This window comes from Myxine glutinosa, chromosome 1 (assembly GCF_964187855.1).
Source record: "Myxine glutinosa chromosome 1, kmMyxGlut1.1, whole genome shotgun sequence".
Lineage (NCBI taxonomy): Eukaryota > Metazoa > Chordata > Myxini > Myxiniformes > Myxinidae > Myxine > Myxine glutinosa.
Genome location: NC_136261.1, coordinates 413,010,618 through 413,082,706, shown reverse-complemented (window position 1 = coordinate 413,082,706; position 72,089 = coordinate 413,010,618). Strand labels below are relative to the sequence as shown.

The 72,089-nt window shown below is 45.3% G+C and overlaps 1 protein-coding gene across 1 annotated transcript; it reads left to right on the top strand.

Annotated features, from left to right (window-relative positions):
• The first annotated feature begins 15,502 nt into the window (after positions 1 to 15,502).
• Positions 15,503 to 69,957, top strand: LOC144894071 (uncharacterized). Its single transcript, XM_078785886.1, has 5 exons — positions 15,503 to 15,654; positions 15,920 to 16,052; positions 26,426 to 26,858; positions 67,465 to 67,605; positions 67,742 to 69,957. The coding sequence occupies exons 1-5, from the start codon at positions 15,503 to 15,505 to the stop codon at positions 69,415 to 69,417; spliced, it is 2,535 nt and encodes an 844-aa protein (XP_078642012.1). The 3' UTR covers positions 69,418 to 69,957.
• The last annotated feature ends 2,132 nt before the right edge of the window (positions 69,958 to 72,089 follow it).

Genomic DNA, 72,089 nt, shown 5'->3' with positions numbered 1-72,089 from the left:
AACAGCCATGCTCCACCAGGTGACCCACCCAGAAGACATGGTCCACGCCCCTCGGACACCCATAGCACCACGTTGACCCTCAGACCACACAACTACATCCCCATGATCCCGCGTCCCAAATATCAGCACAGTCGCCCCCACAACCAGTTGAAAGCTGTGTCCTGCTACCTTATTAATTTTATCACAGCCTCCAACACTTTGGTAAAACACACCTGGATCAATAATGGCGTCACTATACAGTGTCCACCATTTCTCTTCACAAAAATTCACCCCTTAATTTACATCTAACCCACAGATTACCCATGCCAAACATTTTTCACATTTTACTAATCTTAACGAAAGAAAGATGCTTTGCCATACACATGCCAGCCGAGCATGGCCCATGTGCTCGGCTCGTTACACATTCCAAATTCAACAACTCCATGGCTACTCTTCCCAACCCGAGAGTCCATAAATCATAACGGAGCATCTGTGGAAGGTCACTCTCACACCCTCACGTTCCACAGATGCCCCAATGGTTGTCCGGCAGGCTGTCTCATTCCTGTCCATTCGGTACGACCCGCGTCCATAGACCAACCACCATGTCAGGTCACCACATGCTGGTTGTCCCAGATTCTCAGGGAGAGGGTGTCAGGTCGCATGCCCGGGTGGTCACCACATCAGGCCCAAGTTGGCCGTCCGCAGTGCCACCACCAAAGCGTGACCCACAACACCTCCCCCTTGTGGTCCTCAATAAAGGCCCTCCCAGGCTTGAGAAACCACCTCGGACCCCCCTGGAGGTCTTAACCCCCACAAGGGTCCGGTGACCCTGTCGGCCCGAGCCACAAGCCCTGACGGCGCCCCGACGGACAAGGGACGCCACACTCCACCAGACCCCCCGTGGGGCCCAGGTCGTACCATGCCCCCCATGGCTGGACCCCACGTCCAAATCTCGCCAGCACAGCCCCCCAGCTGGATGGCATCACTAAATTTCGAAAGGGGCAACTTTTCCCCGAGGCTATCTTCATTGACCTCCCCATGTCCAAATCCCGCAGCCCGGGGACCAATTATCCCCATGGCTGTGCCAAATCAAACTCCCATTTAAATTTAATTTTAAATTTTCTTTTAGAACCTTTGGCTCCAGGTGACCAATCACCGCAGCTGCAGGTAACAACCTCTACCACCGGTTGTTCTGCCCCTCCCTGCAGCTGGTCCAAATTCCCTGCGGGGACCAAATCTTCAGAGGCTCTATCCCCCGATCCTCCAAGGTCCAAATCCAGCCCGGAGTCAACACACTCCCCAACTGGTTCTGTAATTTTGGAGCCTCTGTTACCAAGTCGTTGAGCACGGTGAGGGTCCCCTTGGTCATTCCAACCACCTCCTCGGACCAACTCACCTCATTCCCCAAACTCCTTTGGGCCTGAACAAACTCTACCTCCATGGGACTATCCCAGGTCCCCAGCCGCTGCGTCAAATCATCCTCATCATCATCATCATCATCACAAATCATTTCTGGCCCCGCCAGGTCTTCATCAATATCCCCAATAAATACCCGGTCCGGCTCCATTACACGGACCCCCAAAAACTCTACCCCCTCTTGCTCCGCACCACCGCCCTGGTGCTGCACCAATTCCAATTCATCCCCCTGTTGAGGTGTTGTGACATCCACTCGGTCCCGACAAACAACCAGGCCAGGTGGGAAACATTCCCTATTGCAATTTGCACATTCCACGCTCACCTGTGCGCACTCCACGTTTACCTGCAGGTATTCCCCATCTACCTGTTCACATTCCCCATCCACCTGTGGACATTCCCCATCCACCTGTGGACATTCCCCATCCACCTCTGCACCTGCAGTCTCTCCATCTACCTGTGGGCACTCCACGCTCACCTGTACACATGCCACAATTGCCATTCCCGGTGCAATTCCCAACTTTGCCATTCCCGGCGCAATTCCCTGCTCGTGAGCAACATGCACAACATTTTATTTTCCAACCCACTTTTCATTTCTCGCATTTCGCCCTTCAATTCCTTACTGGTTCGCTCACTGCTCTCGTTTATTAAATCCTTCATAAATTTCATCACGATATCGCGCTCCGTACGCCCAATTGATTATTCAAATTTCTCCGCCTCGACTATAAAAATTTCGGTTCCAAATGCTGGGCGGGGTTTTTCACCCAGCCGGCGTCGACTCCCTTCCTCCGGACAAAAATATTGTCCGCTAGGTTCGAATCCCTAACTCCTGACACCAAATGTCGCGCAACCGCCGAAATTTATATGAGGCGGTCGCAGATGCCAATCACGAAGGCTTTAACTCTGAGGCGGAAACTCAATGGTGGATTCCAAAATCTAAAACACCTCAGCGCGCGGAATGGAGGGAAGTGGCGTAAGTCCCCGCAGCCTTAACTATTGAAATAAACCACCCGGTAAACTGCGTTCAGATATATGTACAAAAATAATGCAAGGGTTTATTCAGGAAAAGCAGAGACAGTAAAAACACGCGCCGGTAATAAAATAAGGTACTAAATTGGGATCCCACGCACAACAGATTTCAAACACGAACAGGGGATGTGAATTAATAAAAAGAACACGTTATGTTAAATGTATATGCGGAGCAAATGAGTTTTAATTAAAATTTAAATTAATAAGTTGAAATTAAAATATTTTGATGCAAAATACATTTTTCCATTGATTCAGCAAATTGTCCATTTCATGAAGATTAAAATTTATGATCTTGATCAAAGCTCTGGTGAACAGGATGATAAGTGATGATTTTCCAGATGAAAAATGATGATTTTAGAGGTTTCACCTTGAGTTGACCTTTGACCATTTGACCTCAAAAATAGTTGGTTTCCCAATTCAGTGAGGTAACACACAAATGCTGTTCTATTTTCAAGTCAATCGGATGCAAATTGATGGGTTTTTTTGGATGAAAATTCATGATTTTGGAAGTTTGACCTTGAATTGACCTTTGACCTTTTGACCTCAAAATAGTATGTTTCCCAATTTAGTGACTCGATATGCAAATGCTGTTCAATGTTCAAGTCAATCGGTTGAAAATTGACGGCTTTTCAGATGAAAATTGATTTTGAAAAGTTGACCTTGAGTTGACCTTTGACCTTTTGACCTCAAATAGTACATTTCCCAATTTAGTGACTTGATATATTCGTGGGGAGTTCTTTACAATAAGCCATGTCTCAAATTTTTTCAATTCAGCACTTTCGGAGATATAGAGGTGCAAAGTTTTTTGGGTTTTTCTAAGATTGCGGCCCGACCACATGACCGATGACGTCATCATTATTATTACTTTCTCCACCAGTTTATGCCGACATGGTGCTCAAGAAATTGCATCTTGATTGGATGAAGTTTTGTACTTGTCAAATTATCGAATGATGATGTCATAATGGAGGCTTTGGGCCTAGAGAGTTAAAAATTGGGCACAGTCTATTCCAGGGCAAGACAAATATGCGTGTAAGGTATGGCGATGGTATGTGCAACGATGTAGACATAGTACTGCGCACAAACAGACAAACAGACAAACAGACAGACAAACCAACCATCCAACATACTTGCCGGAATCTTTTCCGGCAAGTAACAAACCAACCAACCAACGTACTTGCCGGAATCTTTTCCGGCAAGTAACAAACAAACAAATGAAAAATCAGTCAGAGACTGAGGACTTGCCGGAATGTACTTTTTATTGGCCATTTTGGCTCATTAAAAGTAAATAATGACCTCTGCAAAAGTTCAAACGATGTGGGGTTAATCTCTACATGAGAGAATTCCACATCGCTATTTGGGCAGTGTATAAGCTAACAGATCGCTGTCTCCATCGATCTTGCCAAGGCCGTAACCTCGGCCGTAATGACTAGCCGTAACCATCGGCTAAAAATCCTTTTAACTGTTGACTTGGTAGATTTTACAATGAAGGAAACACATATCGGGAACACATACAACATAGCGATTGTGATTGTGACAGCTCTGAGGCGTCTTTCGCTTCGCATTGCAGTGACGGCGAGCACCAACATGGTGGCTGTAAGATTAAAATCTGGCTTCAAGCCCCCTCACCACCCAAAGCCTTCAAGCAGACATATTAACACGCTCCTCCCCCTTCATTCCCATTCTTCAAAGCAAAGCGGTAAAAATTGTTGTATCGCCATTATATATCACTCGCAACGGTACCCGCCCTAAGGGCGGGGCTTCAATTGGAAGGTGCAAATGATTGGGTGACCTTAATTGGGTGACTTTGAGCTTGACCTTGGGCCTAGAGAGTTAAAAATTGGGCACAGTCTATTCCAGAGCAAGGCAAATATGTGTGTAAAGTATGGCGATGCTATGTGCAACGATGTAGACGTAGCACTGTGCACAAACAGACAGACAAACACAGACAAACAGACAGACAGACAAATCAACCAACCAACATACTTGCCGGAATTTTTTCCGGCAAGTAACAAACAGACAAACAGACAGAACCACAAATGCAACCGACCAATATACTTGAATAATCTTCGATTTTGCAAGTAACAAGAAAGACGTCGTGCAGAGCACAATACTTGATAAAATCCACCCCAAAACCACCCCAAAAAGTTGCCACTGAGACATCAAATTGTCCATTTTATTGAGATTAAAGTTGACAATCTTAATCATAACTCATTGATTTTTAGATGAAAATTGATGATTTTGAAAGTTTGACCTTTAACCTTTTGACCTTAAAATAGTTTATTTCCCAATTCAGTGAGGCACTTTGCAATTGCTCTTTAATGTTCAGGTTAATCGGATGAAAATTGATGAGTTTTTAGACATAAATTGATGATTTTATAAGTTTGACCTTAAGTTGACATTTGACCTTTTAACCTCAAAAGATAGTTGATTCCCCAATGCGATGATTCAATATGAAAATGCTGTTCAACTTTCACAGCAATCGGATGAAAATGACTATTTTAGAAATTTGATCTCAAGATAATCTTTGACCTAAAAATCAATAGGCTTCTCAGTTGTGACTACCTCTACAACTTCGTAAAGTTTCATGATGATCAGGTTGGAAGTGTAACTTGTGGGTAATTGACATACAAACAGACAAACAAGAAGACGTCATGCGTAGCACGATACTTGCAAAATCCGCCCTCCCCAACCCCCCCAAAAGTTTACCATTGATACAGCAAATTGTCCATTTCATGAAGATTTAAATTTACAATCTTGATCAAAGCTCAGGTCAACACGATGAAAAGTGACGATTTTTCAGATGAAAAATGAGGATTTTAGAAATTTGGCCTATGTTGACCTTTTGGCCTATGTTGACCTTTTGGCCTATCTTCACCTAAAATATAATTCGTGGTTGAATTCAGTGACCAGATATGCCAGTCCTCTTCAAATTTCAAGTCAATCAGATGAAAATTGAGTATTTTAGAAATGTGGCCCATGTTGACCTTTTGGCCTATGTTGACCTCAAATATACTTGGTGGTTGAATTCATTGACCAGATATGCAAGTCCTCTTCAAATTTCAAGTCAATTGGTTGAAAATTGAGGATTTTAGAAATTTGGCCTATGTTGACCTTTTGGCCTATGTTGACCTTTTGGCGTATGTTGACCTCAAGAATACTTGGTGGTTGAATTCAGTGACCAGATATGCAAGTCCTCTTCAAATTTCAAGTCAATTGGATGAAAATTGAGGATTTTAGAAATTTGGCCTATGTTGACCTATTGGCCTATGTTCAACTAAAATATAATTTGTGGTTGAATTCAGTGACCAGATATGCAAGTCCTTTTCAAATTTCAAGTCAATTGGATGAGAATTGAGGATTTTAGAAATTTGGCCTATGTTGACCTTTTGGCCTATGTTGACCTCAAGAATACTTGGTGGTTGAATTCATTGACCAGATATGCAAGTCCTCTTCAAATTTCAAGTCAATTGGATGAAAATTGAGGATTTTAGAAATTTGGCCGATGTTGACCTCAAAAATACTTGGTGGTTGAATTCAGTGACCAGATATGCAAGTGGTCTTCAAATTTCAAGTCAATCGGATGTAAATTGGGGATTTTAGAAATTTAGCAAATTTGGTGACCTTTGGCCTATGTTGACCTTTTGACCTATTGACCCCAAAAACAATAGGCTTCTTGCTTTTGACCAACTCTACCACGTGGTGAAGTTTGGTGAAGATCGGTTGAAAATTGTGACCTGTCGGCCGGTGACAAACAAACAAAGAGACAGAGTCACAAACACAACCGACCAATATACTTGAACAATCTTCGATTTTGCAAGTAACAAGAAATCTGTTGTGGACAGAACGATACTTGGGAAATCCCTAAAATAATTTTGTTTTTGTTTTTTTTTGTATACAGAGTCGAGGCTCGTGAAAGAGCTAACATTTATCAAACAAACAAATCAGACAAACAAGCAAAGAAACTACATAAAAAGGGGGGTGGTCGAGAAGATGGGGAGAGAAGGGGAGGAAGCACACAAACACAACATTTGAGAGCAGGGACATCGGGAGATGTGTGGGAGGGAGAGGGCCTGGGGGGAGGCAGGATAGGTACAAAACGTAAGGCCACCAAGGACTTCCAGGAAAGAAGTCAAAAGTCACCTAAAAAAGTGGATTTGGGGTGAAATTAGCGGGGGTAGAAAAGATCAAGGTTTTGGATTGGGGAAGATAAGAGATGGTGGTGAACAGCCGTTTTAAAGACCTGGAGGGAGGAGTGGGATTGAAGAGAGTGAGGGACTTTGTTCCAGAGGCGGGAGAAAAGAGGAATGAAGGAGTGAAGGTGAGCAGAGAGTCTTGATTTTGGCAGTTTAACCATAAGAGGGTTGCAGGCTGATCTTGTGTGACTTGTAGGAATATTTGGGGGACAGAGCCCAGAGAGAGCTGGGGGAGCAAGGCCGGAGAGGAGTCGGTAGAAGACGGAAAGACCACCAACCTGCCTGTGGTGAGTAAGTGAAAGGCCCTCGGAGATAGCGTCATCGCGGGAGATTCCAATGATTCTGAACGCTTTGGTTTCAACAGCATGAAGACGAGCTAGATGTGAGGCAGGAGCACCAGCCCAGAGGGGAGAGCAGTACTCCATTGAGCTGCGGATGAAAGCCTTGTATGTGGTGAGGAGCTCAGGTGTGCCAAGGAAGGACTTCGCACGACGGAGGATGCCCAGTCGGCGACTGGCTTTGGAGGCCAGCTTGGAAATGTGGTTTTCCCAGGAAAGATCATGGCAGATAGTGAGACCCAAAAGCTTGAGTGACAGAACTTCTTGGAGAGGATTATTCAGAAAGTAGATGGGAGGGTTGTCCAGTCGGTCTTTTCGGAGAGACATCGTAAGAGTGTGAGATTGTGAGGATTGAAAGACATGTTCCACTTGTTTGCCCAGTCTGTGATTTTGTCCAGGTCTGTAGAGAGTGAGGAGGCTGCAGACTGCTGATCTGAGGGATGAGGAAAGGAGCGGCAGAGAGTGGAGTCATCAGCAAAGAGATAGAGAGGATTTTCAAGTGAGTCAGAGAGATCATTGATGAAGACCAGAAAAAGCACAGGGCCCAGAACACTGCCTTGGGGAACTCCAGCCTGAACAGGAAGAGGAGATGAGAGAAAACCATTCAGGGCCACACGTTGACTACGTCTATAGAGGAAGTCCGCCAGCCATGCATGGAGATTTCCATGGATACCAAAGGAGGAGTGTTTGGTGAGCAGAGCGGGGTGCCAGACCGTATCGAAGGCACGTGATATGTCGAGGGAGACAGCTCTAATTTCCTGTTTGGCATTGAGGACCTCCATCCATTGTTGAGACAGCAGAAGCAGCATGTCCAGAGTAGAGTGACCTGGTCTGAAACCAAATTGATGATCAGAGATCAAGCCATTGGAGAAGAGGAAAGATTTCATATCCGAAGCAATGATGGATTCCATGACTTTGCTGATAATTGGGAGAAGGCTGATTGGTCTGTAGTTGCTAGGATCTGTTTTTGCATCTTTTTTGTGCAAAGCGGTGATGTTGGCTGATTTCCAAGCAGATGGCAGTTGACCTTGAGCAAAAGAGAGGGTGAAGAGAACAGAGAGAGGGAGTGAAAGAGCGGAAGACCAGGATTTTAGGACCCGTGGGCTGATGCCGTCAGGTCCAGTTGCAGAATCAGAATCGAGGGTTGACAGAAACTTTTCCACCTTGTCAGGAGGAAAGGACACGGAGTCCAGGAGCAGCTGGGTACGACTGGGTATGGTGGGTACAGAGAGGGATGGGTTTGGGACACAAGATTTAGAGGCAAACATAGGGTTGAGGCATTCAGCTTTTTCACGTGCGGAGTCAGCTGTGTAGCCATTTGAGGTAAGGGAGGGGATGGAGGGGGAACAAACACCAGAAACAGATTTGACAAGACGCCACCAGGATTTGGAAGGTAAACGTATCGATATCGGTAAAGTTGTTCGCCTTTGGCCGATGTTGACCTTTTCGCCGATGTTGACGTCAAAAATAATTGGTGGCTGAATTCATTGTCCTGAAATGCAAATCTTCTTTAAATTTCAAGTGAATCGGATTGAAATTGAGGATTTTTACAAATCTGCCAAAATTGTTGACCTTTGGCCTATCCTGAACTTTTGACCTCAAAATCAATAGGTTTGTTTTTCCTTCTCGCCAACTCTATGATTTGGTGAGGTTTCGTAAATATCGGTGGTTTGTGCAAAGGGTTTGTGCCCAGGGCCCCAAAAAATGTTAATCTGCCTCTGCTTGACCCACTCACATACACACCCGCTCACTCACTGTGACTCACTCACTCACTATGACACACTCACTCACTCAACGACTCATACTTACTCACTCACCAACTCACACTCACTCACAGACTCACTTACTGACTCACTCACTGACACTCACTCACATACAAACTCACTGACTCACACCGACTCACTCAACTCAATGAATGACTCACTCACACAATGCATTCACTGTCTGCCTAACTGACTCACTCATTATCTGTCTCACTTACACCCACTCACTCCCTCAATTCACTGATTCTCACTGACACACACTGACAAACACACACACACACACACACACACACACACACACACACACACACACACACACACACATATACACACACACACACACACACACACACACAAACACACACACACACACACACACACACACACACAGTTCGATCGATACGTTTACCTGACTATGGACCAGTAGTCAGGTTCACTATGTTAACAAATATAATTTCGTTCAAAATTTTGGTAGATTAGCAAAACTATACATTTTTGGAATATTCAGGGCATGAGGAATCCAAAAATTAATGTTTACATTTGCGTAGACACCTTTGCGAAAATGACACTCAGGACAGTGATGAAGAGAGTGAGGTTCACTATGTCAACAAATATAATTTCTTTCAAAATTTTGGGATTCGCAAACCTGTACATTTTTGGAATCTTCAGAGCATGGAGAATCTGAAAATCAATGTTGGCATTTGCACAGACACCTGCATGGCCGCCATTTTGTATTTTGAAAATGGCCGCCTTAAAATACATATTTTGCGCGATCTCGGCTTCTAGTCAACCTAGAGACTTAATTAAATATGCTAATCCTATGTTTTCTGGGTCAAGGAATCCAATAAAGGCCTCAAAATAGTGCTCAGGATTATAGAAAAGCAACAAACAAAGGTAATTGAAAACCATTGTCTTTATATTTGTGATATTGTAGCGGTTACCGCTGGGTATACACAATCGCCTTGCACCTGACGAGGACGCGGCCAGGGAGCGATCACCATGCCGGGCTCGCCCAGGCCGCCCGGACAGGCCCAGACGCGCCTCTCCCGGACAAGCCCGGACTCGCTTTTCCCGGGCTCGCCCGAGCCGCCCGGGCACGCCTGGTCTCGTCTTTCCCGGGCATGCCCAGACTCGCCTTTCCAGGGCTCGCCCAGGACGCCCGGGCACGCCCAGTCTCGCCTATCCAGGGCTCGCCCAGGACGCCAGGGCATGCCCGCTCTCGCCTTTCCAGGGCTCGCCCAGGACGCCCGGGCACGTCCAGACTCGCCTTTCCAGGGCTCGCCCAGGACGCTCGGGCACGTCCAGCCTCGCCTTTCCAGGGCTCGCCCAGGATGCCCGGGCATGCCCGCTCTCGCCTTTCCAGGGTTCGCCCAGGACGCCCGGGCACGCACGGTCTCGCCTTTCCCGGGCGAACGCTCCGGCATAATGTGTATATATATTGCTGCCCGATAAACGGGCTTTTCAGAGTACCCGAGTTGATTTGACACAATAAAGAAACTCGGATGAATTCCAGCTTTTTGTCGCGACCATTCTTTCGATTCGAGTTGGAGCACAGCTCTTTCATTGGTGACCCGACATGGACACGGCAGTTGCCCTCGAACTGCCTACCTTCTGGGAGGCTCACGTGGCGGTTTGGTTCACCCAGGCGGACTCCCAGTTCGCCCTGCGAGGCATCACCACCGACGACACCCGCTTCCACCATGTGGTAGCAGCACTCGGCTCAGCCACCGCGGCCCGCGCTCTCAGCCTCCTCCAGCGCCCGCCAGCCGCTGACAAGTACGACGTGATCAAGAAGCTCCTCCTCAACGCTTTTGTCCTCTCACCGGCGGAACGCGCACGGCGCCTGCTCGACCTGCCCGAGCTCGGCGACACGCGCCCGTCCAAACAAATGGACTACATGCTCTCGTTCCTCGGGGAGCACGCCCCAGATTTTCTTTTTCTAGAGCTGTTCCTCCGTCAGCTGCCATCCAGGTACGCCTCGCCCTGGCAAGCACGACAATCACGGATCCCCGCGCCCTCGCCAGGGAAGCCGACAAGATCTCCTCGGCAGGCCAACGCATCGGGGCAGCGACCTGGAGCCCGCCCCCGTCCGAAGCAACGCCCATGGCGCCCGAGCACCCGGCACGGTCGGCAGCCGAACTGCCGGCGCAATTGGCGGCCGCTACGCTGCGCCGACCGCCTCCAACACGACGACCGGGGCCTCCACCTGACCAGGCGTGCTGTTACTACCATGCCAGGTTCGGACAGAAGGCCCGGACATGCCAACCCCCATGCACTTTCGGCAAGTCGGGAAACGGCCGAGCCGGCGTTCATTACCTGCCATGAGCGCCGGCCACACGGGCAACTTACTTTTTATCAGGGACAAAGCGTCCGGACGGCGCTTCCTGTGTGACACCGGCGCCCAACTGCGCGTCATACCCACCTCCGATCAGGACAGGCAGTCCGCGGTTTGCGGCCCCTCCTTGGTTGCGGCCAACGGATCGGCCATCCGCACCTTCGGCCCGCGCAACGTCACCCTCTGCTTCGGCAGCCAGCGCTTTAATTGGACTTTTGTAACCGCAAGCATGCCCATGGCTCTGCTAGGCGCCGACTTCCTCTGCGCACACAGGCTGCTGGTTGACGTCAAAGGGCGTCGCCTCGTCAACGCCGAGACCTTCAGCTCCCTGGCATGCACGTTGAGCAGCTCCGCGCCGACCGAGCTAGCATGCACCCTCCCGGTGGCGAACGAGTTTGCTCGTCTGCTCGTGGAGTTCCCAGCCCTCACGCAGCCGACGTTTTCGGTCGTCGCAGTACGACATGGGATCGTGCACCACATGCCAACCACAGGCCCGCCGGTCTACGCCAGAGCCCGCCACCTCGACCCAGCCAAGCTCGCTGTGGCCAAAGCCGAGTTCGATGCTTTGGAACAGCTCAGCATCGTGCGGCGCTCCGATAGTGCGTGGGCTTCGCCACTACACATCGTCCCAAAGCCCGGGGGCGGCTGGCGCCCATGTGGCGACTACTGCCGCCTTAATGATGTTACCACCCCCGACAGGTATCCGATCCCGCACATCCAAGACTTCTCCGCCCGTTTGGCAGGACGGGTCATTTTTTCGAAGATCGATTTGATACGGGGATACCACCAGGTACCTGTCAGGTCGGCCGATGTCCCAAAAACGGCCGTCATCATGCCGTTTGGCTTATTCGAATTCCTTCGAATGCCGTTTGGCCTCAAGAACACGGCTCAGGCGTTCCAGCGCTTGATGGACGGCGTGCTGCGCGACCTGCCGTTCCTCTTCGTCTACCTGGACGACATCCTCGTCGCCAGCGCATCCCGGGCCGAGCACCTCCTCCATCTCCGAACGCTGTTCGGGCGCCTCAGCGAGCACGGCCTAATCGTCAACCCGGCCAAATGCCACTTCAGCACGACGGCCGTTGATTTTTTGGGCCACCACATCACCAAGAACGGGGCCGTGCCGCTGCCAACCAAGGTCGAGGCCATCACCGCGTTTCTGCGTCCCCGCTCCATCAAGGCCCTGCAGGAGTTCTTCGGAATGGTGAATTTCTATCACCGCTTCGTGCCCCGCGCTGCTCAACTCATGCGGCCCCTCTACGAAGCCCTCCGGGGCAAGCCGGCCAAACACGACGTCGTCTGGTCCGCAGCCATGGACGCGGCATTTACATGCTCAAAGCGCGCCCTCGCCGACGCAACACTGCTCGCTCACCCGGTGCTCAACGCTCCCATCGCCCTCACCACGGATGCCTCCGACTCCGCGGTGGGCGCCGTACATGAGCAATGGGTGAACGGGGTTTGGCAGCCACTCGCTTTTTTCAGCCGGCAACTCCGGCCGAACGAGCTCAAATATAGCACATTTGACCGTGAGCTCCTTGGTCTACACCTGGCCGTTCGCCATTTCCGCCACCTCCTGGAGGGCCGACCCTTCACGGCGTTCGTCGACCACAAGCCGTTGGTTTACGCAATGGCCAAAGTCACGGAGCCATGGTCGGCCCGCCAACAGCGCCACCTCTCCGCCGTGTCGGAGTTTACCACGGACATCCGGCACGTCGCCGGCAAAGACAACGCCGTGGCCGACTGTCTTTCTCGGGCCAGCGTGAACGCGGTCCACCTCGGCGTGGACTTCGCGCTTATGGCGGCTGACCAAACCACCGACACCACGGTGCAAGCCCTCCGGGCGGCGGACACGGGCCTCTGCCTGGCCGACATCCCCTTCGCGGACACTGTCCTGCTCTGCGACGTCTCCCAAGGCCAGCCTCGCCCCGTCGTGCCCGTTACCTGGCAACGCCGCATCTTCGCCTCCCTCCACGGCCTTTCCACCCGGGCCGGAAAGCTTCCCAGAAGCTGGTGTCAGCGCGATTCGTCTGGCACGGCCTTCAACGGGATGTCCGCGATTGGACCAGCACCTGCATGGCCTGCCAACAGGCCAAGGTCCACCGACACACCCAGGCCCCGCTGGCACCTTTCACCGTGCCCGAACGACGTTTCGACCACGTCAACGTGGACCTGGTGGGCCCCCTCCCCCCTTCACGGGGTTTCACACACCTCACCATGGTGGACAGGACCACCAGGTGGCCGGAGGCCGTTCCCCTCGTCTCCACCACCACCGCCGACGTGGCGCAGGCTTTCATCGCCACCTGGGTCGCCCGCTTCGGCGCACCGGCGGACATCTCATCGGACCGCGGGCCGCAGTTCACCTCCGAGCTGTGGGGCGCGGTCGCCCGCAACCTGGGGGTAAAGCTCCACCGTACCACGGCCTACCACCCCCAAGCCAACGGGTTGTGCGAGCGGTTCCACCGCTCCATGAAGGCCGCGCTCATGGCCGGCCTTCAGGACGGCGGTTGGGCTGACAGGCTGCCGTGGGTCCTTTTGGGCCTCTGCACGGCCCCCAAGGAGGACCTCCGGGCGTCCACCGCCGAGCTTGTCTACGGCCAGGCGCTACGCGTCCCGGGCGAATTCGTGCCCGACGCTACCAGTCCCTGGTCCGCAGCTCACCAGCGCTCGGAGCTCCAGGAGACTGCCCGACGGTTTGCCCCCATGCCAACGTCCCACCACGGTGACCCCCAGTCCTACGTCCCCCCAGCGCTTCGCACAGTGGAGTACGTTTTTGTGCGTCATGACGCACACCGGGGGCCACTCCGGCCACCGTACGACGGGCCCTTCCGGGTCCTGCAACGGGACGACAAGTCGTTCGTCCTCGACATCGGCGGCAGGTCGGACCGGATTTCGGTGGACCGCCTGAAGCCGGCGCACGTGGACGTCGGCCAACCGCCATGGTTGGCACTTCCTCCGCAGTGAGGCCGCCCCCCATCCACGGTTCCCCCCACTCGACCACCCACCACCACACCGGACCCCCCCCCCCACAACACTCCAGAGGTCGCTTCGGCCGGGTCATCAGGACCCCCCTTAAATTGACCCTGCCGGTGCAAGTCGATTCTGGGGGGGCGTGTGTAGCGGTTACCGCTGGGTATACACAATCGCATTGCACCTGCCGAGGACGCGGCCAGGGAGCGATCACCATGCCAGGCTCGCCCAGGCCGCCCGGACAGGCCCAGACGCACCTCTCCCGGACATGCCCGGACTCGCCTTTCCCGGGTTCGCCCGAGCCGCCCAGGCATGCCCGGTCTCGTCTTTCCCGGGCATGCCCAGACTCGCCTTTCCAGGGCTCACCAAGGACGCCCGGGTACGCCCAGTCTCGCCTATCCAGGGCTCACCCAGGACGCCCGGGCATGCCCGCTCTCGCCTTTCCAGGGCTCACCCAGGACGCCCGGGCACGTCCAGACTCGCCTTTCCAGGGCTCGCCCAGGATGCTCGGGCACGCCCAGCCTCGTCTTTTCAGGGCTCGCCCAGGACGCCCGGGCATGCCCGCTCTCGCCTTTCCAGGGCTCGCCCAGGACGCCCGGGCACGTCCAGACTCGACTTTCCAGGGTTCGCCCAGGATGCTCGGGCACGCCCAGCCTCGTCTTTTCAGGGCTCGCCCAGGACGCCCGGGCATGCCCGCTCTCGCCTTTCCAGGGCTCGCCCAGGACGCCCGGGCACGCCCGGTCTCGCCTTTCCCGGGCGAACGCTCCGGCATAATGTGTATATATATTGCTGCCCGATAAACGGGCTTTTCAGAGTACCCGAGTTGATTTGACACAATAAAGAAACTCGGACGAATTCCAGCTTTTTGTCGCGTCCATTCTTTCGATTCGAGTTGGAGCACAGCTCCTTCAATATAACTGTATTATATAATACATGATATTGCAAGTCCGTTGAAGTTATGGGTTGTTATAGGAAGTTATAGGTAGTATCAGATTGAACTATAAGTCCTATACACAGGATGTACGAGGTCTATACCGTTCAGGAATATGCTTTTCCAGATCTTCATCACTGTCCTGAGTGGCATTTTCGCAAAGGTGTCTACGCAAATGTAAACATTAATTTTTGGATTCCTCATGCCCTGAATATTCCAAAAATGTATAGTTTTGCTAATCTACCAAAATTTTGAACGAAAAAACATAGTGAACCTGACTATAGGTGAGCTCGATACATGTTTGTTACCTGTTAAAAAGTCAGACAAGTTTTCGGAATCCTTTTTCACATAACAGGAATGTAAATAAAATGTGGGGAGTGACACATTGATTTTATATCAATAAATTATTTTAAAAAACAGGGAATATCAATTAATTGTTTCATAATTTGTACCTCAAATTGAATGTTACGTCACATAATGATTTTACATTGGTCATTTCACAGGGATTCACTGGATTATTAGATTCAATGAAAACGGTGTTATAATGCAAATATACAATGCAAGGAAACTTGATGCATGTGTACACGTCACGGGGTGTTGTTTCGGGTGTTCACTTGTTGCATAACACACACACCGTAACACCTACACATTCACCGCCTAGAGGGTGCTTATGGCATACAGTGGTGACGTACTTCCGGCGTCACTTCCGGTCAGGACATGGAACATGACTTGCTTGAACTGACATCGGCTCCGTGTCCTTTTCCACAAGCGGCTGAAACAGTGATCGGGTCGGATCTTCTGAGGAAAAGGTTTGTTCGGAGTTTCTCATTTTAATATTAATACTGAGCAAGATATTCTGTGAAACGATAATTTGAAGTGATTCTTCACAATATTAACAGAGAGATCGGACGAACATTATGATTATACAGAGCAAGATATGGCAAAGAGTTGTGGATGGATTATTGGGAATCTAGGGGGATGAGACTTGTAAGAGAGAAGAAGAAGAAGAAGAAGAGGAAGACGGGACTGATTCGATTTCGGTTTAGGGCCGAATCCAGATCATGTCTATCAGTGGATACAAAACGTCACCTGTTTATCCTGGTGGAGGTTTGTGTGATATCGAGTGACGGTCTACTTCGTTACCTGTTAAACTAATCCTGGTGTTGGCTTCATGTTTAATGTGGCTGATTTAAGATGTCAGGGTCACGTCGTTAAAATAACACCAGGTGTGTTGACCAAGCGTGTCGTCTTTTTGAAGTCGGCAAAATGAGTACGAGGCTCCCGGGAACAGGGGGCACTGCATCAGCGGCGCGCGAAACTGGAAGTGGGTTGTTTTTGAGGGGAACATGTCTTTGGTCTTGGTGACAGAAATCATCAATTTTCAACAGATTCACTTGATGTGTGTTTAGATATATTCTTGTAAAAATGCCAGGAGCATAGAAAAGGCCCCTCTATTTGTTATGTGCCATGTGGCAAACAATAGAAAAGGCCCCTTTATATGGTACGTGGCAAACTATAGAGAAGGCCCCTCTCCATGGTATGTGCCACGTGGCAAACTATAGAAAAGGCCCCTTTGTATGGTACGTGCCATGTGGCAAACGACAGAAAAGGCCCCTTTGTATGGCATGTGCCATGTGGCAAACTATAGAAAAGGCCCCTTTGTATGGCATGTGCCATGTGACAAACTATAGAAAAGGCCCCTTTACATGGTATGTGTCAAACGACAGAAAAGGCCCCTTTATATGGTATGGTGCAAACTATAGAAAAGGCCCCTCTATATGGCATGTGCCATGTGGCAAACTATAGAAAAGGCCCCTTTACATGGTATGTGTCAAACGACAGAAAAGGCCCCTTTATATGGTATGGTGGAAACTATAGAAAAGGCCCCTCTATATGGTATGGTGCAAACTATAGAAAAGGCCCCTCTATATGGTATTTGCCATGTGGCAAACTATAGAAAAGGCCCCTTTGTATGGTATGTGACAAACTATAGAAAAGGCCCCTTTGTATGGTATGTGCCATGTGGCAAACTATAGAAAAGGCCCCTTTACATGGGATGTGCCATGTGGCAAACCATAGAAAAGGCCCCTTTGTATGGTATGTGGCAAACGACGGAAAAGGCCCATTTATATGGTACGTGCCATGTGGCAAACTATAGAAAAGGCTCCTCCATATGGGATATGACAAACTATAGAAAAGGCCCCTTTGTATGGTATGTGGCATGTGGCAAACTATAGAAAAGGCCACTTTGTATGGTATGTGACAAACTATAGAAAAGGCCCCTTTGTATGGTATGTGCCATGTGGTAAACTATAGAAAAGGCCCCTTTGTATGGCATGTGCCATGTGGCAACGATAGAAAAGGCCCCTTTGTATGGTATGTGACAAACTATATAGAATGCCCCTTTGTATGGAATGTGACAAACTATAGAAAAGGCCCCTTTGTATGGTATGTGACAAACTATAGAAAAGGCCCCTTTGTATGGTATGTGGCAAACTATAGAAATGGCCCCTTTGTATGGTACGTGCCATGTGCCAGACTATACCCAAGGCCCCTTTATATGGTACGTGCTATGTGACAAACTATAGAAAAGGCCCCTTTATATGGTACTAGCTGAGGTACCCGGGTTGAATAAGAATAATTCAAATATATGATGAAAAGAACATGTATATTTTAGAGCAATATCACAGTACATTTCCTACATGACGTTTTGTCAATTTTCAATTTCTCAAAACCTCTTGGTATACAACATTTCTGGTTTTCTTACATGGTGCCAAGACATAAAGATTGCTTGCTTTTCCAACCCTCGAGCAGCCCACGTACAGCTGGCCATGGGAAGTACCCGGCATCGCCGGGCGGGGGAAGGGAGGGGAGGAGGAAGGGGAGGGAAGGGGAACGGGGGGGGGGGGGGGGGGAGGAGAGGGTGGGGAGGGGAGAAGAGGGGGAGGGGGGGGGGGAGGAGAGGGTGGGGAGGGGAGAAGAGGGGGAGGGGGAGGGGGGAGTGGAGGGGAAGGGAGGGAGGGGGAGTGGAGGGGGAGGGGGGGAGGGGAGGGGGAGGGAGGAGGGGAGAGGGAGAGGGAACGGCTAGCTTGGCAAGCGATAGCAGGCTTTTTACTTTTATTTTTACCTCAATGAGGGCTATATATATAGTCCGTGCTTGGAGCCTTCAAGTTCAACATAAAGTTTTTTTAATGAAAAATAATGCAGATGTGTAACAATCCACCAATGCAAGTTCAGAAATGAATGCAGATCCTTTACTTTGCGATACAAACGCAATTCCCGCCATTTCCACTCACGATCGAGGCCTCCACAGTGACCGCGCCTCTTATTCCTCCTACAACTTCGTCTCACTTCTTTCACTCAAAATGCACGAAATTCTGCCGCATGAAATTATGTAGAGGCCTCGTTGGGGGGGATATAAGGTAGATAAGGAAGGCGTTGTAACAGAAGAATCAAAATAAAAGTGGAAGAACATTTGGAAATGGGAGCTATTCTGGACCCACAGCCAAACCCGACAAACCATTGCAATACACCCCGAACGTCTAGCGCCGCCACAAACTACACCATGGAATTGCAGCTGGCGCGGTTTTTTTAAACCATTGATATTAAAATAAAACGTAGCCTAAAACCACCGGGATTTTATGCTGATTCCGAATCTGTGTCAAAAACTTTTCTCCGATGTGTAATTCTTGAGTTATAAGCGGACATCCAGACAGACACACACACACACACACACACACACACACACACACACACACACACACACACACACACACACACACACACACACACACACACACACACACAGACACTCCTCCTTTATATATAGAGATGTGGCAAACTATAGAAAAGGCCCCTTTGTATGGTATGTGCCATGTGGCAAACTATAGAAAAGGCTCCTTTGTATGGTATGTGCTCTGTGGCAAACTACAGAAAAGGCCCCTTTATATGGTATGTGCCACGTAGCAAACTCTAGAAAAAGGCCCCTTTATATGGTATGTGGCAAACAACAGAAAAGGCCAATTTATATGGTATGTGCCATGTGGCAAACTACAGATTAGGCCCCTTTATATGATATGTGCCATGTGGCAAACTATAGAAAAGGCCTCTTTGTATGGTACGTGCCATGTGGCAAAGTATAGAAAGCCCCTTTATATGGTATGTGGCAAACTATAGAAAGCCCCTTTATAGTATATGGTATGTGGTGAACGATAGAAAAGGCCCCTTAATAGGGTATGTGGCAAACTATAGAAAAGGCCCCTTTGTATGGTATGTGGCAAACTACAGAAAGGCCCCTTTATATGGTATGTGCCATGTGGCAAACTATGGAAAAGGCCCCTGTATATGGTATGTGCCACGTTATATGGTATGCGCAATGTAGCAAACTATAGAAAGGCCCCTTAATATGGTACGTGCCATGTAGCAAACTATAGAAAAGCCCCTTTATATGGTACGTGCTGTGTGGAAAACTAGAGAAAAGGCCCCTTTATATGGTATGTGGCAAACTATAGAAAAGGCCCCTTTATATGGTACGTGCCGTGTGGCAAACTATAGAAAATGCCCCTTTATATGGTATGTGGCAAACTATAGAAAAGCCCCTTTATATGGTATGTGCTGTGTGGAAAACTATAGAAAAGGCCCCTTTATATGGTATGTGGCAAACTATAGAAAAGGCCTCTTTATATGGTACGTGCCATGTGGCAAGCTATAGAAAAGGCCCTTTTTATGGTGTGTGCCACGTGGCAAACGATAGAAGAGGCCCCTTTATATGGTATGTGCAAACGATTGAAAAGGCCCCTTTATATGGTATGTGCCATGTGGCAAACTACAGAAAAGGCCCCTTTATATGGTATGTGTGTCCCATGTGGCAAACTATAGAAAAGGTCCCTTTATATGGTATGCGCCATGTGGCAAACTTGAGAAAAGGCCCCTTTATATGGTATGCTCAATGTGGCAAACTACAGAAAAGGCCCCTTTATATGGTATGCGCAATGTGGCAAACTATAGAAAAGGCTCCTTTATATGGTATGTGCCATGTGGCAAACTAAATAAAATGCTCCTTTTTTGGTGTGTGCCATGTGGCACATGATAGAAAAGAAGGGATATTCTTGGGAAAAATGGCAATGATTCATACAGCTGCATGAACAAGTAAATTTATTTTATTTGCTCAATGTAGGGCGCCCCTTCATATGAACATTCATAGAACGTTACTTGGTTCCTCCTAAGAACACAAGGGTAATCCAGCATGCACATGAGATTTTTGAATGCCCCTTAGTTTGGGACATTCAAATCCAACCAGCCGTTCCGAAGATATGAATAGTTTTGTGTGCCGTGCCGTCATTAATCCAATCGGCCAGATATTGTCATTTATTGAAACGAAGACGTTCTTTGTCGGGTTCGTGTGAAGCAACCAGAAGGCCTAGAGAGCTGCGGGTGGACTCATTTGTTAGGCCTGGATCCTATCTCATCTGTCATTAAGTTGTACATGTCTGTGATAATCTGGTGGACTGGGAGAAGAGATCGTGGGAGACCATCGGCCTGTTCGACCACTTGCGCTTGCGCAGTGTTGACGCGATCGATGCATTGGAATGTTTGAAGGTATGGCGAGGCGATCATGAGAACGAAATGGCAGTCTATAATATGCTTGAAGAACTTAATGATTTTCAGAATAAATACATTTTAAAATAACTTATTAAGCTTGTGTTCATTATTTACAAAAAGGCCGACCTGTCCCATTGGCTATCTTTAATTTCTCTCTGGATAGCGCCACGGCAGATGAGGAGGACCGCATGGCATGAGGACACAAAAAACAACACCTTTATATGTGCAATCCATGCTTTTCAAAAAAAGAAAAAAAAAGAAAAAAACTCATCGCCACATCAATTCTGGAACTTTGGTCTGACCAGAGATCAGCAATATATTTTTTTCGGCCTTATTTGGCATTTTGTACCAAGATAAGGAATGTCCCTGCTTTTCTATAGTTTGCCACATGGCACGTACCATATAAAGGAGCCTTTTCTTTGCCCCTGGCATTTTTCCCAAGAATGCCCTTTCTTGTAACATGTTAGAATGATAAGGTGGTGCAATAGCCACTGGATAAAATGGTGGTAAAACCTGGAACATTTTTTTACTTTACACTTTCAAATGTTCATTTAAATTGAATTAAATACTTGAATATTATTTAACAAAAATCGCCTTCATAATACTCGTACTTTCAAGAACCATGGTATTGTCATGCAACGCCGATTAACATCAGAGTTGCGGATAGCCTAAACGGTCTTATTGGAGGCAACTACCCAAACACGGATTCGGCTATGGCCGCGCAGGAGGAAGAAGGGAAATGGAGGCTGCGGTGAAAGCACTTAACTGCAGAACGCCGGCGTAGCTCCGGTCCTGTGAGAGGAAATTAACTCAGGCGGCACAGGTTTGAATGGGGGATGCAAAATAATACAAGGGTTTATTCAAATGAAAAAGGCAGGACAGGAAAATGCGTGCCGATAATAAAATAAGGTAGCTAAATTGGGATCCCACACACAACAGATTTCAAACACGAGACGAGGGAGATGAATACGAAAATAAAAACGTCCGTTATGTAATTGGGTATGCGGAGCTCGGTCTTAGCTGTCTTGTCGTCTTCAATTCCCGGCCTGGAAGAATCCTCCATCCGCCTCGCACGCCCCGCTAGGCCCGAGCCAACGCCCTCGCCGCTGCACCCGAGGTCCGTGCACCAAGCTCCAAAGCACCCCGAGGTCCCACAGCAGGACAGCGAGCTCCACTCGGGCTACACCTCAGCCCAACTCGGGTCGGGGTCTCTGAACTGCGCTGCCAGGATTCCAACTGCTTGGGATCAACTACTGAACTGCGAAGTGACAGGAATCCAACTGCTCTGGGTCAGATCTTCTCAACTGCACAATGGCCACTGTGCACATGAACTCTTGACTCAGATCTCACTCCTCACTCTGGTGCAGATGAACTCTTGACTCAGATCTAAATCCTCACTCTGGTGCACACGAACTCTCGATCCAACTCTGAACTGAACTGCCAGCCAAGGCGTCCGGCGCTGATAATATCTCTGGCCGGTGACGTCAGCATTGGCGCAATGCTCTGCCAATCAGAGCCTCCATCGACTCGCCGGCTCGTCCAGGGGCATGCCCACTGCGCCACTCTCACTCCCGTCCCCGCTTCCTTGGTCTCAGCACGTGCTATGCGAGGCGGGTAGGCCTCTCAGAGGTGCAAATGGTGGCGGCCATTATCGGCGGCGTTCTAGCCCGATTTCTTCCTGAGTCATGTCAGGGGGGAAGGGCGTCATTAATGTTGTACTAAAGGTCATAACTAGTGTCTATGTGGTCTGTAGTGCTATAAGGGACAAAGGTTTGGTTAACAGCTGAGACATACAAGGGCTCTACTCATTAACCCCGACACGACCTAACACACGAGTCTCCTGGTAGATTCACAGTTATACAACTTGACCGACAAAACACCTAAACACACAGAACTTATTACAGGTAGATTCCCTATCGTGACAGTCGAAGCATGTTACCTACTCAGATCTACTCTGCTCTACATATATCACTACCCAAATTCGTAACAGTATATTGAAGTGTGGTTGCACAATGGCCTACCTCTTTGGCCTACCTCTTTGGCAAGCAAGTTGTGTGCGCAGCACCACACCTCACTGGTGACCCCGACGTGATATGAACACGCAACCTTGATCTGGACCACCCCCCGCCAGCGGCTCTGCCTCCGCGTCGAGGCCGCCCCCCAGCGGTCGGACCCCCGGCACCCCCGCCAGCAGCTCTGCCTCCGCGTCGAGGCCGCCCCCCGGCGGTCGGACCCCCGGCACCCCACAGCCCCGCCGTCCCGCCACCCCCCAGACCTGCACCCATCACCAGGGGGCGTTTCGGCCAGGTCATCCGGCTTCCCCGCAAACTCACCCTTCAGGTGCGCGGAATTCTGGGGGGGCGCGTGTGGCGGACACAAGCAAGGGACACAAATTCAGCGCACCAGCAGGTGGCGCGAACTTCCAGGCGGGGAACTGGAATGCATGCCCCGCCTATCGACCGACCGGCCACGCCCGGGGACGAGGCGTGGCCTCGGCACATATATGCGGGCTCTCAGCTCTAGCCCGCCCAGTGCTGCAGTTCGAGCTTTCATAATAAAGACTCTTGGTTTTATCAAACGCGTTGTGGCCGACCTCTTTGGCAAGCAAGTTGTGTGCGCAGCACCACACTTAAATATAAACCACCTTTAGAGGCCATTTGTTCACCCGCTGTGCCCCATTTTGAAAGATTTATTATCAATCAGCATCTAATGAATGTGAGTTTTTATAAACAGAGACAAAAACAAACCCAGAGTAAACTAGAGGAGACCATACGGCCCGTTATGCTGTGCCACATCCACACCAGGCAAATTTCATCCACCAAAACGATGCAATTTCATTTGGGGAATGAGGAAAGAAATGTGGATGAGACGATGTGGCACAACCAGGGATATCCCAAGCGTGTCAAATACAAATGGGGAAACACAATTATTTTAATTGTTTAAATAACAAAAAGAGAAAAAGCAATCTTTTGTGTTATTTTTTCAGAGGTGGGTGTTGGGGGGGCTGTGGGGTGCCGGGGGTCCGACCGCCGGGGGGCGGCCTCGACGCGGAGGCAGAGCTGCTGGCGGGGGGTGGTCCGGATCAAGGTTGCGTGTTCATATCACGTCGGGGTCACCAGTGAGGTGTGGTGCTGCGCACACAACTTGCTTGCCAAAGAGGTAGGCCACAACACGTTTGATAAAACCAAGAGTCTTTATTATGAAAGCTCGAACTGCAGCACTGGGCGGGCTCGAGCTTAGAGCCCGCATATATGTGCCGAGGCCACGCCTCGTCCCCGGGCGTGGCCGGTCGGTCGATAGGCGGGGCATGCATTCCAGTTCCCCGCCTGGACGTCCGCGCCACCTGCTGGTGCGCTGAATTCGTGTCCCTTGCTTGTGTCCGCCACAATATATTGATATTTAGCATGAGAAGGCCTGGCATGTAAGAGGGACAGGATTGTTGTGAAGAAGACTCGATGCAGTACGAGGCCGATTGTCGCTGTGTTCTGTGTTTATCAATAGAACGTCCATCTTCTAAACTGTGACTCAACGTCGGCGTGTTAAAGTGCTCAAGGCCATACTGGTGATGGATGAGACCGCTTCAGTGGCGCTAAATTTCTGGATTTTTTTCACGATCTTTTATATCATTATTTTATGAAAATTGAAGTATGCATTTGGACACTTAGTGAGGCCTCATATGGAATATTGTTTGTGGTTTTGGTCACCACAAGTCTGGAAAGAAATAGCTGCTATAGAGAGGGTTCAGCACAGGCCTACTCGAGATTGATTCCAGGCCGAACTAGACTCAACTACGAGGAGTGCCTGAAGGAGACAGCTTTATAAGGAGGCGGTTATGATGGGATATGATGGATGTTTAAGATAATGAAGGGTACAGACAAAATAAGTGCAGAATAATTCTACAGCAGAGACAGTGACAGGACCAGGGACCAACAACAACAACAATCGGCATTTTAAGGTTATTTCCCTGCTGAGAGGGGGTTAGCCTTGCGGTCCCCATGACGATCTTCTCCATTTTGCCCTATTTTCGGCATCTCCCCTTGTTAACCCCCTTGCCTGCATTTCTTCTTCCACCACCTTTAGCCAAGTCTTTCTCGGTCTTCCCCGTCCTCGACTTCCTTCTACATTCATTTCCATCACTCTTCTCAACCAGTCACTTTCATCCTGCCTCAACACTTGACCAAACCATCTCAACCTGTTTCTCTTCACAGCATCCATCACAGGCTCTATTCCCATCATCTTTCACAATTCGTTATTTGTCTTCCTCTCTCTCAACGATAGTCCGCACATCCACCGAACCATTCGCATTTCCACCCTTTGCAGCCTTTTTTGCTGCTCTACGTTCATTACCCATGTTTCTCCCATAAATCATAACATTTCTCACACATGCAGCATCCACCTTTCCCTTCAGCTTCAACGCAACTCCCCTCCTCGTCAGCAGGCCACTCAGTGCTGACTATCAAGCTTCGATCTTGTATACAAAAAAAAACAATGATGTCAATGACAACATAACCAATGGATAAGTTTAAATTTGGATTTGATTGTGGTGAAGAAGACTCTGCTAATATGGATGTGTCGTAGAAAGCCGAATGACACTTTGTTCTGTGTTGATCAATAAAGTGTACATCTTCTAAACTGCGACTCAACATCGGCTTGTTACATTGTGCAAGTCCATACTGGTGATGGATGAGACTGCTTCAGTAGCGCTACACTTCTGGATTTTTAAAAACGATCTTTAATATCATTATTTTAATAAAATTGAAGTATGTACTTGAGCACTTAGTGAGGCCTCATCCAGAATTTTGTTTCCATTTTTCGTCACCACAAGTCGGAAAGACATAGCTACGGTCGAGAGGCTTCAGTACAGGCCTACTTGATTGATTCGGGGCCCAGCTAGACTCAACTAATTTAGGGTGCCTGAAAAAGATGGCTTTATACATTAGAAAGGAGGCAGTTATGATGGGATGTGATAGATGTTTAAGATAATTAAGGGTATAGACGAAATAAGTGCAGAAAAATTATTCAGCAGAGACAGTGACTGGATCAGGGGCCATAGCCTAGTAAAGAAAAGAAGAGTTAATACGGTGGTAAGGTAAGGGTCTTTCACTGAGAGAGTAGTTAATGCATAAGATGGTTTCCGAGAAAGGCGGTGGCAAGAGAATCAATATATAAGTTTAAATTAGGATTAGATAGGTACCTGGAAGCATTAGAGATAGAAGAGTGTCGGGATATTGGCAAGACGTTTGTGACATGCGCATGGATTGGGAGATTGGGTGCATCTGAGTGAAGTGAAGTGAAGTGAAGAGCGTCGTGCCTGTGGGGGGTCTCGACAAGCAGTTATTGTTGATGTTCTGTGTTTGTCATCTAAGAACCGCCATCACCCAAATCTTTCCCCCCCCCCCCCCTCCCCCACCCACCTCTGAAAAAATAACACAAAAGATTGCTTTTTCTCTTTTTGTTATTTAAACAATTAAAATAATTGTGTTTCCCCATTTGTATTTGACACGCTTGGGATATCCCTGGTTGTGCCACATCGTCTCATCCACATTTCTTTCCTCATTCCCCAAATGAAATTGCATCGTTTTGGTGGATGAAATTTGTCTGGTGTTGATGTGGCGCAGCATAATGGGCCAAATGGTCTCCTCTAGTTTACTCTGGGTTTGTTTTTGTCTCTGTTTATAAAAACTCACATTCATTAGATGCTGATTGATAATAAATCTTTCAAAATGGGACACAGCGGGTGAACAAACTGGATGCAAACCCCGCATTTATTGGATAATAATTGATTGGATTGTCAATGGAAATAACTCAAAAACATTCCAGTAAAGAAAATAACATGTATAACTTTTCTGTGATTAACATAAGCATTGTATCCTTGGCAGGTCATCGGTGCAATGGAGAGCTTCTTGGAATGGCTCATGTCCCAAGGCCTGAGAGCAGAAACAGCCCAAGCAGTGATCGATAAGCTTGGAATTGAGAATCAGAAGGTTATTCGAGCTTGTACTGAGTCGGATCCATTGCGAATCGAGCTCCTTTCTCTCTCCAAAGAGAAATTACAATTTGCAATGTATGCTGACTTCTGTAAATTTATTAATTCTTTTTCGAAGCCGCAAGATGTCCAGATTGCGGGTTCTTCTCTGTTGGGAAGTATTTTCGTCAACTTGGAGAATGTTATTCGGGAACTTTCCAGTTTCTGTGAAAAGATTTTCAGATCCCAAAATGTGCAGTTGGAAAATGTTCCTGGTTTCTCTGGAATCGGGTTCAGTGATGTCTGCAGCCTCCGCTCTCAGGATGATGGGTCAAGAGCCATGTCTGGTATGTGACTTTTTTAATACAACATCACACGTCAACAAATATCTTGATCTTCTACCATTGTTTTTTTTGTATTATTTTAACCTGTGTAATCTCTTTTAGTGCAGTTTTGTATTGTCTAATATTAATGGATTTTTGATGGAGATTACAAGGTAAATTTTATCTCACCTGGAACATATTTCCGGGGAGCTTATTGGATGGCGCGTCGTCATTCTGTCCGTAAGCACTTGCAGCTTCTTCTCCGAAACTGCTGATGGGATTGTGACCAAACTTGGGTAAAATTATATTTTGTGTGTTGGAACTCAATTTTATACACGGCATTAAAAATTTGGAGTTCAAGGAGGTGGGAGGGATGGTGGGTGAGGCCTGGTGAGCGGGCCTGATATCCTAAAATGGTTATTTGCTCTCTTATCTGAAACTGCATTGACGATTTTGAAAAACTTGACCACAACCTTCATCACCCGTGATGTTCACAGTATTTTTTAAAATTGGGGTCTATTTGCCCCTATTTTTTTGGGGGGGGGGGGGGGTGTGGGGGGGAATTGCATTTAAATACCTCTGTGTTCCATGTTTAACGGTACATTTAAGTTATCTGCATGTAGGAAGTTATTTTCATGGAAGGCTTTTCCTTGTTTTCCCACGCTTTCTGAAAAATATTAAGACGCTTCATCGTAGTCATATTGTAATTGGCTCTGTCCCTCCATATGTCTGTCTGTCATGCTGTCTCCTCCTGAACGATTGTGTAAAAATTCATCTACTTGGTTGTTATGATCACATGGCAATAAGGTGTATTAGCAGTATCATTTTGACCCCGCCCCCTTGGTGCCTTTGCAAAAATGGAATACCAAATGGTAGAATAGCAAAAAATGTAATTCGGGGCATATTTTTAAACATTTTTTTCATGTTACCTTGCATATGCAATCAGCATTGGGGGACACATGAAACATGAAAGGTATACATGAAAGATATTCTGAGGATATTGTGTGAGAATGATCTGACTGTTGTGGTGGAGTCTGGGCAGGAGATGCAGGAGTACTTGGCAAGTGAAAAGAGGCATTTGAGAAACATCGGCTGAAAATAAGCATGGAGAAGACCCAGGTGATGTGGGTTGGGCAGAAGAGAAAAGAAATGAATATCAGTTTGTAGGGGAAGGAGATCAGATAAGGAAATAGGTTTGAGTAAAACAGAGGCAGTGATGCGGGGGAGGATTTTGGTGGGTTCAAAAGTGTGGAGGAGGGTGCAGTGTGTAATGGCGGACAGATTTTAATGACATGAAAGGGAAGGTTCTGATGTGATGTGTAACACCGGCCTACCTTTAGGGTCTGGAGACAGTGGCACTGACAGAGATACAATGACAGACTGCAGGTTTGCAAGAACAACTGAGTCAAGAGGACTGTGGGAGTGAAGAGGGTGGATAGAAGGAGAATGGAAGAACTGAGGGAGGAGATTGGTGTGCAGATGAGTTTGACCGGGACATTGGTGAAATGTCGGCTGAAATGGGCTTGACATTTGGTGCAGATGGGGGAAGAAAGAATGGCAAAGAAAGTAGATAGGTTGAGCAAATATGCGAGGTGGAAGAGAGGTAAACTGTGTTGAGGTGGGAGGATTGTGTGAAGAAAGATATCAGTAAAGTGGGGGTGGTTGGAGGGTGGAGAGAGTTGGCTGAGGACGGAGGGGATTGGAGGAGTATCACGGTCAAGGCTGGGCAGAAGCTTGGTATCGTTTGACCCCCTTATAAAGGGAAGAGGAGGAGGAGAACAACAACAACAACTCCCCACATTTTGTGAACATGAATAAAAGTTCCAGTACCTTGTTATGTTCTGATATGCAGGTATCATGTTCTTCGGTTGTCCGTCCGTGTGTCTGCTGCAATAACTTGTGAATTGTTAATGGGATTTTTTTTTAACCAAACTTGGGACAGGCATGTAATATCATAACAAAATAAGTAATATTTAGGAACAAAATAACATTGTAACAAAATAATATAGTAACAAAATAATACAGTAATGGGTTGCAACAAAATAATGTAGTGACAAGGTAATATAGTATCAAAATAATTATCGCTAATACAGTAAAAACAAAAAAGGTGTCGGTTGATGGTAAATAACAATTAAAGTATTTTTTTTGTTTCCCCTCGGACAAGATCGGAGCCGATCAGAAAAAGGGCCAAAAAAAATGGGGCACCAAAAAAAAGTTTTAAATTGTTTTTACCATCAACCGACGCCTTTTTTGTTTTTACTTTTTGTGCTAAAATAATTTTGTTACTATATTACTGTCGCTCCGACCGACCGATCATCTGTCCATGTACTTTTGTGTTCACGATATTTCAAAAAACCATTGAGCATTTTGCTTTCCTATTGCAGATTTCTATCCCTCATGTCATTATCTCAACCTGATTAGATAACGGCTGTGATTGGCTAAATTTTGGAGAATGTTATTCGGGAACTTTCCAGTTTCTGTGAAAAGATTTTCAGATCCCAAAATGTGCACTGGGACAACGTTTCTGGTTTCTCTGGAATTGGGCTCAGTGATTTCTGCAGTCTCCATTTTCAGGATGATGGATTAACACCCAAGTCTGGTACGTGACGTATTTTTTTAAAACAACACAGCATGTCAAGCAGTAACCTTGATGTTCTGTGATTTATTTATTTATTTTTACCTCTGCCACCAAAGGTGGATGGAGGTTATGTTTTCACCACTGTTTGTTTGTCTGTGAGCAGAATATCTCAAAACATTATGGATGGATTTTGACAAAACTTGGCGGGTGGACAGGTTGTGTGTGTGACGAGGACATGTTGGTTAGATTTTGGTGAAGATCCGGATGCGGGTCCTATAATTAGCCATTCTGCCGCATTGCAGGAGACAGGGTTTTGCCTTCTTTTTTTGAACCCACATATGATATCTGGTCACAATCCTTTGTTTTCTATACTCAATGGGATAATTAGGTTGTACCTGAGCCAGGGATTACTTCATTGTTTTCCATGATTGCTTTTGGATAACGATAGCATGAGTTTTCTGGAACTGAAATATTGAGATTTTTGCAGATGGGTGAGTGGATTACTCCACATTCCTTGTGTATTTGGGTGTCGTCCAAGCAGCATTTTTGTCCATCGGTTGTTTTCTCATATAGTTTTGGACTTTCCCCAAATGGTGCCAATCTCATCTCCACTATTTTGTTTGCCAGCTCTTTTTCCAGTCTTCGTTGTTCCTCATCATCCTTGTACTCCTCTCCTTCACCTCCTTGTTACCCTGCGCTCGCGAAGCGAAAGGCAGGGTTTAGCATTCGGGTACGTACGTGCATGTCTGCATTTTAAAAATTCATTTTCTCGGCAACTGTGGGTCCGATTGACATGAAATTTTTGCCATAGGAGGGCCTCCGGCTGTAGAATATTTTAGTGAATATTATGAGATCACAGGTCACGTGGTATGGGTGCCATCTTGGAAAAACCAAAAACCTTTGCACCTCTATCTCAAAAAGCGCTGCACATAAATAATTGAGACAGGTCTCATTGCAAAGAACTCTCCATGTGGAATAACATATGTGAATGACGACGTCATAATTCGACAAGTAAAAAACTTTATCCGATCAGGATGAAATTTCTTAATCATCTTCTCGGTATAAATTGATGCAGAAATAAAATTATAATGACGTTGTAGGTCACGTGGTTTGGACGCCATATTGTTTTGAGTGGAAAGCCTGAAAAACCACTGAAATCAAATTTTCTCCAAAACAACTGAAAGACCAAGGCCAAACTTTGCAGGCAGGATCACATACCCAAGACGAACAAAAAAGTAAAAAGTCTGTGAGCATGACGCCATTCATCACATGGTGACGTAAGCATAAACTTTTAAAACCTAGCTCCTCCCTCATTTTTTGATCTTATCGAGGGGAAGCTTCACAGATGTGTTCAGCATGTCAGTCTGCTAAAATGACCTGTTGGAATTTTCGATGAGTCACGTGGTTTGGCAGATATAAATAATTAAATGAAAATATTAAAAATTTTATAACTCTTGAACCGCTTCATTGATCGATGTGAAACTTTAAATTGTAGTGGAGGTAATGCAGTGTAACAAGTGTGCAAAATTTCAAGATGATTGGATGTATGGTCTGGAAGCTCGAAGTTGTTATTGCGTGAAGAAGAAGAGTCATCTAGAGTGGGCATGGAATTCATTATCACACTGCACACGACGAGCAGGCAAAGTACGGAGCAACCTCACGGGGTCATTTTGACCTCATATAAAATTTTGATTTCAGATTTGTCGATTGCTGAGGTATATTAACACATGACCAAAACAGATTTGGCAAAATTCCCACAATTTTTGATGAAAATATAACATTTGTGTCTGCATTGCAGGAAAGTAAAGTGTGTGCCATGTCAGCATTTTAAAAATTGAAACGTGGCTCATTGCAAAGAATTCCATATGGGGAATAGGTGTTGTTAACGATGACATCATTGGTGCCATAATTATGATGTCATAATTTGACAGGGCCAACGCTTAGTCTGATCAGTTTGAAATTTATTGAGCATGATCTATGCGACAATTATTTAGAGAATATAAATTTATGATGTCATCGCTCACGTGGTCGAACAGCCATATTGGATCAAAAAAAAAAAAAACGTTCAAAAATAGAAGAGTTGGCTTGCACCAAGTTGACTGCGCAGGGTAAGTATTCTATGAATACCGTCTAGTTCCCTTCTGTGTCTTATCATCCGCCATTCTCATTTTCATCCCATTCATTTATGTTGGTGTTTTCACTCGGTCTACAATTGCAAGTGTGTTTCCCCTCCCCATTAAGGTGGTTCTTTGTCTCCTCCACCTCTGTCTCACCACGACTTCACCTCTGGGTCACCAGAAATGCTCTGCATTCCAAACCATTGCTTCATTGTGCAGTCCATCCCAGCGCCATTGTGGCCACTTTTCCACCTCTCCTCTGCCCATCCATGGTGAGCGCGTGGCTCCCAACCTCCTAATTTATTCAGCTTGTCTTCTGGCCTTCACCGTTATCTCTGATTTTATTTTTATTTTCGGATTTATGTGCCGTTGACACAACTTTGTTGAATTTTTGGGATGGCACAGTGTCGCTGCTCTGGTGATCAATGTGGTATTTTTCAGCTTGTCCATTAAAGTACCTCCTCTACTGACATTGGGGGACACTGTTGATGTTGACATTGTGAATCCCCCACTGTTGATGTCTTGAATAGACGTTACAGTAGTAAATGGACTCCTTCTCCTCCTTGCGATAAGGTTCCTTTTCTTGTTTTTTTTTTTGTTTGTTTTTTTTTTGTATACTGAATCGAGGCTCGTGAAAGAGCTAACATTTATTTCACAAACAAATCAACCAGACAAACAAAATATACAAAAAGAGGGAGCGGAAGACAAGATGGGGAGAGAAGGGGAAGCACACAACCACAACATTTGAGAGCAGGGAGAAGTGTGGGAGGGAGAGGGCTTGGGGGCAGGAGGCGTGGGAAGGGGGGGGGGGGGGGGAGAGGTATAAAACACAAGGGGACCGAAATTAGCGGGGGTAGAAAAGATCAAGGTTTTTGGATGGGGGAGGATAAGAGATGGTGGTGAACAGCTGTTTTAAAGACCTGGAGGGTGGAGTGGGATTGAAGAGAGTGAGGGAGTTTGTTCCAGAGGCGGGAGAAAAGAGGAATGAAGGAGTGAAAGTGAGCAGAAAGTCTTGATTTTGGCAGTTTAACCATAAGAGGGTTGCAGGCAGATCTTGTGTGACCTGCAGGAATATTTGGGGGACAGAGCCCAGAGAGAGCTGGGGGGGCAAGGCCAGAGAGGAGTCGGTAGAAGACGGAAAGACCACCAACCTGCCTGCGGTGAGTGAGTGAAAGGCCCTTGGAGTTAGCTTCATTGCGGGAGATTCCAATGATTCTGAACGCTTTGGTTTCAACAGCGTGAAGACGAGCTAGGTGTGAGGCAGGAGCACCAGACCAGAGGGGAGAGCAGTATTCCATAGAGCTGCGGATGAAAGCCTTGTATGTGGTGAGGAGCTCAGGTGTGCCAAGGAAGGACTTCGCACGACGGAGGATGCCCAATCGGCGACTGGCTTTGGAGGCCAGATTTGAAATGTGGTTTTCCCAGGAAAGATCATGGCAAATAGTGAGACCCAAAAGCTTGAGTGACAGAACTTCTTGGAGAGGATTATTCAGAAAGTGGATGGGAGGGTTTTCCAGTCGGTCTTTTCGGAGAGACATCGTAAGAGTGTGAGATTTATCAGGATTGAAGGACATGTTCCATTTGTTTGCCCAGTCTGTGATTTTGTCCAGGTCTGCAGAGAGTGAGGAGGCTGCAGACTGCCGATCTGAGGGATGAGGTATGGAGCGACAGAGAGTAGAGTCGTCAGCAAAGAGATAGAGAGGATTTTCAAGAGAGTCAGAGAGATCATTGATGAAGACCAGAAAAAGCACAGGGCCCAGAACACTACCTTGGGGAACTCCAGCCTGAACAGGAAGAGGAGATGAGAGAAACCCATTCAGGGCCACACGTTGACCGACCAGAGAGGAAGTCCGCCAGCCATGCGTGGAGATTTCCATGGATACCAAAGGAGGAGAATTTGGTGAGCAGAGCAGGGTGCCAGACCGTATCGAAGGCACGTGAAATGTCAAGGGAGACAGCTCTAATTTCCTGTTTGGTGTTGAGGACCTCCATCCATTGTTGAGAAAGCAGAAGCAGCATGTCCAGAGTAGAGTGACCAGGTCTGAAACCAAATTGATGATCAGAGATCAAGCCATTGGAGAAGAGGAAAGATTTCATATCTGAAGCAATGATGGATTCCATGACTTGCTGATAATTGGGAGAAGGCTGATTGGTCTGTAGTTGCTAGGATCTGTTTTTGCACCTTTTTTGTGCAAAGCGGTGATGTTGGCTGATTTCCAAGCAGATGGCAGATGACCTTGAGGAAAAGAGGGTGAAGAGAACAGAAAGAGGGAGTGAAAGAGCGGAAGAACATGATTTTAGGACCCGTGGGCTGATGCCGTCAGGACCAGTTGCAGAATCAGAGTCGAGGGTTGACAGAAACTTTTCCACCTTGTCAGGAGGAAAGGACACAGAGTCCAGGAGCAGCTGGGTACGACTGGGTACGGTGGGTACAGAGAGGGATGGGTTTGGGACACAAGATTTAGAGGCAAACACAGAGTTGAGGCATTCAGCTTTTTCACATGCGGAGTCAGCCGTTAAGCCATTTGAGGTGAGGGAGGGGATGGAGAGGGAACAAACACCAGAAACAGATTTGACCAGACGCCACCAGGATTTGGAAGAGGGAGACAGATAAGAGAGTTCGGTCTTGAGAACGGTGAGATATTGTTTCCTGGCTCTCCTGAGGGTGGATGGACACACACTTGTTTTGGGCTTTGTGAAAGGAAATGAGATTTCCTTCCGTTGGATTTGCTTTCCAGGAGACGAAAGCAAGTTGTTTCAGGGCAACAGCCTCACCACAAGAATCCATGTACCATGGACGGGAGGAAGGGTATGACAACTGAAGACGAGATGGGATAAATCTGTGCATGAGAGAGAGCAATTTACTTTGAAAGAATTCCCAGGATGAGTTTATGTCAGAGGCGGTAGAGATGGGAGACCAGTCCAGATGATTGATGGCTGCTTGAAGACCGTGCCAGTTGGCCTGAGTGAAATGCCAGACTCGTCGACGCTGCGGAGGCTCTCTGAGAATGGTCAGAGAGATGTCCACTTTGACAAGCACATGATCAGATGAGCCGATTGGAGCAGAAGAAGAGCAGCAGACATTTTCAGGGAAGTTAGTCATAACCAAATCCAGAAGAGAAGATGCTCCGTTGACTGAGATCCGGGTCGGGAAATTGACAGATTGTGTCAGTCCCAGTGAGTCGCAGAAGTCCTTTGCTGAAGAGCCATGGCTGGTGAGAGAGGTACCCACACCCAGCCAACTGGCATGGTGACAATTGAAATCACCACATATGAGGAAGAGAGAGTTGGGATGGGTAGATAGAAGTTGGTCCATATTATCAGACAGCGAGATGTACATGGAGTCGTCGCTGTTTGGTGGACGATACAACACACATATGAACAAAAGGTGGGAGCGAAGGGGAAGACGTAGCCAAAGGTATTCCTGGGGGTGAGGTGGAGAGAGGGCAGTGGAGGGCGAGTGAGGAAGAGAGTTTTTAAATAAAGATAGCAACCCCACCGCCAGGACGAGGCTCAGGTCTATCATACCGGAGGAGGGAGTAACCTGGGAGAGATACCAAGGCATCAGAGACATCATGAAGGAGGAAATTTTCTGTTAAGCAGATCACATCTGGTTTGTCAGAAGCAACCTGTATGGAGAGATCAGTCAAGTTTGAGCGAAGGCCCCGGATGGTTGAGGTCCATACCGTTAATGAAGAGGAAGGGGGAGCATCGGGTACAGAACAGGGGGGGGGAGGGGTAGGGTAAGATGTGGAAGAGGAGGAAGAGGTAGGGAGAGCTGTTGAAGGTGTGTCAGAGATTTCAGAGATTTCAGAATGGCTTGGAGAAAGGGAAGAATGGGGCGGACAAAAGGTTTGATGGAGATTGGGTGAGGCACAGTGAGGTGTTATTTGAGGAGGGGAAGAGCGAGGCAGAAGGTTGGGGGAGATGAAGGTGAAAGTTGGAAGGGGGAAGAAGCAGGGGGGATGCTTTGAGGAGGAGGGGTGAGAGGGGAGTCTAGGAGGGGAGGAGCGAGGGAGAGCCTCGGAGGGGAGGGGTGTGGGGGGAGTTTAGGAGGGAGGGGAGGGAAGGGGCAAGGGGGGAGATTTGAAAGGGATGGGTGATGGGGAGGATTTGGAGGGGAGGGGTGAGATTGGATTTTGAAAAGTGTCCGATTCATGGGAAACGAACATTTTTTGCAAAATGAGTTTGAGACCTTCGAGTCAAAAATACGTTTGAGGACACTGAAGGAGGGGTGGAGTTCTGGATAGTTTAGGGAATGTAGAAAGGAGGAACTGTAAGTGATGGTATTATATATATTTTTGGGATAGATTTGGTTGAATAGATTTGGTGAGCAAGACGAAAGCATCCTTTTGTAGGAGAAGAAGAAAAGGGTGTTATAATATATGACAGAAAATAGTTGTTCAGGGGAGAGATTATACATTTCTAACCACGTGATCGCGTGATCGCGAACAACGTGAACGAAGAACGAACGAACAAAGAAGAGCAACAAATAAACGAATAAGACCTGAGAAGGAAAAAAAAATTTGGGTTTTTTTTTTTTTTTTGGAGTAGAGATATTAAACGAGGAGGTATGGGGTGAACGACTGGGACGAAACAGAGAACGAAAATAAATGCAGCGCATTCGACGAATCGCTGAGAAAAACAAAACCACAAGGTCGGAGATGGTACGGTCGCCTAAGCCTACGAGTACTAGGCCTCAGAATACTCGATACGCATTAACCGACGATTGTGTATACATGTACGAAAAATTAGCACCAAGAATTTTCCAAAAGATACGCTAAAGGTACACACACCGAAAGATAGATACAGTCTCGACAAAAACACAATTGTGAAAGATCACTTAGCTTCGAAAGCGTGAGTGCATGGAACAGCTTCGAAAAGACGTGACCTCGCCGTGATCTCGCGAGATCGTCCCCGAAGTGAGCTCAGTGCCGCAACACATGCTTACACCACACGGTGGTCTGTCCCATAATTTGTTTTTTCCTTTATTTCCAACACTCATTTGGTTTGTCGAAGGCTCTTACCTTCACCCACAGTCATCCCAGAAAACACCCTCCTTTGGCCCATCGGAAGTAGTTTCTCACCGAAGCAATCACAGAGCTGGCGACTCAACATTACATTTGTCGATCATTCAACATTGGGTTTTTAAGAGTATTGGGGCCTTTTCATTATTTTGGGTCCTTAGGGTCTTTGTGGCATCTTGGATCTTTAAGGGTATAATAACTCAAAATTTGATTATGTTGCAGCCAATTTGATGCCAATCTTGTGTGTGTACATCAGGGTGTATCCATGTCCTGGCTCATTGATGAGGTTTCTGTCTGTGTCTGTTCACTAACTTTTTTTGTCCCATTTGAGCTTTGTCATCAAGTTTTCAACATAACGTTATTTGGAGGATATGGAGAAGACGAATTAATAATTTGGTGAAAAGTTCAAAGGTCAGTGTCACATAAAATCGTCAATTTTCATGAAATTGACATGGAATTTAAAGAATTTGCATGCTGGGTCACTGCATTGGCTCACCAGTCAATAGCTAGAAGCTGATTGTTTTTTGTTTTTTTGTTTATTTTAGAACAAACTGTGAAGGTGGAAAAAAAATCATTAATTCTCATACGATTGACTTGAAAATTGAGCAGGGTTTGCATATTGGTTTGCTGAAGCCCATTGCTTTTGTGGTCAAAAGTTAAAGGTCGCCTAAAATTGTCAATTTTTTGGTATTTTTTGTTCGATATCTACCATATAAAACACAATGTGTGTTTGTGTATTTGTGTGTCTGTCCCTCTTCATAAGGGTAGGTTTTAAAGGCTTTGAGTCGTGCTTTAGTAGTGGAGGGAGTGGGGTTTTATGTGGGGTTTTAACGGGCAATCTTTGCACACTACTGTCCATCTGTTAAAAGACCTAAAATACTCTGAGGACCCAGAATACCCCAAAGACTCAGAAAACACAAAATACCACAAGGATCCAAAAGACCCCAACGACCTAAAGGATCCAAAATATCCCAATGACCCTGGACCAAGAGGACCCAATAGACTCCGAAGTCCCTGAAGACCCAATGGACCCTAAACACCCAAGATATCCTGAGGACTCAAAAGTCCCCGAAGACTCAAAAGACCCCAATACCCTTAAAGATCCAAGATGCCACAAAGACCCTAAATACCCCAAAGAATGAAAAGGCCCCAATACCCTTAAAAACCCAAAATACCCCAAAGACCCAAAAGACCCTTAGATCCATAAACGAAGACCCATAAAGACCCGAAGACCCATTAAACCTTCAAGACCAAAAAGATTGAAAATACCCAAAGACCACAAAACCCAAAAGTGCCTGAAGACCCAAAATTCACCAAAGAACTCAATGCCCTAAAATACGAAATCACCATGAAGACCCCAAATACCCGAAAATATCTCAAAGACCCAGAGGACTGAAAAGACCAAAGGACCCCAAAGACTCAAATGACCCAAAAGACCCTGAGGAACCGGAAGACCCAGAAGACCTAGAGGACCCAAAGGACTGCTGAGGACTCCAAATATCCAAAAGAAGAGTAATTATGTCTCTTACATTGGAATTGTAGATGGTGGCTTACAAACCAAGCCTCAAGGTCGGTGTACAGAGGCATTTTTTTTATAATCACAATGTATATAAAAGGTGCAGGGAGGTGAAATTTGCTGCATGCAATGTGCAACAGGCGCAGAGTAAACCGAGTTTTCATTTACGTCTGTAGAATGTCTAATAAATAAAGATAAATGCACATATGACACTAGGCCCAGGCTTCAGACTTTGGCATGCTCACGCGGCTGCACCATCAAACAAACTGTTACAACCGTCATTTTTGACAAGCTTTATACTGCTTTTCATCATGTTTCGCATATGGAAGACGAATAAGAAGAAGTCCGAATGCAAATTGCACGTGGATGGGCTTTACATTTTCAGATGTTTTCCAGTTTTTTTAAAGTGATTCTTCATTTTTGAGAGAAGCCCAGTGTTGGCTTAGCGGTTATGTTGGCTGGCTTAAAATCTTAGTGTCTTGAGGGGGTGCTGCATTAGTGGCACATCCATGCTCTCAGCCAAGATCTGAGAATTTCTTAAGTGATTCATTCGAATGCGGATCTGAGAATTTCTTAAGTGATTGGTCACCATCAAGAGGAAACAAATGGGGCCAAAATGATGGATATAGATAATTGAATGATGAATGATGGATAGATAATAAGGATGATAAATCAAATAAATAAAATGATAAAATAAAAGGATGATAGATAAAAAGGATGATGAATGATGGATAGATAATAATTCTTATCTTCCCCCATCCAAAACCTTCATCTTTTCTACCCCCGCTAATTTCACCCCAAATCCACTTTTTTGAAATACCAACTTCTTTCCTGGAAGTCCTTGGTGTCCTTGTGTTTCATACTTCTCCCACCCCCCTCCCCCTTCCCACGCCTCCTCCCCCCAAGCTCTCTCCCTCCCACACATCTCCCGATGTCCCTGCTCTCAAATGTTGTGTTTGTGTGCTTCCCCTTCTCTCCCCATCTTGTCTACCGCTCCCCTTTTTATATTGTTACGGATTCAGGGTCGGCGCTCCCCTTATCAAGGGGGGTTAATCCCCTTGTCTTTAAAGCTGGCCGTCCCCCGATCCTGGAAGCTATGACGTCACTTCCGGTCGGTATTAGCCAGGGTAATTGGTCAATGGAGTCCCAAATACCTGCTTACTAACCTGACCGTAAAGCGAGGAGATAACTCCCGCTCGGACCGTGGACAAGATGGAAATTGCCGAGCGGTTTAGCAATCCGAAGCCCGAGCCATTAACAAAGGACTAAACCCGATCCTGAGCGGTTTCCCAAATCGTGCCACAGGTACTCAATGGAGGAAAGACGAAAGCGATCGAATAAGAGGAAACCAAAGTATAGAAAGAACAAATATGATTTATTAATTATGTACAAAAACCCAAAGAGGAAACGAAAGAGAAAGAATATACAAGAAGAAGAAGAAGCAGACACAGGGCAACCTTAACTATACAGTCTTAACTTAACCCCGGACAAACAGACAGACTCACACGGGATGGTCGTGGTAGGAGAGGAAGGTCCAGGCAGATGGTAGGGGTGGAAGGTCCAGGCAGATGGTTCAAGCATTGAGGTCCGGCTCCAGGTGTTGACTCGTACTGGGGCGAAAACCCGGGCAGGCAGCATGCGCGTACCGTTGGCGCGCGATCGGACCTTATATATGGCGGGGGGGGGGGGGGGGGGGTAGTGCTTCGCAAGTCCGTATGCGCCGTTCTCTGCTCGTGACCTCCTTACTCAGCTTCTCAGGTGCTCAGCGCCACTTAATGATTCCACGCACATCTGGTACAAACGAGCTCTCTCTGCGCATCGGTCGCTTCCCCTCGCGCAACTGCTCCACTCCACTCAACTCAACTCAACTGTGCAAGGGTGCCGCGCTTGCGCTTATATAGTGCGCTTTTAAATCAAGCCGCGTATTCTCGCACCCCACCCACCGGTGAGCTCACCTCAGCCCTGATTGGATGGCGAGGGCTCACCACTCCACCCTTGATGGAACACTGACAGGGCCACGCCTCGTTCTGGCTGCTCCACCCCCTTCTTCTCCAAGCTTGACCGTGTGCGTCATGGCGTTTGGAGCGAGCACTAAGTCAAAGGCGCGTAACAATTTGTCGGGAGTTAAGCCGCAAAATGAATGAAATTGAAAAGGACCTATCTTATTTAATTAAAGCAACGCAGAGTCAACTATTGGGAACACAGCCTTAACTAAACACAGACTAAGGAAATAACTGAGAAGTTCCTATGGTGTCCTACGTGTTGCTTGTGGACTAACTATGGGTGCGACCTTTAACCTTTTAAACGATGAGATATTATTTACAATAATTATTTACAAGTGAGGGGTTCTCAAAACCGCAACAATATATTATGTTTGCCTGTTTGATTTTTTTTTTGTGATAAATGTTAGCTCTTTCACTAGCCTTGATTCTCTATACAAAAAAAAAAGAAAAAAAGGTATTTAAAAAAACGTTGTGGATGGACACAAAACTTGGTGGATTATTTGGGTAGGTGGATTATTATTTTGCAGATGATCCAGTCATCTTTGCGCAGACTCTGGACATCCTTATGGGGTCGGTCCCTCAAGGTGATGAATGAGGAGTCGGGGCCACTGCGATTATGGGACTCCAGGGTCAACACTAATAGTCCAATAGTCCATGGACCAGAGGGGCCTAACGTGCTCCCTCCTCCCCTCCTACCCCCCACCCCTTGATCCTCCCCAATGTACATAATTATGTTCAGTGATGTCTACTTACATGGGAAAAACATGTTAACATCAAAAAAAAAAATTTTGGTAGACATGACAAAATGACCCTTTTCCAAAATATCGACCATTTATTGGGCTTTGCGAATTACGTGCACACTAATTATGATAGTTCCCATGGTTACATAGAAACACTGGTCATACATATAATTATGTACATGCATATAATTATGCATACATTATCAAGCAGTCACCATTTTAAAGCATTTTCTTACATCCAATTCTTGTTTGGGTCATTTTGAGAGCCTGTTCTTCATTTACTAAAAAAGATCCGCATGTAGATTCTGTAGCAGCATAGTTTACAACTTGATGAGTTATTTAGCTTGCATATACGCTCAAAAGCAAGATGAAAATTATCTAATGTTTTTTTTTCTTTTTCTTTTTTCAAGCATAATTGGACACCGCACCTTTACTCTGCCATTTCCAGGCGCTGCATAACGTCATTGCCGGGCACTGAAGGGGGCTCGGCAATGACGCACGCTGAAAGGGAGTACTCAGTTTTCACTCTGGTTGTTTTCTTGTTTACTTTCTTCTTTGTTTGTCCGGGCGATATCTCAGCCATCCTTTGAGCGAGGAAGCTGAAATTTCGGCACAATAGCGAGCAAGTATTTTGTCAAAAACAGTATTTTTTGTTTTTTGATCAAGCAATTAATTGATTAGTTATTTAATTATTAGCAATTAATTAAGTACTTATACATTTCCTTTCTCTTCTGGCCATTATCTCAGGCACCTTTTGAGCTCGGAAGCTGCTATTTGGACATGACAATGACCAAGTGTTTTGGCTGCCAAGGGTATTTTTGATGTATTGATTCATCAATTAATCAATGAATTATTTAATTATTTGATTAATGACAATTTTTTTTTTTTTTTTAGTTACAGATTCGGATGAAATGGTGGTGGTTTATGTGTTCTATGAGGCAATTGATTAATTATTTCATTCTTTTATTCTTATTATTTATTTATTTTAATTATTAATCATTTATTTATTTTCTTTCTCATCTGGCCAATATCTCAGGCACCTTTTGAGCGAGGAAGCTGATATTTCGACATGACATTGACCAACTGATTTGTCTGTAAAGGGTATTTTTGATTTATTGATTAATCAATTAATCGATTAATTATTTATTGATTAATAAATAAATTATTTAATTTTTGTATTAATGACTTATTTAATGAAATTCCTAAAAGTTACATCTTTGGATGAAGCATTAGTTGTTTAGTTATGCTATTAGCCAATTGATTAAGAAAATATTTTATGAAAATCTTTTAGTGATTTTAATTATGCAATTAATCAATCAAATATTGTGCACTTCTTCCTCCAAATACAGTCTCTATGAGCTACACGGCGGTATTGCCGTGCTCCAGAGGCGCCCCGGCATTGCCGCGCTGGAGGATATTTAATTATTTGGCATGGGAGCGGTGTACTTTGAATGTATCTGCACTTGTTTTCTTTCTTTTTTGTTTGTCCGGGTAATATCTCAGCCATCCTTTGAGCCAGGAAGCTGAAATTTCGGCACAATAGTGAGCAAGTACTTGTCAAAAATCGTATTTTTTGTTTTTTGATTAATCAATTAATTGATGAGTTATTTAATTATTAGCGATTAATTAAGTACTTATACATTTCCTTTCTCTTCTGGCCATTATCTCAGGCACCTTTTGAGTTAGGAAGCTGATATTTGGACATGCCAATGACCAAGTGATTTGCCTGTAAAATATGTTTTTGATTTATTGATTAATCAATGAACTAATTAGTTATTTAATTATTAGTGATTAATTAAGTACTTGTACATTTCCTTTATCTTCTGGGCTTTATCTCAGGCACCTCTTGAGCTAGGAAGCTGATATTTGGACATGACAATGACCAAGTGATTTGGCTGTCAAGGCAATTTTTGATTTATTGATTGATCAATTAATCGATGAATTTTCTAATTATTTGATTGATGACTTATTATTTTTAATTTTTTTATGTTACAGATTCGGATGAAATGGTGGTGGTCTATGTGTTCTATGAGGCAATTGATTAATTATTTAATTTTTTACTATTATTATTTATTTATTTTCATGATTAATCATTTATTTATTTTCTTTCTCATCTGGCCAATATCTCAGGCACCTTTTCAAAGAGGAAGCTGATATTTGGACATGACAATGACCAAGTGATTTGTCTGTAAAGGGTATTTTTGATTTATTGATAAATCAATTAATCGATTAATTATTTATTGATTAATAAATAAATTATTTAATTTTTTTATTAATGACTTATTTGTTTAAATTCCTAAAAGTGACATCTTCGGATGAACCACTAGTGGTTTAGTTATGCTATTAGCCAATTGATTAAAAAATGTTTTATGACAATCTTTTATTGATTTTAATTATGCAATTAATCAATCAAATATTGTGCACCTCTCCCTCCAAATACAGTGGCTATGAGCTGCACGGCGGTATTTGATTAATGACTATTTTTTTATTTTTTTTTAGTAACAGATTCTGATGAAATGGTGGTGGTTTATGTGTTATATTATCGAATTGATTAATTATTTCATTTTTTATGATTATTATTTATTTATTTTCATTATTAATCATTCATTTATTTTCTTTCTCATCTGGGCAATATCTCAGGCACCTTTTGAGCTTGGAAGCTAATATTTGGACATGACAGTGACCAAGTGATGTGGCTATAAAGGATATTTTTGATTTTTTGATTTATCATTTAATCGATTAATTATTTATTGAATCGTCAATTAATTATTTAATTTTTTTAATGACTTATTTCATTAAATTTCTAAAAGATACATCTTCGGATGAAGCACTGGTGGTTTAATTATGCTATCAGCCAATTGATTAAGAAAATATTTTTTGCAGTCTCTGGGAGCTGCACTGCGGTATTGCCCGGGGCCGGAGGCACCCCGGCAATGCTGCACTGTTAGATATTTGTTTTCAGTCTGTTTCTCTTGTTTGTTTCTCACAGTCTGAGAGTCCTTTCGGTGCTTTTTTGCAAACTCCAAGCGGGCTTTCATGTGTCTTTCACTGAGGAGAGTGTTCCGTCTGGCCACTCTGCCATAAAGCCCAGATCGGTGGAGTGTTGCATTGATGGTTGTCCTTCTGGAAGGTTCTCCCATGTCCACGCAGGATCGCTGGAGCTCAGTCAGATTGGCCATCGGGTTCTTGGTCACCTCTCTTGCCAAGGCCTTTCTCCCCCGATTGCTCAATTTGGCCGGGCGGCCAGCTCTTGGAGGAGTCCTCGTTGTTCCAAACTTCTTCCATTTAAGAATTATGGAGGCCACTGTGGGAACCTTCAATGCAGCAGAGATTTTTTTGTTGGCTTCCCCAGATCTGTGCCTCAACACAATCCTGTCTCCGAGCTCTGCAGGCAGTTCCTTTGACCTCATGGCTTCGTTTTTGCTCTGATATGCATTGTCAGCTGTGAGACCTTATATAGACAGGTGCGTGCCTTTCCAAATCATGTCCAATCAATCAATTGAATTTACCACAGGTGGACTCCAATCAAGGTGTAGAAACATCTCAAAGATGATCAAGAGAAATGGGAGGCACCTGAGCTAAATTTCAAGTGTCATAGCAAAGGGTATGAATACTTCTGTCAATGTGATATATCAAAGTTTTTTCTTTTTAATAAATTTGCAAAACTTTCTAAAATCCTGTTTTCTCATTGTCATTATGGGGTATTGAGTGTAGATTGATGAGGGAAAAAATGAATTTAAACGATTTCAGCATAAGGCTACAAAATAACAAAATGTGAAAAAAGTGAAGGGGTCTGAATACTTTCTTAATGCACTGTATGTGGGTAAGTTGTCATTCGGCAAATTTGATGACAAAATGAAGTTTAAACGTTTCCTGGTGTTTAGTTCCAACATTCCGTGTAGATAAAGCCATTAAAAGAGCAATGAACCCAATAAATTTGTTGCGACACATACACTACCGGTAAAAAGTTTTAGAAGTTTTTTTTTTTAGGTCAGCAAAAACGTTTAGGTCAGCAAAAACGGGAAAATAATGTTTATATTACTTGTTCCATTGCACATAAAAAAGTTTAGGTCAGCAAAAACGGGAAAATAATGTAAATTGCACAGTTATATTGTAAAAAAAGGCCTTCTTCAGGGAACAAACATGTTGCGTTTAGTTTTTTTGTTTGTTTGTTTTTATTTTTTTATTCCGTGTAGATAAAGCCATTAAAAGAGCAATGAACCCAATAAATTTGTTGCGACACATACACTACTGGTAAAAAGTTTTAGAACACCTCAATTTTTCCAGTTTTTATTGAAATTTAAGCAATTCAAGTCCAGTGAATAACCTGAAATGGTACAAAGGTAACCAGTAAACTTCTCGAGGTTAAAAAAAAGTTTAGGTCAGCAAAAACGGGAAAATAATGTAAATTGCACAGTTATATTGTAAAAAAAGGCCTTCTTCAGGGAACAAGTAATGGGTTAACAACTTACAGCTGTTCTGCAGCAATGCAAGTAAATTAAGCCTTGAAAGTTGATGCAAACAATATTCCTACAGGTGTCCCAACCTCTGCTGATTACTTGATTACAAACCCCCTGTCTGTATAAAAGCAGTATTGGAACACACTGTTATTACACCCTCTGAAGTATTATTTGGACAATATTGCACTACAGGAAGTTGTATATTGGAAACTTGAGGAAACTCTGACAGGAAGAGGTCTGGCAGACCCAAAGCCACAACAGAATCGGAAGACAAGTTTCTGAGAGTCAACAGCTTGTGGGTTAGGCGGCTCACAGGACAACAGCTTCAAGCACAGCTAACACTGGTCGAAGTAAGCAAGTCTTTTTTTTTTTCTTTTTTTTTGCATACAGAAACGAGCCACGTGAAAGAGCTAACATTTATCAAACAAACAAATCAAACAAACAAGCAAACAAAGTATATAAAAAGGGGAGCGGTAGACAAGATGGGGAGAGAAGGGGAGGAAGCACACAAACACAACATTTGAGAGCAGGGACATCGGGAGATGTGTGGGAGGGAGAGGGCTTGGGGGGAGGCAGGATAGGTATAAAACGCAAGCACACCAAGCACTTCCAGGAAAGAAGTTGGTATTTCAAAAAAGTGGATTTGGGGTGAAATTAGCGGGGGTAGAAAAGATCAAGGTTTTGGATTGGGGAAGATAAGAGATGGTGGTGAACAGCTGTTTTAAAGACCTGGAGGGAGGAGTGGGATTGAAGAGAGTGAGGGAGTTTGTTCCAGAGGCGGGAAATAAGAGGAATGAAGGAGTGAAGGTGAGCAGAGAGTTTTGATTTTGGCAGTTTAACCATAAGAGGGTTGCAGGCAGATCTTGTGCGACCTGCAGGAATATTTGGGGGACAGAGCACAGACAGGGCTGAGGGGGCTCGGCCAGAGAGGAGTCGGTAGAAGACGGAAAGACCACTAACCTGCCTGCGGTGAGTAAGTGAAAGGCCTTCGGAGATAGCGTCATCGCGGGAGATTCCAATGATTCTGAACGCTTTGGTTTCAACAGCGTGAATACGAGCTAGGTGTGAGGCAGGAGCAGCAGCCCAGAGGGGAGAGCAGTACTCCATTGAGCTGCAGATGAAAGCCTTGTATGTGGTGAGGAGCTCAGGTGTGCCAAGGAAGGACTTCTCACGACGGAGGTTGCCCAGTCGGCGACTGGCTTTGGAGGCCAGCTTGGAAATGTGGTTTTCCCAGGAAAGATCATGGCAGATAGTGAGACCCAAAAGCTTGAGTGACAGAACTTCTTGGAGAGGATTATTCAGAAAGTAGATGGGAGGGTTGTCCAGTCGGTCTTTTCAGAGAGACATCGTAAGAGTGTGAGATTTGTCAGGATTGAAAGACATGTTCCACTTGTTTGCCCAGTCTGTGATTTTGTCCAGGTCTGCAGAGAGTGAGGAGGCTGCAGGCTGCCGATCTGAGGGATGAGTAATGGAGCGGCAGAGAGTGGAGTCATCAGCAAAGGGCTAGAGAGGATTTTCAAGAGAGTCAGAGAGATCATTGATGAAGACCAGAAAAAGCACTGGGCCCAGAACACTGCCTTGGGGAACTCCAGCCTGAACAAGAAGAGGAGATGAGAGAAACACATTCAGGGCCACACGTTGACTCCGACTAGAGAGGAAGTCTGCCAGCCATGCGTGGAGATTTCCATGGATACCAAAGGAGGAGAGTTTGTTGAGCAGAGCGGGGTGCCAGACCGTATCGAAGGCATGTGATATGTCGAGGGAGACAGCTCTAATTTCCTGTTTGGCATTGAGGACCTCCATCCATTGTTGAGACAGCAGAAGCAGCATGTCCAGAGTAGAGTGACCTGGTCTGAAACCAAATTGATGATCAGAGATCAAGCCATTGGAGAAGAGGAAAGATTTCATATCTGAAGCAATGATGGATTCCATGACTTTTCTGATAATTGGGAGAAGGCTGATTGGTCTGTAGTTGTTCGGAGCTGTTTTTGCACCTTTTTGTGTAAAAAGGTGATGTTGGCTGATTTCCAAGCAGATGGCAGTTGACCTTGAGCAAAAGAGAGGGTGAAGAGAACAGAGAGAGGAAGTGAAAGAGCGGAAGAACAAAATTTTAGGACCCGTGGGCTGATGCCGTCAGGTCCAGTTGCAGAATCAGAGTCGAGGGTTGACAGAAACCTTTCCACCTTGTCAGGAGGAAAGGACACGGAGTCCATGAGCAGCTGGGTACAACGGGGTATGGTGGGTACAGAGAGGGATGGGTTTGGGACACAAGATTTAGAGGCAAACACAGAGTTGAGGCATTCAGCTTTTTCATGTGCGGAGTCAGCTGTGTAGCCGTTTGAGGTAAGGGAGGGGATGGAGGGGGAACAAACACCAGAAACAGATTTGACCAGATGCCACCAGGATTTGGAAGAGGGAGACAGATAAGAGAGTTCGGTCTTGAGAACGGAGAGATATTGTTTCCTGGCTCTCCTGAGGGTGGACACACACTTGTTTTGGGCTTTGTGAAAGGAAATGAGATTTCCTTCCATTGGATTTGCTTTCCAGGAGACGAAGGCAAGTTGTTTCTGGGCAACAGCCTCACCACAAGAATCCGTGTACCATGGACGGGAGGAAGGGTATGACAACTGAAGACGAGATGGGATAAATCTGTGCATGAGAGAGAGCAATTTACTTTGGAAGAATTCCCAGGATGAGTTGATGTCAGAGGTGGTAGAGATGGGAGATCAGTCCAGATGATTGATGGCTGCTTGAAGACCATGCCAGTTGGCCTGAGTGAAATGCCAGACTCGTCGATGCTGAGGAGGCTCCCTGAGAATGGTCAGAGAGATGTCCACTTTAACAAGGACATGATCAGATGATCCGATTGGAGCAGAAGAAGAGCAGCAGACATTTTCAGGAAAGTTCGTCATAACCAAGTCCAGAAGAGAAGATGCTCCGTTGACTGAGATCCGAGTCGGGAAATTGACAGATTGTGTCAGTCCAAGTGAGTCGCAGAAGTCCTTTGCTGAGGAGCCATGGCTGGTGAGAGAGGTACCCACACCCATCCAACTGGCATGGTGACAATTATTGAAATCACCACATATGAGGAAGAGAGAGTTGGGATCGGTCGATAGAAGTTGGTCCATATTATCAGACAGCGAGATGTAGATGGAGTCATCACTGTTTGGTGGACGGTACAACACACATATGAACAAGAGGTGGGAGCGAAGGGGAAGCCGTAGCCAGAGGTATTCCTGGGGGTGAGGTCGAGAGAGTGCAGTGCAGGGCGAGTGAGGAAGAGAGTTTTTGATAAAGATAGCAAGCCCACCTCCAGGACGCGGCTCAGGTTTATCATACCGGAGGACGGAGTAACCTGGGAGAGAAACTAAGGAATCAGAGACATCATGAAGGACGAAAGTTTCTGTTAAGCAGATCACGTCTGGTTTGTCAGAAGCAACCTGTATGGAGAGATCAGTTAAGTTGGAACGAAGGCCCCAGATGTTTGAGGTCCATACTGTTAATGAAGAGGAAGGGGGAGCATCGGATACAGAACAGGCGGGAGGAGGGGCAGGGTAAGATGTGGAAGAGGTGGAAGAGGTAGGGAGAGCTGTTGAAGGTGTGTCAGAGATTTCAGAATAGCTCGGAGAAAGGGAAGGATGGGGCGGACAAAAGGTTTGATGGTGATTGGGTGAGGCACAATGAGGTGTTATTTGAGGAGGGGGAAGAGCGAGGCAGAAGGTTGGGGGAGATGGAGGTGAGAGTTGGAAGGGGGCAGAAGCGGGGAAGCGCTTTGAGGAGAAGGGGTGAGAGGGGGGAAATGGAGAAGAAATGAGGGTGGGGAGATTTGAAGGGGAGGGGCGAGGGGCGGAGTTTATGAGGGGAGGGGTTAGGGGGGAGTTTAGGAGGGAAGGGACAAGGGGAGGGATTTGAAAGGGATGGGAGATGGGGGAGATTTGGAGGGGAGGGGGGAGTCTCGGAGGGGAGGGGCGAGGGGGATCCTTAGAGGGGATGGGTGTGGGGGGGAATTTCGGAGGGAAAGGGCAAGGGGGGAGATTTGAAAGGGATGGGTGATGGGGAAGATTTGGAGGGGAGGGGTGATGGGGAAGATTTGGAGGGAAGGGGTGATGGGGAAGATTTGGAGGGGAGGGGTGAGATTGGATTTTCGAAAGTGTACGATTAATGGGAAACGAACATTTATTGCAAATTGAGTTTCTTGTGACCTTCGAGTCAAAAATACGTTTAAGGACTCTGGAGGGAGGATGGAATGCAGGAGAGTTTAGGGAATGCAGAAAAGAAGCACTGTAAGAGATGGATTTTTTTTTTGGGATGAATAGATTTGGTGAGCAAGTCGAAAGCAACCTTTTAAAGAAGAAGAAGAAAAAGGTGTTATAATATGTGTTGTAAGTCTTATTTTCAACTGTGAAGAGAAGACTTCGAGCTGCAGGTTTGACAGGTTGAGTGGCAGGAAGAAAGCCATTGCTAAGATGGCAAAATAAGAAAGAGAGGCTTGCCTGGGCCATGAAGCACCGCTGGTGGACTACTGAAGACTGGAAGAAGGTCTTATGGACCGGTGAATCAAAATTTGAAATCTTTGGTTCATCACGCAGGGTTTTTGTACACCATCGAGTCGGCGAAACGATGGTTTCTCAGTGCGTGACACCAACTGTCAAACATGGAGCAGGAAGCGTGATGGTCTGGGGCTCTTTTGCTGGATCCAGAGTCGACGACTTGCATAGAGTGACTGGCACCCTGAACCAAAAGGGCGACCACAGCATTTTGCAGCGCCATGCAATACCCTCTGGTATACGCCTAGTTGGTCAGCGGTTCATCCGACAGCAAGATAATGACCCTAAACACACCTCCAGGCTATGTCAAAACTACCTTCGAGGAAAATAACAAGACGGTAGGCTTCAAATCATGGAATGGTCAGCACAGTCTCCAGACTTAAACCTCATCGAGCTGGTTTGGGATGAACTGGACAGAAGGGTGAAAGCATAGCAACCTACAAGTGCAACACATTTGTGGGAACTTGTGCAACAGTGTTGGGAAGAACTTCCCGAACAATATTTGATTTCCAATATTTGATTTTGACTCTTCCCCTAGCATGTTCAGAAAGAATGCCACGAGTGTGTTCGGCGGTTATATCTGCAAAAGGTGGCTACTTTGCTGAGTCAAAAATTTAAATTTAATTTTGTTAAACAAAATGATTCAATGATTTCTTTTTTTTATCTCCAATTCTTTGTTTGTTCTATGCTTAATTTCAGAGTACTGTACATTGAGACATTAAACTGCGTAAATGTCAATAAAACTAGAAAAATTGAGGTGTTCCAAAACTTTTGACCGGTAGTGTATATCCATCTTGGATATTGAAGCATGATTAGATATTTTTGTGGAACCCAAAAAAGAATCTTGATTACACATTTGGTCTGGTGCACGACATTTTCCTTTGAGTTGAATATTGATATTTTATTTTGTTTTAGAGCTAAGGGGCCAAGATCTGTATGCAGTTTTAAATTGCATTCTCAGATGGTGCAAGTTAACTGCACAATTTTTGAAGACGAACATGTGCTGCCATATTTATATTTGTTTTCCTCTTCTCCTCCCCTTTGGGGAGGGGGTGTAGCGGGGGTTCATTTTCATCTTTTGTTTTCGTTCATGAGCAGTGTACACTCTACAAGTTAACTATTTCTTTATCATGATGTGTAGAAGGTGCAACTCTTCCCCTAGGATGTTTAGATTCATGCTTTTAAAGAACAATTTGTCCATTACTGCATTATATTCACCATATCTTTGTGTATTGTATTCCTCTCATTGAAATTCTCCATTTTCCGAAATATATATTAATTGTATTGAATTGTTTACTCATAGACTGTTTTAGATGTGATAACCATGAACTGAAAAAAATCTTCGTCTGCCTTTTCACAAAAACATCACATGGATTGATAAACTTGTCAGAGATCAACAGAGTCTTCATGAAATGTCCAGGAAATAAGTCAAATATCCCAAACATATTGATACTCTCTCAGACAATCTGTCCCCACAAAATATGTTCCAGAAGTTGATAATGAAAGTGATTTTGCTGATCTCCATAATATCACATTTTAAAAAGTATTGTTACGTTTGTGGGGGTTAGGCAATGATTACCTTAGAGCAGGGGTTCCCAATCTTTTTGTGTTCTGGCCCCCCTTGGCTCCCAGAGCACATCCCCAGCACCCCCCCTCCCTTTCGTGAGGGTAGAGCGGCGGAGCGTGTGTAAGCAGGCTCGGGGAGTCTGGGGGCATGACCCCCAGAAAAACTTTGATTTCTAGATGCTCTGTGGTGCATTCTGAGAGGTGTTTTTTTCCTTTAATTGGCTATTTTGCTTGTATGAGAGTTGGTAAATTATTACACAGAAAATGAGGAATTCCAAGTAGCCAACTTGAACATTTAGTTCCATAGTATTTTTTTCTGTTCCTTACTGGCTCCCAACTACATCATTTTTGGAAGAAGCAAACAAAGCAACGTCGCTCGAATGATACATGTTTGATATGAGATTTTAATATTATCAGTAGCAACACTATGGACAGCATAAAATAGAACTGTCACACAAGAAAACAGTATGAAAATGTTCCAAGTCAAGAATATGTGAAAACTAAAAACCTCTGTTGTGTCTGTATTTAACGCAGCGTGCTATAATCTCACAAAAAGAAACTCAATTCGACAACAACTCAGGTAATCCAAACTAGGGACGTAGCGCATGCGCCGTAAAAGTGAATTAAAAACTCAGTGGGATGGCTGAAATTGCATTTTAGCTACCAATTGGGGTATCCGTGGTTGAGTCACAGTCAGGGCACAGCGGAGGTCATCTTCCACGTGGAGCCGATTACGCTGTTTTTTGATTTGATATTCAACAACGTGGAAAACACTGTTTCGCAGAGATCGGCAGACGAGAATGGCAGAAGCACCCGGATAGCTATCTGGCTGATATTAGAGTGGTGACCCATTCCCACTCAAAACTCCATCAAGCTCTTCTCTTCGAATGTGTCTTTGGCAAATTAATCGTTTTGGAGATCCAGGAATTCATCTTGCATTGCCTCCGGCATGCTCTCCACGCAAAGGTTGATGGAAAAAGGATTCCTCACAATTTTTGCCTCATTGTCATCTAAATCAGGAAAATACTTATGAGAAATTCTAGCTCCAGTGACTGCAGATGCTCAAGAATGTCATTTTTCAGTACGGGATCAAGCTCTTTCCCCATGCTGTCTTGCAATTCAGACATTCTTTTGAACATAGCAATGTTTCCTGTGTTCACTTTCCTGCGCCAGTTTTGGATCTTGGCAACAAATCCTCTGAGATGATCATGGAAAATAATAATATTAGTCGCTCTTCCTTGGAGCTTGAGCTTCAGCTGGTTTTGCTGCTTGAAAATGTCAGCAAGATAAGCAAGTCGTTCCTTCCACAATTCTTCGTCGTAATGCTGCAGGAGGTCATGTTTCCCTTGAAGATTCAAGAAATGTTTGACTTCCGCACGAAGTTCAAAGACGCGGTTCAGAACATTCCCTTTCAAAAGCCAGCGTCCAGCAGTATCGTGCAGCAACGTTTCATGTTCCGCGTTCATGTCTTTGCACAGCTCCTTGACCATTCGGATGTTGAGAGCCCCTGCCTTGATGTAGTTAACAATCTTGATTACGACTTCAAGAACTTTCTTCAATGAGAGAGGGAGAGTCTTACAAGCCAGGGCATAGCGATGAATCATACAGTGGGTTCCTTTCACTTGTGGTGCCAGCATCTTCACTTTTGCTTGGAATCCGGATTTGGAACCAAGCATGGCAGGAGCACCGTCAGTACAGACACCGCATAAATTCTCCCACTGAATTCCTCCCGCATCGAAGAACAACTTCATTTTTTCCATGACGTTGTTAGCTTTTGTCGTTGTTTCCAGGGCACTGCAGAGCAAGAATTCTTCCTTGATATCATCTCCCTTGACATAGCGTACGAATGCCAGTAGCTGGGAGCAGGAACTAACATCGGTCGATTCATCTAGTTGCAAAGAAAACAAGCCGAAAGGCGCCGCCTTAATCTCATTGATGATCTGTTGTTTCACATCTTCCGACATGTCACGGATACTACGCTGCACTGTGTTATTTGATAAAGACACATGTTCAACTTTGCGAGCCTCTGCCTTGCCGAGAACCTGTTTGACAATGAGTAGGGTACAAGGCTTGATGAGTGTCTCCCCAATCGAGTGGGGGTTTTTTTTCTTCTGCCATTTCAAGAGAAACTTCATAAGAAGCCTGGACAGTTGCTACATTTTGTTGTTGAAAAACTCCTCCCTCATCCAACTTCTGTCACTTTAAATTTATTTCAAGCCGCTTGAAAAATTTGGGATCCTGCTTTGCATGTTGTGCGTGATTCGTCTCGAGGTGCAACTTCAACTTGGATGGCCTCATGGATTCAGTACTCAAAATCTTGTGACACAGCACACATTGTGGTTTATCCTGGCCAGACACGGTAGTGGACGTGAATCCAAGCTTTATGTATTCGTCAAGATACTTCCTTTTTTTACTCCCAGAAGCCATAATGTCAAATCTGCAATAGGAAAAAGAAAAAAAACATTATTTAATTTTTAGTGTGGTTCAAATTACCCCATGGCCCCCCGAGAAATACACCATGGCCCCACAAGGGGCCATGTCCCCCAGGTTGGAAACCACGGCCTCAGAGCCAGGTAGAAGTGTATAGATTACCATGCTCCGAATGTCACGATAAAGAAGAAGATCCACCATGTACCACAAGTATAGATCCGGTAGACCGTATGTCATGTATGTGTATCTTTCTTCCCATCATGAGGGGTGCAGTTTTGCTAATTAGTTTGGGATTATGGGTGATTAATCCCCTATATGTAATTGCCTCTGTTATTTTTCCTCTGTTCTTTATGACGATGCACACACACACACAAACACACACACACACACACACACACACACAAAGCTAAGAAATCGCGCATTAATAACTGAATAAAAGTAACCGGAAGCAAGAGATGGAACAATACAGCAGGTGCTGCCAGCCGCTGCATCGCCACATCGCCACATCGCCACATCGCCACATCAAGCAGGCAGGTCTGTGGGGCCATGCCCCAAAGAGCAGGGATTGGTCCGGAATTGGTTCGAGCAAGGACTGCTAATATGGGACTATTGGATTGGTGGAGCAGGCATGGGCGGCGCAGGATGACGTCAGAGCCTTGAGTACAAAGGAGTGTGAGGACCGACATTTTCTCTTCTCGTCCTGGTTTTTATAGCGAAAGGTCACTTATTATTCTCTTCTCGTTCTGGATTCCATAGAGAGAACTGTGGCTAATTTTCTCTCTCGGTTTCTGGATCTGGAAGTGAACGGTCGATATTTGTTCTCTTGCGGTGGGACAGTCTCAACGAACGGTCGAAGTCACGAGCTCTTGGCTGTGAGTTTGGTGTCGAATGGTCGTGTTCCGACATTTTCCCTCCTCTTGCATTGGGACGAGGTCTTGAGTTGGGACGTTGATAGTGAACAGTCACAGTTGTCACCAGGGTTGTGTTGAGTTCCTGCAGACGGTCCCTGCTCGTGCATTCTTTCTTCTTGGTCCGGGCGATTGGCTGAGTGGCCGCATTGTCCTTCCATTGGCTCGTTTGTGCTTTGGGGAGCGGCGGACTCGGCACCCTGTGCTGCGGCAGTTTGTGAACGAGAGCGCGCTGAGGCCTACTTCCCGCCAGGGCCTGTGCCGCGCTTGGGGCCTGGATGATTCCCGACTGGGTTCAAGAGACGCTTAGAGCTAAGTGCCCACACACACACATTTATTTTCACCAGTTATTTTTCCCCTTGTGCGGTATACGAGTCTGTATGGGGACATGCCATTTAGGAATTTTAGTTTTGCCATGTATTATTCTGTTACCGACATTTCTTCATTAAATTCGGTATTTTTGTACATTTTAAATCCTGTGTCAGCTTGAATTAATCATCGCAGGTTCGAAAGAGTCCGGTGGGACACGTGAAGGTGAGCTCTTTGTCCTCCCCGTGTATTCTCCGCTATATTTTTATTGAACGCACCAGATTGTTAAGCTCGATCGGATATCCGTCCGAGGCCGGTCTTTATCGGCTACGGACAGGACAGTATTCTTTATGAAGACATGATCACGGTTGTCTTTAATTCTTTGAAACAAGTGAATAGTCAAATGTAATGTCACGACCAACTTGATAATTATTTTTGGAATACATGGAGTATTAGTTATCAAGTTGATTTGCATGTTTGCTTATGAATAAATTCATTGTTATATGTGTGTTGTTGATACTGCATGCTATTTATTTCCGACTGCAACATCAATACTTGTTCTAACGAGAACAAAAACAAATAAATCCCTTTTATGTGGGTTAACTACAGAATGTATGATGTTTTTCAGCATGCTGACGTCATGTGATGTCATCAAGGATTACACAAACAACATCTGTATGAACTGAAATATGTGTTTGTGATACTTTTACATGTGCAACTGGGTTAATTAGCATATTGGTGTATCATGTTAATATTTCAAACAGTTATTTGAAGACTGGATGTTAATAAAAGCAAAATATAACACATTCCTACATTTTTCATTTGATTATCTGTGTTCATTCACAGTGGAGAGAGAGAGAACAGCGGCAGATATGATGTATTTCAATGTATGCTGAGATGACTTCATAAACATAAAATCTAAACATGACGTAAGTAAAACTTGGTCAGATTGTTAAACATAATCAAAAGCAATGACATGCCAAATTCAGTAAGATTTGAGCTTGTAATTATTGAGATACAACATAACGAAGGTGCAAGTAATTCGCATACCTCAAGAAATGGTCGATATATTAAATAAGGGACATTTTGACATGTCTCCCAAAATAAAAAATTTTGATGTTAACATTTTTTACCCCATCTAAGGAGACATCACTGATCATAATTATGCACATTGGGGAGGATCATGGGGGGGGGGGGGGTGCATGGTCGGCCCCTCTGGCCCATGGACTATATATATGATCCAGGCTTTCAATGACATCTTGGATACTACTATCCGGTCTGCAGTACCTGTCGGTGGCGAGGATATTGAGGTCACATCGAGATTCACTTACCTTGGCAGTGATATTAATGGTTCCACATATTGTCACTGAGATGTGCGAGCCCGAGGGCTGACCACCTGCCTTGTGATTGCAGTCGGTTGATCAGTTTCTCAAGGAGATGGGAATGGGCTGGGCAACTTGCTGTTTGGGGGATGGTGGCTTGGAGGTCCATGGAGTACCGGCAGAAAGTGGGTGTGGCGATGGGCTGACCTAACCTGGCTCTGACAGGTTCTGACGGAATCCTCTTTATTTTTAGCCGCGTTGCAGACGCTGCTAATAGAGTGCCCTCTGCTGTTGTTGTTGTTGTTGTTCTTTGTCTTGTTCTTGCAGAGAAGACAAAACCTCAAAGCTCCACCCATTCTGGGAACCATAGCTCCACCCATTGTGGGAGAGGCTTCATATAAACAAATATCCACCACTTTATTAACTCGCATAGCTTTGAGGCCTGTTTTGTAGGCCCGTGGTGTCTTCCTCTCTCACACAGTTTTATTTCAAATCAAATTCGATATATCATTTCATTTTTCACAGTCGCTAACATAGTTTTAGACTCGGTTGAAAAAAAACGGGAAGAAAATCCGATGGAAGTTGCCCTTTATAGAACGAAATGAATTCTCAAAGGCCTGTAACTTCAAGTCCATTGATATCTATATATTTTAAATCGCGGCATGGTCAGTCATACACCGCCCGAAATAACAGACGGGAAAATGCCGAGATATATTAAAAATGCGTCCATTTGATGACAACCGTCACGATGAAATATTTAATTTATACGTCGTCACAATAATGTGGAGAGAGGAGCATAGCTTCGTTCACGTGTCGCCACATACGGGAAATTGCCGAGATATATATTTTTTAAATCGCGGCATGGTCAGTCATACACCGCCTGAAATAACAGACGGGAAAATGCCGAGATATATTAAAAATTCGTCCATTTGATGACAATCGTCACGATGAAATATTTAATTTATACGTCATCACAATAATGTGGAGAGAGGAGCATAGCTTCGTTCACGTGTCGCCCCACACGGGAAATTGCCGAGATATATTTTTTAAAAATCGCGGCATGGTCAGTCATACACCGCCTGAAATAACAGACAGGAAAATGCCGAGATATATTAAAAATTCGTCGCCACACACGGGAAATTGCCGAGATATATTTTCACTTTGCACAAAAATAACATCAAGTAATCGAATCAAAAGGAATGTCCTGTGCCTATAACATCGACGTTATAGGCACAGCTGCATCTAGGCATTGTGTCACATCGACGTGGCTTTTGTTTTAATTCAAACTTTTTGTACTTGTTTATTTTAGAAGGTCAAAATTGGCCAAAGGTCAACAATTTTTTTTCTTTCTGGAATCCTCAAGTGTTTGTGGTAATTTCAGATGGGATGAAAGTTATGGGCAAAAATCTCAGTTTAACTGTGATGTCAGCCAGGGTTGCTGTAAATTGGAACACGCAGTCCATAATATTGGCATTTCTTGTGTCTTGGACGCAAAAGGCTTTTTGGATTCCTATGTTGTGCTTGCAGGTAGCTGTTTAATTACCTCGCAAACTGAAAGTGACAAGTGGGGTTAAGCAATTGGTTCACGTCTGTCTGTCTGTCTACAAATGTGGACAACTTATTTAAATTTAATATTATATTTTGAACCCCTGGTGTTGGGCTAGCGGCTAGGGTGCCGGCTTAGGATCCAAGGATCCTGGGTTCGAATCCCGGTCGATCGCTGAATTAACGCCAGGGGGGCTGACTCAGCCTGTCATCCTTCCGAGGTCGGCTAATTGAGTACCAGTTCACTGGTAATTCCCTGTTTGTCGTTAAAGGCGGCAAAAAGGGTTGGCGTCAGGAAGGACATCCGGCCGTAAAACATTGCTTCAAAAAGGGGACCGAAAAACAACAACAACCACGGTTCCCGAAAAAGGCCAACCCCAGCTTTGCGGGGAAAAATGGCCTCTAAAGGTGGTTATTTTATATATATATATTATATTTTGAACCCGAATCGGAACATTAATCCGTAAATAAACAGTTCTTTGGCTGTGAATTTTTAACGACCGCACGTGCACAGAGAAGAGTGAGTTGATATTGTTACGTTTGTGGGGGTATGGGATGAAATACCATCATAGAGGCAGAATTGTATTGGTGCAGCATGGACCGTGGATGCGTAGGAGGCACCCCAATGTATTAAGTAGGGAAACAGGTGGTTAAGATTGTTTTTGCGTCTTCACATGGGGGGTGAAGCTATGTTAACTAGGTAGGGATTAAAGTTAGTTTCCCCACGTTTGTGATTGCCTCCTGTGGCTTTTCCCTATGTTTTGTTTTTTGACAAGGCCGGCCATAAAACCCTTGATACAACAATAACAACAACGTCACATTAACTATTCATTCGCTCTTCCCTATCTTCCTCTAAATACTAAAGCTACATTGCCCACACTGTTCTCATTAAAACTCACCACATTCTGCTCTCATTACCCCTCCCTTTTTCCTTGTTTGTCTTCCCATTGCGGGATTGGCACATGTCCATCGACGCGTGCCGAGGATGAGTCAGAGGTCTACCATATACTTTGCTCAACCTCTTTGTGCTCTTTACTTCCTCTCTATATTTTTTCCTTAATTGTTCTGTTGGAGGCATGTCTTTTGTACAAATAAATAAGTAAGAATGCCTTCGTGGGAAATAATTGGTACGGGTAAGATAAGATCTGCTCTTTTGTGCCTTTCTTGATGTTTGGTTATTGTTTGATGTGCTTGTAAATTTGTGCCCCATTATTATTGAATCTTGTGTGCTTCTAAATACGTACCTGTTCTTTGGTATGTGGTTTTCCATCCTGTCTGTTTTTGTTTAGTTTCCTTCAATGGCTTGATTTAGTGTGTGCTAACAGATAGACAGGATGTTTTGCCTCACCGATCGCTCATGCCACTAGCCATCGTGCACTCATGGTTCCGCTCAACGGTATAATAAATAGATAAATGGATTCTCTCACAGCACAGATCCTCATGGTGTCAGTGCATTTAACTTTGCCATGTCACATGACCTGACTCGGTTCATCTCAGCTTTGACTTGAGTTCCTGAACGAGTTTCTGAAAACAGGTATCCTTACTTCCTCCACCAAAGGTTGATGGAGGTTTTGTTTTCACCCTTTTTTTTTTTTTTGTATACTGAATCAAGGCTCGTGAAAGAGCTAACATTTACTTCACAAACAAATGAACCAGACAAACAAAATCTATAAAAAGAGGGAGCGGAAGACAAGATGGGGAGAGAAGGGGAAGCACACAAACACAACATTTGAGAGCAGGGAGATGTGTGGAAGGGAGCGGGCTTGGGGGGAGGAGGCATGGGAAGGGGGATGGGGGTGGGAGAAGTATAAAACACAAAGACACCAAGGACTTCCGAGACAGAAGTTGGTATTTCAAAAAAGTGGAATTGGGGTGAAATTAGCGGGGGTAGAAAAGATCAAGGTTTTGGATGGGGGAAGATAAGAGATGGTGGTGAACAGCTGTTTTAAAGACCTGGAGGGTGGAGTGGGATTGAAGAGAGAGGGAATTTGTTCCAGAGGCGGGAGAAAAGAGGAATGAAGGAGTGAAGGTGAGCAGAGAGTCTTGATTTTGGCAGTTTAACCATACGAGGGTTGCAGGTAGATCTTGTGCGACCTGTAGGAATATTTGCGGGACAGAGCCCAGACAGAGCAGGGGGAGCAAGGCCAGAGAGGAGTCTGTAGAAGACGGAAAGACCACCAACCTGCCTGCGGTGAGCGAGTGAAAGGCCATCAGAATCAGCTTCATCGCGGGAGATTCCAATGATTCTGAATGCTTTGGTTTCAACAGCGTGAAGACGAGCTAGGTGTGAGGTAGGAGCACCAGCCCAGAGGGGAGAGCAGTATTCCATTGAGCTGCGAATGAAAGCCTTGTATGTGGTGAGGAGCTCAGGTGTGCCAAGGAAGGATTTCGCACGACGGAGGATGCCCAGTCGACGACTGGCTTTGGAGGCCAGATTTGAAATGTGGTTTTCCCAGGAAAGATCATGGCAGATAGTGAGACCCAAAAGCTTGAGTGACAGAACTTCTTGGAGAGGATTATTCAGAAAGTGGATGGGAGGGTTGTCCAGTCGGTCTTTTCAGAGAGACATCGTAAGAGTGTGAGATTTGTCAGGATTGAAAGACATGTTCCACTTGTTTGCCCAGTCTGTGATTTTGTCCAGGTCTGCAGAGAGTGAGGAGGCTGCAGACTGTCGATCTGAGGGATGAAGAATGGAGCGACAGACAGTAGAGTCATCAGCAAAGAGATAGAGGGGATTTTCAAGAGAGTCAGAGATATCATTGATGAAGACCAGAAAAAGCACAGGTCCCAGAACACTGCCTTGTGGAACTCCAGCCTGAACAGGAAGAGGAGATGAGAGAAACCCATTCAGAGCCACACGTTGACTACGACTAGAGAGGAAGTCCGCCAGCCATGCGTGGAGATTTCCATGGATACGAAAAGAGGAGAGTTTGGTGAGCAGACCGGGGTGCCAGACCGTGTCGAAGGCACGTGATATGTCAAGGGAGACAGCTCTAATTTCCTGTTTGGCATTGAGGACCTCCATCCATTGTTGAGAAAGCAGAAGCAGCATGTCCAGAGTAGAGTGACCAGGTCTGAAACCAAATTGATGATCAGAGATCAAGCCATTGGAGAAGAGGAAAGATTTCATATCTGAAGCAATGATGGATTCCATGACTTTGCTGATAATTGGGAGAAGGCTGATTGGTCTGTAGTTGCTGGGATCTGTTTTTGCACCTTTTTTGTGCAAAGCGGTGATGTTGGAAGATTTCCAAGCAGATGGCAGACGACCTTGAGCAAAGGAGAGGGTGAAGAGAACAGAGAGAGGGAGTGAAAGAACGGAAGAACAGGATTTTAGGACCCGTGGGCTGATGCCGTCAGGTCCAGTTGCAGAATCAGAGTCGAGGGTTGACAGAAACTTTTCCACCTTGTCAGGAGGAAAGGACACAGAGTCCAGGAGCAGCTGGGTACGACTGGGTATGGTGGGTACAGAGAGGGATGGGTTTGGGACACAAGATTTAGAGGTAAACACAGAGTTGAGGCATTCAGCTTTTTCACGTGCGGAGTCAGCCGTGTGGCCATTTGAGGTGAGGGAGGGGAGGGAGGGGGGGGAACAAACACCCGAAACAGATTTGACCAGACCCCACCAGGATTTGGAAGAGGGAGACAGATAAGAGAGTTCGGTCCTGAGAACGGAGAGATATTGTTTCCGGGCTCTCCTGAGGGTGGACACACACTTGTTTCGGGCTTTGTGAAAGGAAATGAGATTTCCTTCCATTGGATTTGCTTTCCAGGAGACGAAAGCAAGTTGTTTCTGGGCAATAGCCTCACCACAAGATTCCGTGTACCATGGACGGGAGTAAGGATATGACAACTGAAGACGAGATGGGATAAATCTGTGCATGAGAGAGAGCAATTTACTTTGGAAGAATTCCCAGGATGAGTTTATGTCAGAGGCGGTAGAGATGGGAGACCAGTCCAGATGATTGATGGCTGCTTGAAGACCATGCCAGTTGGCCTGAGTGAAATGCCAGACTCGTCGATGCCGAGGAGGCTCTCTGAGAATGGTCAGAGAGATGTCCACTTTAACAAGCACATGATCAGATGGGCCGATTGGAGCAGAAGAAGAGCAGCAGACATTTTCAGGGAAGTTGGTCATAACCAAGTCCAGAAGAGAAGATGCTCCGTTGACTGAGATCCGGGTTAGGAAATTGACAGATTGTGTCAGTCCCAGTGAGTCACAGAAGTCCTTTGCTGAAGAGCCATGGCTGGTGAGAGAGGTACCCACACCCAGCCAACTGGCATGGTGACAATTGAAATCACCACGTATGAGGAAGAGAGAGTTGGGATGGGTAGATAGAAGTTGGTCCATATTATCAGACAGCGAGATGTAGATGGAGTCATCACTGTTTGGTAGACGGTACAACACACATATGAACAAAAGGTGGGAGCGAAGGGGAAGCCGTAGCCAAAGGTATTCCTGGGGGTGAGGTGGAGAGAGGGCAGTGCAGGGCGAGTGAGGAAGACAGTTTTTTAAATGAAGATAGCAACCCCACCTCCAGGACGAGGCTCAGGTCTATCATACCGGAGGAGGGAGTAACCTGGGAGAGATACCAAGGAATCAGAGACATCATGAAGGAGGAAAGTTTCTGTAAAGCAGATCATGTCTGGTTTGTCAGAAGCAACCTGTATGGAGAGATCAGTCAAGTTTGAGCAAAGGCCCCGGATGTTTGAGGTCCATACTGTTAAAGAAGAGGAAGGGGGAGCATCGGATACAGAACAGGGGGGGAGCGGTAGGGTAAGATGTGGAAGAGGAGGAAGAGGAGGAAGAGTTAGGGAGAGCTGTTGAAGGTGTGTCAGATTTCAGAATAGCTTGGAGAAAGGGAAGAATGGGGCGGACAAAAGGTTTGATGGTGATTGGGTGAGGCGCAGTGAGGTGTTATTTGAGGAGGGGGAAGAGTGAGGCAGAAGGTTGAGGGAGATGAAGGTGAAAGTTGGAAGGGGGAAGAAGTGGGGAGGATGCTTTGAGGAGGAGGGGTGAGAGGGGAGTCTAGGAGGGGAGGAGCGAGGGAGAGTCTCGGAGGGGAGGGGTGTGGGGGGAGTTTAGGAGGGACGGGGCAAGGGGCAAGGGGGGAGATTTGAAAGGGATGGGTGATGGGGAAGATGTGGAGGGGAGGGGCAAGGGGAAGATTTGAAAGAGATGGGTAATGGGGATGATTTGGAGGGTAGGGGCAAGGGGGTAGATTTAGAGGGGAGGGGTGATGGGGAGGTTTTGGAGGGGAGGGGTGATGGGGAAGTTTTGGAGGGGAGGGGTGATGGGGAAGTTTTGGAGGGAAGGGGTGATGGGGAAGACTTGGAGTGGAGGGGCAAGGGGGAAGATTTGAAAGGGATGGGTGATGGGGAGGATTTGGAGGGGAGGGGCAAGGGGGAATATTTGAAAGAGGTGGGTGATGGGGAAGATTTGGAGGGGAGGGGCAAGGGGGTAGATTTGGAGGGGAGGGGTGATGGGGAAGTTTTGGAGGGAAGGGGTGATGGGGAAGTTTTGGAGGGAAGGGGTGATGGGGAAGATTTGGAGGGGAGGGGTGAGATTGGATTTTGATAAGTGTATGATTAATGGGAAACGAACATTATTGCAAAATGAGTTTCTTGAGACCTTCGAGTCAAAAATACATTTGAGGACGCTGAAGGATGGGTGGAGTGCTGGAGAGTTTAGGGAATGTATGAAAGAGGCACTGTAAGAGATGGAATTTTTTTTTGGAATGAATAGATTTGGTGAGCAAGTCGAAAGCATCCTTTTATAGAAGAAGAAGAAAAAGGTGTTATAGTATACGACAGAATACAGTTCTTCAGGGGACAGTTTAAACATTTTTTTAACAACGTGGTCGAAGAATGAACGAACAAATAAGAACGAACAAACGGATAAGAACAGAGAAGGAATTGTTATTTTTTTTGTTTTGTTTTTTTGAGTTGAGATTTTAAAACAAGGAAGTATGGGGGTGAAAAGATCGGGAAAAACAGAGACCGAAAGTAATTGCAGCGCAATCAAAGAACCGCTAAGACAAAAACAAAGCCTCAAGCCAATATCGGACACGGTAGCCTACTACACTAGGCCTCAGAATATGCGACACGAACTAACCGACGATTCTGTACACAGGTATGAAAAACCAACACCGAGAATCCTATTAAAGACACGCCAATAGGTACACGCACCGAAAGAAAGATACAGTTTTGACAAAAACACAATTGTGAAAAATTACTTAACTTCGAAACCGTGCGCGTATGGACAGCTTTGAAGAGACGTGACCTCCAATCTTGCGCATGCGCAGACTCTCCAATGCGCATGTCACGAATGTCACCCTTGTCACAATGTCACATGTCATGTCACCCTTGTCTGTCTGTCTATTTGTTACTTGGCAAAAAATCCTTTTTTGACAGGTATATTGATCACTCCAGTTTGTGTGTTTGTCTGTCTGCTCACTTATACTCGTCTACAGGTCACAGTTTTAAACCGATCTTCATGAAACCACCAAACGGTAGAGTTGGTGATCTGACAGAATCGTCTTTATTTTTGATGTTAAAAGGTCAAAATAGGCCAAAGGTCAACCACTTTTATTTTCTAGAATCCCCAGTTTTCATCCGATTGACTTGAACCTTGAATAGGATTCACATATCAGCTAACTGAATTCAACCATCAACAATGTTTGACATCAACATCGGCCAAAAGGTCAACAATTCAAATTTCTAAAATCCTCAATTTTCATCTGATTGACTTGAAATTTGAAGAGGATTTTCATATTTACTGAATGAATTCAACCTCCAACTATTTTTATGTCAACATACGTCATAAGATCAACAAATGCCAAAGGTCAATCATATTCTTCAAATTTCTAAAATCCTCAATTTTCATATGATTGACTTGAAATTTGAATAGGATTTTCATATCGGTGAACTGAAATCAACCGCCAACTATTTTTCAGATCAGCATCGGCGATAAGGTCCACGACCTATTCGAATTTCTAAAATCCTCAATTGTCATCCAATTCACTTGAAATTTGAAGAAGATTTTCCTATCAACGAACTGAATTCAACCACCAACTACATTTGAAGTCAAAAGGATGCGCTGCTGAGTGCCATTCAATTTTATTTTTTTCATTATTTTTTTAATACAAAGTTGAGGCTCGTGTAATAGTTAACACACAAAATATATATAATAAAGGGAGCGGTAGACGAGAGGGGGAGAGAGAGGAAAGTACATATGCACAATAATAGTAGAGAACAGTGACATTGGTAGATTTGTGGAGGGGTGGGGGAGTGGGGATAAAATGCTATAAAACAAAAGGACATGACTGACTTTCAGGAAAGAAGTCAGAATTTGAAAAAGGTGGATTTGGGGTGTATTAACGGAGGTAGACAAGATCAAGGATTTGGATGGGGGAAAACAAGGGATGGTGGTGAACAGCTGCTTTTAAAGACCTCGAGGTAGGAGTGGGATTGAAGAGAGTGTGGGTGTTTGACTGTTTGTTCCAATGCGTGAGAAAAGAGGAATTAAAAAGTGAAGGTGAGCAGAGAGTCTTGCATTTGAAAGTTTCACCAGAAGAGGGTTGTTGGCAGATCTTGTGCCTCCTCAAGGAATATTTGGGGGACAGAGTACAGACAGGGTAGGGGGAGATAGGCCAGAGAGGAACCATTAGAAGACAGAAAGACCACCAACCTGCATGCAGTGCGAAAGTGAAAATCCCTCAGAATCGGCTTCATCATGGGAGATACCAATGATACTAAAAGCTTTGTTTTCTACAGCATGAAGTATGAGGCAGGAGCATCAGCCCAGAGGAGCGAGCAGTACTCCATTAAGCTGAAGATGAACGCCTTGTATGTGGTGAGAAGCTCAGTAGTGCCAAGAAAGGGCATCGCACAACAGAAGATGCACAGTCGGCGGCTGCCTTTTGGAGGCCAGCTTGGAAATGTGGTTTTCCCAGTAAAGATCATGGCAGATAGTCAGACCAAAAAGCTTGAGTGACAGCGGGTTTTCCAAACAATCTTTACGAAGAGAAATAGTGAGGGTGTGAGATTTGTCAGGATTGAATGACATGTTCAACTTGTTTGACCAGTTTGTGATTTTATCCAGTCTGCAGAGAGTGAAAAGGCTGCTGCTTGCCAATCTCAGGGTTGTAATATGGAGCGGCAGAGGGTGGAGTCATCAGCAAAAAGATAGAGAGGATTTTCCAGCGAGTTGGAGAGATCATTAATGAAGACAAGAAAATGCACAAGGCCGAGCACACTTCCTCGAGGCATTCAAGCCTGGACAGGAAGGGGAGATGAAAGAATTCCATTCAGAGCGAGACGTTGACTTTGACTGGAGAGGAAGTCCACGCCATGTGTGAAGATTTTCATAGATACCATAAGAGGAGAGTTTCATCAGCAGGGCGGGGTGCCTGACTGCATTGAAGGCACGACATATGTCAAGGGAAGACGGCTCTTAATTCCTGTTTAGCATTGAGGACCTCCATCCATTGTTGAGACAGCAGAAGCAGCATGTCCATGTCCATGGTAGAGTGGTCTGGTCTGAATCCAAAATGATGATCAGAGATTAAGCCATTGGAAAAGAGGAAGGATTTAATATCAGAAGCGAATATGGATTGGGAGTAGGCTGATTGGTCTGTAGTTGCAGGAATCTGTTTTTGCACATTTATTGTGTAAAGCGGTAATGTTGTCTGATTTCCCAGTATATGGCAGATGACCTTGAGTAAAAGAGAGGGTGAATAGTACAGAGAGAGGGTGTGACAGCACGGCAGAGCAGTATTTTGGGACCTGTGGGGTGATGCTGCCTGGTCCAGTTGCGGAATCAGAGTCGAGGTTTGACAGAAACTTATCTACCTTGTCGGTAAAGAAGGACACAGAATCCAGGAGCAGCTGGGTACGACTGGTTAACGTGGGTACAGAGAGAGATGGTTTTGGGACACAAGATTTTAAGGCAAACACAGAGTTGAGACATTCAGCTTTTTTACGTGCAGTGTCCAGTGTGTAGTAATTTCAGGAAATGGAGGGAATTGGAGGGCAACTAACACGAGAAACGTATTTGTCCAGATACCACCAGGACTTGGAGGAGGGAGACAAGTTTGAGAGTTCAGTCTTGCGAGTGGAGAGATATTATTTCCTGGCTCTGCTGAGGGTCGATACACACTTGTTCCGAGCTGTGTGAAAGGATATTTTGAGAAACTTTTACCGCCAGTAAATTCCAGAAATTTATTTTGATTAATTTTACAATCTTTATTTTATTTAAATTGAATTAAACACAAACACTGTTGAACACAAATCGCCTTATTTTTACTTCCACTATCCTCCAGTTTAGCAGTACTTCGACATGTTAAATAGGGTGGTGTATCACTGATACACTGTATCAGGGTCATGTAGCGGACTGTTTCAATGGTGCTTCACATCCGGAATTTTTGTTTTTAACAATGTTTAACTTCATTGTTATATTTAAATTGAAGTGCACATTCCATGGCGTAACATGATCGATGAACTCTAAAGATAGTTCTCAATCTCATTTACCTGCAAAAGACTGATGCTGATTTGTACACAGGTGATGTCCATCCTGTAAATACGGAAGGCAGACAACACAACAACGATTCATCTGTCACAGAAGATTCAAAATGTGCTTCAGCAAAGGAAGGTTCAGATGATATTCACATGACAAACAGAAGTGCCTCCTCTTTTGCAACTGGTGAGTGGAAACGTAAAAAAATTCACAAAAAATAACAAATCTTTTGTGTTGAGAAAATCTAAAATTTTCTGAAAAGTGTTAAATATTTTGCATTTTGATTTTGACAAAAAATAAAATGTGTTCTTTGTTTCTGTAGAACAATCCAGAAGTAAAATGGGACAAATGAGGTCCAGTCACAGCTTGACAGAAAAGAAGAAGCCTTTTTTGAAGAAACAATCACGAAATCAAGACTCACTTCCTGTAAAATACAAGTCTGGGCCTCGCAACACCAATATTAATATTAAATTAAACAAACACAAAAAGGTGCAAAAAAGGCGAATACGTTATAAGTGTAATGTATGCAGAATGGATTTTGCTTCAAAGAGTATCATCAAAATACACATGAGGATCCACACTGGAAAACACCCTCGCAATTGCTCTGTCTGTGATAAAGGTTTCTTCACAAAAATCAATTTGAATAAACATATGAAGATCCATACAAGAGAGCGTCCTCACAAATGCTCAATATGTGATAAAGGTTTCTTTCAAAAACGCAATTTGAAAGCACATATGACGATCCATACAGGAGAGCACCCTCACAAATGCTCGATATGTGATAAAGGTTTCTCTCAAAAAGGCAATTTGAATAAACATATGAGGATCCACACAGGAGAGCGCCCTCACAAATGCTCGATATGTGATAAAGGTTTCTCTCAAAAAGGCAATTTGAATAAACATATGAGTATCCACACAGGAGAGCGACTTCACAAATGCCCGATATGTGACAAAGGTTTCTCTCATAGCAACAGTTTGAAATTACATGTGAGGATCCATACAGGAGAGCGACCACACAAATGCTCGATATGCGACAAAGGTTTCTCTCAGAACGTCAGCTTGAAATCACATATGACGATCCATACAGGAGAGCGACCCCACAAATGCTCGATATGCGACAAAGGTTTCACTCGCAAAGGCAATTTGAAATTACATGTGAGGATCCACACAGGAGATAAACCTCACAAATGCTCGATATGTGATAAAGGTTTCTCTCAAAGTGGCGAATTGAAATCACATATGAGGATCCATACAGGAGAACGTCCATATAAATGCTCGATATGCGACAAAGGTTTCTCTCATAACTTCAGCTTGAAATCACATATGACGATCCATACAGGAGAGCATCCTCTCAAATGCTCGATATGCGATAAAGGTTTCTTTCAAAAATGCAATTTGAAATTACATGTGAGGATCCACACAGGAGATAAACCTCACAAATGCTCGATATGTGATAAAGGTTTCTCTCAAAAAGGCTATTTGAAATCACATATGAGGATCCATACAGGAGAGCGACCGCACAAATGCTCGATATGTGATAAAGGTTTCTCTCAAAGTGGCGAATTGAAATCACATATGAGGATCCATACAGGAGAACGTCCATATAAATGCTCGATATGCGACAAAGGTTTCTCCTATAACGTCAGCTTGAAATCACATATGACGAGCCATACAGGAGAGCATCCTGTCAAATGCTTGATATGTGATAAAGGTTTCTTTCAAAGAGGCAATTTGAAATCACATATGAGGATCCATACAGGAGAACGTCCATATAAATGCTCAATATGCGACAAAGGTTTCTCTCATAACTTCAGCTTGAAATCACATATGACGATCCATACAGGAGAGCATCCTGTCAAATGCTTGATATGTGATAAAGGTTTCTTTCAAAAAGGCAATTTGAAATCACATATGAAGATCCACACAGGAGAGCTGAAATCTGAAATAGCAGGATATGAAAAATTAGGTGAAGAAGATTTCGGAATTGAAGAAACCTGAATATGTACCAGTGATATTTGGAGCAACAGGGAATCTGGATGATCAAGAAAAGCCTAACAGTACTAATAAAGCATTCCAGGGAATATGACAACAAACAAACTACAGTGGAGGCTGTCAGAGGTTCAGTGGGGATTCTAAAACGAGCCCTTGGAACAAAGCTATAAGAATGAAGTTTCACAAACCAGTTCATGAATGAATGATCTTTTACTGAAAAAGGATCTGGGCGAACTTCCTTTATTTTTTTATTTTTTTTGGCCCTTTTTTGATTGTGACCAATGTTTAGGAATTTTGTTTTCTCATTGATTTAGTTGGTTTTTTTTGTCCCTTTTTGGTTATGCTCTGATGGGATCTTGCCATGGCAGTTTGAACATCAATTTTTACTCAATCTTAGCTGAAGTACATGTTTCATTGCCACGTGTGATATTAGCAGAACACCCTTGTTGTAAAATCGTTTATCAGAAGAAGACTCCTGCCTATGTTTTTCATGAAACTTGAATTTGTGAAGAGTTTCACAATAAAGAGAGGTCCTCAAAGCACAAATGCACCGTCTGTGTTTTTGTGAATATGTAATGGAACATTATGGACAATTATCAGTCAATGAAGAGTTTTGAGTGCGCATATCCCCAGAAGTAATCCTGATCTAACCAGTTGAAAACCTTGCACAACATTTACCATCATGGCATGACTGCACTTCATGACATCACTGATTGCTGCCAAGCACCTCGGTTATACAGGTCCTAACGTGGAAGAAAGGCCACACAGATTGTTGCCACCACATTTGTCTCAATATCAATGGTAATGCATTGTTAATGGAGGGAATTCCTTTGAACACAGACTTCTAAAGAAAGGAAGAGGGGAACGAACCTCTCCCCCACCCCCCCCCCCCCTCTCCAACAAACCCCAAAGTTGAGATTCAAGTCGAAGTCGATGTGGCCACTGGCCAGACCAAGAGGGAAGAATTATTCAAAAAAAAAAATCCAAAACCAGATCCCTGCAACGACAGACCAATCAGCCTGCTCCCAATCATCAGCAAGGTCATAGAATCCATCATCACATCACTCCCTGACTGACCCCAATCATCAGCAAGGTCATCGAATCCATCATCACATCACTCCCTGACTGACTCATTGACTGACTGACTTACTCAGTCACATACACACACACATTCACTGACACACAATCACTCAATCACTCACTGACTTACTGATTGACTCAATGACTCACTCAATGACTGACTCGCTGACTGACTCACACAACTCCCTAACTGACACACAACTCACTGACTGACCCACACAACTCAGACTGACTCACACAACTCACTGACTGACTCACACAACTCACTGACTGACTCACACAACTCACTGACTGACACACACAACTCACTGACTGACACACACAACTCACTGACTGACACACACAACTCACTGAATGACACACACAACTCACTGACTGACTCACACAACTCTGACTGACTTACACACACACATACATACACACTCTCTGCCACTCCCTCACTTACCTATGGACACTGCTCGATCGATACATTTACCGACCGGACTAAAGTGTAGGTGAGCGAAAAACGAGCTTTGTGATGTATTGCTATGTTGCGCCTGCGCATGCGTGAACAAACAGTTTGGACAATGGCGATGTTCGTGTAGTTCGTGTTTCTCCTCGCCTTGTGACGACATCCGTTAGGTTCTAGGACAGTGGTTCTTCACCTTTTTAGAGGCGCCGAACCCTAACGAAACCCACCGAACACTCGTGGAAACCCTCAAATTTGACAAAAAAAAAATAAAGAAAAATTACATCTTAATGCGTTTTATGTTCTTCTTTTCAGGAGGTGATCTGGAAAATGCGTGGTTTTGTTTTGGCAAGGGCCACCCTCAAATCATTTTCGCATGCAAGCCTGCTCCTTATCTTTGTTTTAATGTCCACCAATTTCGAAAACGCATGCTCACAGCGATACGTGGTAACGAACGGAGTGAGGATCTCAAGGGCAATTTTAGCGATGTGAGGATACTCTTCCATTTGGTGGCACCAAAACCTTGAGAGCGTTGTTGTGCCGAAGAGTTGTTGTTGAGTCTGGCTCTGCTGTAGTTCGATGAGGTCGTCGAGGTATTGGTCATTGACAACTGCCATTGCCACGTCAAAAGTAAACGGCTGCTGCACCCATGCTGGGTATTGCTCATGGTCGGGGAAGTAGACGTCGAATGACTTTCCCAGCTCATCCAAGTGCGTGGCAATCGCTTGCTTCAGCTCCCCCGGTACAGCAGTGCCTCCAACTTCAGACTCATCTTCGATCCCGCTCACGCACTCGTCCAGTACCGAAACGTTCGCGAAGTTGTCGTTCTCTGTTTGCCGCCTCCACAACGGTAACTTCTTTCGGAAAGCGCTCAGCTTTTCTTCAGATTCGATGACATTCACTCCACCGCCCTGCATCTGGCAATTGAGATGATTGAGTGCGTCGAAGATGTCAGCCAAGTACGCCAAGGTGAGGGTGAACTCTGACTCTTGGAAGTGCGTTGCATGGCAATGCTGGTGTTCTCGCAAAAACAGGGCTAATTCTACACGCAAGGCAAAAACAGGGCTTACTACCTTCCATCGTGATAACCGTCGAACGTTAGAGTGGTAGAGAAGGACTTCGAATTCAGAGCCGATTTCATTGCACAGCT

What these genes read in the sequence shown, in the direction of transcription:
- LOC144894071 (XM_078785886.1), top strand. Translation starts at nt 15,503, where the DNA reads ATGCAAGGAAACTTGATGCATGTGTACACGTCACGGGGTGTTGTTTCG. An exon ending in TACTTCCGGCGTCACTTCCG is followed by an intron (nt 15,655 to 15,919) that starts GTCAGGACATGG and finishes TTGGGAATCTAG; the next exon opens with GGGGATGAGACTTGTAAGAG. An exon ending in ACCTGTTTATCCTGGTGGAG is followed by an intron (nt 16,053 to 26,425) that starts GTTTGTGTGATA and finishes TATCCTTGGCAG; the next exon opens with GTCATCGGTGCAATGGAGAG.